Here is a 54556-nt window from a genome sequence, read left to right on the forward strand (position 1 = left end):
AAAGAAGGCTAATGGCATACTGGGCTGCGTCAGCAGGAACATTGTTAGCAGATCAAGGGAAGTGATTATTCCCCTCTATTCAGCACTGATGAGGCCACATCTGGAGTACTGTGTTCAGTTTTGGGGACCCCACTACAGAAAGGATGTGCATACATTGAAGAGAACCCAGCAGAGGGCAACAAAAATGGTTTGGGTGCTGGGGGACATGACTTATGAGGAGAGGCTGAGGGAGGTGGGCTTATTTAGTCTAGAGAAGAGAAGACTGAAGGGGGATTTAATAGCAGCCTTCAGCTACCCGAAAAGGGGTTCAAAAGAGGATGGAGCTAGACTGTTCTCAGTGGTGGGAGATAAAAACAAAGAGCAAGTCTCACGTTGCAGCAAGGGAAGTTTAGGTTAGATATTAGGAAGAATTTTCTCATGGGGAGGGTAGTAAAACATTGGAACAGGCTACCCAGAGAGGTAGTGGAATCTCCATCCTTGGAGGTTTTCAAGACCCAGCTGGACCAAGCCTTGGCTTGGATGATCTAGTTGGGGCTGGTCCTGCTTTGAGCAGGAGGTTGTACTAAATGACCACCTGAGGGTCCTTCCAATTGTAATTTTCTATGATTGTATGATTACGAAGATTGTAAAGTCATGGATTAAATAGGAAATGCCAGGATTAAAGTTGCCTGTACATTTTTAATTACACAATCACATCCCATTTTTCATTCAAAACTGCTGCACCTTTTAGTGCACAGTGTGGGCCAGCTCTGGGGCTTCATGTTCTGTGTATGTCTGGGCAACTCCTTGCTAAAAAAAAATTATAAAAAAAACCAAACTAAAAAATCCCTAAACATTCAATAACATGACATAATGTCATCAGCAGGTTTGGTACCTTTGAATCACAGAGACTTCAGCCACTTGAGCTAGTCAAGTAACTGATAGCAGTGGTAGCTTGTTATCCCTGTGTGGACCAGCACCAGTGGGGGATGGGACACTTTGCCTGGGTGTTTCATAGATATCTGATGACAGCAGAGGGATTGTGAGACTCGAGGACCCTGTGCTCAGATCCAGAATCTGGAAGGGGGGCTGTTCTGCATCCACAGATTCTTCCACCTCTTTCCCCTAGGACAATGATTCTCAGCCAGGGTACCACAGCATCCCAGGGTGCCTTCAGGTCCTTCAAGGATGCCATGGAGTGCCATACAATGTTAGCACTATTAGGTTTATAAATATGATTGACAAGATAAACCCAGAGATTTCCACTAGATATGCATAGTTGTGGTCTTTCTGAGTTGTCTGCAACAGATTAGAAGTTAAAAGCTGGCATCTTCCAAGGGGTCCTCAAATCTATCCAGGGATGCCTTGAGTCTAAAGAGGTTGAGAACCACTGCCCTAGAATAACCAGTTTTGTCCTGTCCCTCCCCCTGTCTCAGCCCAGTCTTGGCACAGTCCTTGCTTCCTGGTCCCATTTTCCTCACCAGCTCAGAACAAGTCTTCACCCCTTAGGCCTGTCATCCTACTCTTCTTATTCAGATAGTCCCCTGGCTCCTCATTTTCTTTTACTCTTCCATCCACCTAGTGCCTCCTAGTTTTCCTTTTGTCCTTCTCTTGCTCCCAGTCCCAGTCTCCCCACAAAACACAGTTATAGTTTCCTTCTTTCACCTTCCAGCTTCTCATCCCAGTTTCTGCTTCTCCATCTGTCATGGTGGGCTCCTTGTTCCAATCTACTTTGCCTCTTCTGCACATCCAGGTCTTGTCTCCTCTGCATTTGAATCCATTGGCTTCCTCCCCTACTCCACATAGATCTATCAGGAAGGGCACTGGAGACATGGCCCAGACTCAGACCCAGACCCAGACCTAGACCTAGACCTGACAAGGCATGGCTCACAGCAGATTAGAGTTTCTAGTCTAGGGCAAGCCTTACTCAGCCAGTGGCTAGTTTCTGCCTAGCCCAGAAGGAATCTTTGAGGAATTTATTTGCTAAAATCAAAGTCATCTCTGCAGAGCATATGCAAACTGCAAGAGCCTTTAACCTTGATCAATTGTCACTAGTTTTTCACAGGAACAAAACAGGTAATATTCCTGATGAAAGTCCTGATCCTCAGGAACCAAATCCTTCAAGATTAAAGGCACTCTAAATAATATTCTTATATTATTATTGCTGCTTCACACTTTGTCACCAAAGTATCCTGAGAAGCCAAAAGCTCTTGTGGAATTCTTGCTTTTCAAAATACGTTATAGATCAGGGAGCAGGATAGGGAGATACAGCACTCCCTTGCCCCATTGCTGCCTGCCCAGATCCATACTGCTGCCTGCTCCCTCAACCATGCCGTTGGACTCAGACCCATCCCAGCTGCTGCTGGCTCTGCAGATCTGGTCCAGGAGGAACTCCCATAATCCGGATCCAGCCTCGGGTCCAGGATGAGCTTGATACTCCTGATCTAGTCTAACCGCCTGTCTGAGGCAGGGATCATCCCAATCCAAACCATCCTATACAAATCCATTATCTAATCAGTTAACAAAACTATACCATCAACCCTGACAAAAAGCAAGACAGCACCCTAATATGCTACACACAGGTAGAGCAGGGGGACCATCATAGCCAACATCCTGCTAGTGGAAAAGTTGTTAAAATATGCTCCAGACATCTAGGTAGAGGGCCATCCTCCCCCCCTCCCCACTGCAGAGGAAGACAAAACAGTCCACAGCCTACATCCATCTGACCACAGGGTAAAATTCCTTCCTGACCCCAAATATGATGACTGGTCTGACCCAGAGCCAAGGGGCAAGACTCTCTAGACAGGAACCTCTGGGTTTAAATCCCAGCAGAAGCACTGGCACAGCCCAGTCAAAATCCCCTGCTGTGGCTGTAGCCAATACCCAATGCTTCTGAGGAAGTCTTAAATGAAAAACCCCGATGCATGTAGCAGCAGGAAGGGGGAAAAAATCCCCTCCCAGCTCCACATGGTAACCAGCAAAGCCCAGAAGCATGGGAAAACCCACAGCAGAACACAGCCAGGGGTTCTCAAGCTTTTTTAGACTTAAGGCATCCCTCATTCGACCCTCAGAAAATGTCAGCTCTTACTTTTCACTTCTTTTTTGACTACAGAAGAATAAGGGAGCAATTCTTCTGTTGCCAAGGGCTCAGAAAGACTGCAAGAAATCTTAACAGCAGATTTCTATTGGCAATCTTCAGGTTTACTTTTACACATCCTGGTTGTGTAAGCCTTGCAGGGTAACACCACGAATCTTAAGGCACCCCAGGGAGCCACACACCCCTAGCTGAGAATCAGGGTGGCTGCTATAGATCCTCCCACACCTATCCCTACCCAGCCCTCTCTTGCCCCTCCACTGATGGAGAGTCCACACCTTTAGGGTATGGTGGGGGTTTCTGCTGTCAGCTGAAGGGCTTGGAAACCAAGGCATCTATAAAACCCAGTTTCTGATTTCTGTTGAAGGGCTTGGGAAGCAAGACATACCAAGGCATCTATAATTTCCATCTGAAACCCAGTTTCTGTTCTCTGCTGAAGGGCTTGAAGGGCACAAAGCTGAAGTTGGTTCTTTCTTCCTGGCCCCTTTCTCAAAGCTAATCTTTACACAACAAAAAAGTTGTTCGGAGTGAATCAGACATGCTAAAAAGCTAGAATTTCATCCAAAATGTATAATACAAAATGTACTGTAAGCTTTGGGCCAGACACCGCCTGCTCAGAATTTTTCCGGTGGTGCAGGCATGTGGGTTGGGGCGCCCCGAGGAGCGATTTGCCCCGTGACCCCAGCCGGATCTCAGGGCTCCATAAATGAGCTTCTTTTCCATTTTCTTATTAGTAAATCTCCATTTCTGACGAACTCTTTAGCCACGTCTAATTCTTTGCTAACAACTTTCCCTGCGTAAGGATGAGCTTTTGAAAAGGAACCGGGAAGAAGGCACCAACTTCAGCCTCGTCCCCTGGCCCCTCCACTCGGAAGGTGCCCGCTCCCAGCGGAGGCGCTCGGCCGGGGGGGCCGGCGCGAGAGGAGGCTCGGCCGGCAGCGGCGGGGGATGGAACGCACATCTGGAAGGGGGCGAGGGGCGGCCGCGCGCATGCGCCCCGGCCCACTCCCCTGTGGCGGGGTCCCGCCGAGGCGAAGCGCGGCGGAGGGCGGGGCTCCCCGCCGAGGGCGGCCGCGCGCTCCGCTGCACCGTGTCCCGGCGGGTGAGTGCGCCAGCAGGGGGCGCCCCTGCCTGGGGCTGGGGTCTTGCCCCGGCCTGGAGGGTTTGGGGGGCACGGTGGGTGGCCTCTTGCCCCTGGTGCTGCCCCAGCCTGGCATCTGCCCCCTGCACCTGGGGGGGGGGGAATTTGGGGTTGTGCCCTTTTGTTGTGAGGATGGGTGGCTGTGGTGTGGCGGGGTGCTGGACGGATTGGCATCCACTGATTGATTTCTGTATTAGGAGGGGATCGATGTCCGGCTGCCATGCTTAAGGGGGAAGGAAAAAGATCACGGAGATGTTAAATGCCTAAGACTTGGCCGGACTGTTTGGGGGGTGGGAGGCAGAGCTAGAAAAGAGCCCGCGGGCGACTCGGCTCGTCACGGCTGTCCAGGGTTTTTCACTTCTCCAGAACGTAAAGAGAAAACCCTTTGCGCCGAATGCTGTCGCATGCTGTGGAGGGAAGGGGGCCGTGCCGGGTGGCTCTGAAACGGTGGCAGCGTTGGAAACATCATTGCCGTGTACTTCCGCTGGTTCATATCTGTGTTTCTCAGGAACGCTTTACCCTTTGTCCAGGCGAAACACGGGCCCACAGAGCCTTGCTTCTCCGCGTCCAGTGGCAGCGTTTTATCTTCTTTTGTCCTCTTCGGTACAACGCAGTCTGATGTCTCGTCTCATCAAGTCTAATTCCTTCCTCCCTAGGAATCGTTGAACTGTGTGAGTAAATTTTAGCAGCGATTCTGTGCCGTTTCTGTCTTACCTCTTTCTGGATAGAAAGCCAACCCTGATTTTCGGTCTGTGAAATTTAGGATTTAAAGTGTTCTGCAGTTTCAGTGACAGCCTGTCAAGATTGGGGCTAAAAGGGAGGCTGTCACCGTGTGTCTAGTAAAATCGATCCCGTCAGAACAATTTATTGATCATTCTTTTGTAGAGTGGAGTTCAAAAAGCTGCAACAGATTCACTGTTTTGAACCTTGTTCTTCAGAAACTTGTTTCTAAACAATACTTACGAAGTAACCATAGCTGATGACTGCAGGCCAGTTCCAAGATTGCATTAGTTTTTCTAGTTCGAAAACTTTCCAGAGTGAACCAGTGACCTGACCCTTTTTAGCTGTTGTAGTTGTAACTTGATCTTTTGAATTGTCAACATGAGAAAAGTTTTTACTATATTAATTCTCTGGTTTATTAAAACAAGCTGTTAGAGACTTTCAAACATTTGGAAGTCGAGGGAACAATTTAAAATAGATCTAGGGGCAGATTTTTAAAAGACACAAAAGTCAGTGTGGTTCTTGGCACTCTTCAGAAAGTTATGTGCCCAACTGCTCTGTGCCTTGGAAACATCTTTCTTTTGGATTTTAAATGATGCAAAAGCTTGCTTTTTGAATAGGAAGATAAGATTGCATGAAATACTGAAATGTACAAAAATTAAATGTATTTAGTCCTAACTCAAAACATGCAGACCAGTCTCTAATTTAGTTTACAGTTTAGTTTATGAAATGTCTTTCATTATCAGAACTCTTTACTGAGAACTAAAGTAAATCACGATTTCGTTTTCTTTAGAACTTGTAATATTATGGTTAGTATGGGGTGTGGGTTTTTTTATTTCCTGGGCAGCATTAAATGCTGATGAAACTAGCACGTGCATGTGTGTGCATATATATATACATAATTGCCTGGTTCTGTTGAGCAAAGCTATATTTCTCTAACCCAATCAATACTTGAAATATTCTTTTGAAACTGAATAGGATATTAGCCATCATTGGCGATGAAGTCTGGTTATAGCAACATCAGATTATGAGCATACACACTTTTCTGAGCATCTCTGAACCAATTTGTTACGCAGTTTTTAGTAGACCGCACTTTATTCATGTACATGTCGGTTTTTTGGCTTTAAGGGGTAATATGCATTATAGTGGTTGTGCAAGACCTTCATAAAGTTCTTACGGCCTCAACGTTAGAATTTCTTTTTCTTTATTTCATGGGGGATTCTAGTTTGAGAAATCTCCTTATTTCAAGACATACCAAGGGATCTATAATTTCCATCTAAAACCCAGTAAATGGATTTTTTTAGTACATTTTCATGAAAAGATGTTATTTCTAAAAGCACTTCTATGCCATCTTCCAGTAGAGCATGCTTGTATTTGGTACAAATACAAATCCCAGTGTGAAGACCTGATGTCATGACAGGTTGGTTCCACATTAAAAACACTACCTACATCATCAAAACAGGATTGAAAATTAACTATTGTAAATATTCTTATACATTTCTGTAAAGCTTAAAATGTTGATAGGCTGAAAGAAGGAAGTTTCCAACCTGCGCCTAGCTCAAGAAGGACTGGCTGACTTCTGTATCCAGCAACAAAAAAAGTGGATGCACCTTTCTATTCTAAGGTCCTTGTCTGACAAACTGATATAGTTACTTAGTCTGTCTTGGCCTGGGTGACGCTAATGTGACATTTGTTCTGACTTCTGTAAAGCTTTAATGGAGCAGTTTCACAGGGAAGTTGTAAAAAGTTTTAGTTTTGTGGGCAATATTGCTCATATAGGGCTTGTGGGGATTTTGGATCACCAGCTTTTTCTCCCCCCAATTACACTTTTATTTGCTGTCACTATGAAAGTATTTGTTTATTTGTCCCTATTGCAATTCTAAAATAGCATTGATATAAGCATGTTGTTGCCTGTTTTAATACATTTTGAAACATTAGTTTAATCTAAACTGGCAACTGGTTTTGCTTGAGCAGATCAAAATTGTTTAAAGCCATTTGTGGCCAGAGGAGTTGCAAAGCATCTTAGCACTCTCCTGAGATGAGTGCTCAATAGCTCTGAACTCCATCCAGCTTTCTCTTTCTGTTCTGACAACAGCTTTTGTCTTGCCATCAAACAGGTCAAAGGAGTGTAACTGCGTACCTCTGTCCATTGATCAGGGTAACAGCAGAACTGAAGCAAGAGATATATAGGCACTGTTGTCTCAGTTTTCTCCTGTGGTTTCTTCAGTGCCATGCAATGCCAATCTCAAAACAGTAGACAGAACTCAACCCCATATAGCCAATGCTGTTAACCTCAGTTGGGTCAGGATTTCACCCCTGAGGTGTAAATTTTAGCTTGTCTGTCAGTTTAAGAAAGAATAAGATGTATTAATTTGATTATTGTGGCATCTTTAGTGAAGTGATCAAATCTTCTTTATATGGGGAGACACAAGCCAGGAATGCCAAGGAAACTGTGTAAACACCACTTCCTAGAAAAACAGTGATGCTGTTTTCATGACTATAATTATTTGGAAGTAGGAGATGGTACCATACAGGCTGGATTAAAATATAGTATGTACAGGTCACTGGTAAATTTTTTAACTATTTTGGAGATAAGAACTGATCCCCATGGAACTCCAGTAGAAACACAGCCACTTCCTCACGATTCCCCAGTTACAGTTACATTTTGAGACTTGCCTGCAAGTCTTGTCTTAATCTATTTAACATGTCCGTGCTTATTATGTGTGACTTCTTAATTCTAAATTCTAGACTGCAAAGTTGTTGATATCACATAAAAAGGCCTTACAGAAGTTGAAGTCTGTTACATCATTATCTGTATCAACCTCCTAAAAAGGATTATGTATCACATTAATTTAAAAAGGATGGACAATCTTCCTTTAGGAATGACTTCTTAAGAGACAAGGATGATTCTTGAGAGACAAGCCACTATTTTATTAATGTACTTCTCAGACATAGGAGTCCCAGGTTTTATTTGCAGTTTATCTGGTAAATTAGGAAATGGGAAAAAATATTTGAAAGGCACTTGTTTAGTTCTTTGAAAGAGCTCAAAAACACTCTTTCCACAGTTCTCTGGGCAATATATTGTAGGAGAGAGTAAAGGATTTTTCCACCAATATTTTTTCTCTGCTGAATCTCACTGAATCAGTTGTGTGCTTCAGTTTAAATGATCTGGAAGCCCAGATTTTCATTATTCAGTTCATTTGAATTGTAAATAAAAGACCATTGTGTCAGGTCAGGACTGCAGAAGCAGCTCCTTCCTTCTGTGAAGAAATAGATGAAAGGAGACTCTTTCAAAGCAGAAGTTGTTTGCAAGCAGAACAGGAAATAATTAACTTAGTATTGCTTATGCCCTCATGGGGAAAAATGAATCTGAATGTATTGTATCAAGCTGCATTTGTAACTGAAGAGGAAAGTATTGAAATGTTTTCTGAATACCTTATAAGTTGCCTCCTTCCTTTTCTTGATTGCTTGTGTTAAGCTGAAAGTCCTCTTACAACAACCCTAAAAAAAATCGTGCATGTAAATTCAGATATACAAAGGACGAGAAAGAAATGTGTGTGACTCTTATGGTGCTCTGATGGCAGATTTAGCTTGTGGGTGGGGAGGGGAAATGAACCAATACAGATTATTCTGCGTCTGACTAACATGCAGGCTGGTCAGCACCAACTAGTTCAGCCCTCACTAGTCAGTGGTGGTTATATATTAAAAAGGCAATTTTGATGGCATAGATTGTAAAACAAGGTAAAATACTTTGAATGGAGTGATTCACATTAGCTGTGTCAAAGAGACCTGCTCTTCAGGAGTGAGGACACAGCTGCGTAGAATCTCTCACAGCTGGAGTTCATCGGGTCCCTGTCTGTACTTGAGGGGAAAGAAAACAAGGTAAGGAAATTGTAGCACTCAGAACAAAGTTTCAGGTGCTATTCACATGGCACACTGGCTGTACGCTGGGACTGATCACAGTGCTGATGTTCTTTTAGCCAATTACACTAAGTAGGAATACATCTTAAAAGGTGTTAAAAAAATACACCTACTGGTTAAGATAAGATTTACTTTTTGACATCTTTTAAAGTTGTGAATGGCTTTGATCTTTTACAGGTTGTTCGGAATTGAATGTCATACATAGGGTCTTGGTCCAACAGTGAATTTTTTCTCATAAGTTTTGAAAAATGGATTTAGTTTTGATTGAAGTGAAACCATCCCCAAATTGGCAACCATGTTCAGCACAATTTTGTTACTTTTAGAAGCAGTTCTATTCAGGAGTTAGTTTCTGTTGTCCTTTGAGTAGTTTGTTAAGCAAAGCTTGCTGAGTTTCAAACCAGTCCAGCTTGTTCAAAACTTCTAAGGAAAAAGTCATTCTTAAAGATAATGCATCCTTTTAAAACCAATTTTATACACAATCCTTTTTTACGAGGTTGATACAGATAATGATTCAATAGACTTTAATACACAAAGGCTTAAAAGCTTTAATGCTCTAAGGCTTTTTATGTGATATCACACAACTTTGCAATTAAGAAGCTAGAATTAAGTCATACATAATAACCACAGACGTGTTAAATAGATTAAGATAAGGCTTACAGACAGGTCTCAAAATGTAACTGTAAATGGGGAATCATGATGAAGTGGCTGTGTTTTTAGTGGAGATCCACAAGGATCAGTTCTTGTCTCAAAATTAGTTAACAATTTTACCAGTGATTTGGAAGAAAACATAAAATTATTACTGATAAGTTGCAGGTGACATAAAGATTGGTAAATTATGAAGAGGAACAGGTCAGTAATGCAGAGTGATCGGATTTGCTTACTAAGCTTATCTCAAACACATAGTATGTGCTTTGTACATAGCATGGCCAAGTGTAAAAGCTTTATACACCTAAAAACAAAGAATTCAGGTCATACCAACACAGTGGGAGCTCTGGCCTGGGACAGTGAGTTGGAAAAAATCTTGGGAAACACGTTGCTGTAAAATGATGTCTCCCCAGCCACTGTAGGGCACCCCCTCCCCTGACGGTTGAGTGTATTATAGCACAGTGTCCTTTATACCCCTTGCCATCAGTTATTCTGGCTTTGAAGTCATCTATCTAGTCTGTTGGTTTTAGCCCTGTAGGGTTGCCTTTTACAATCTGGCCACTTGTTTCTAAGCCTTTCCACAGGAATTCATGCCTTTCCTGTGGCTTCCCACCAGTTCTTCTTTGCGGCTTTTTTTCTGGCCTCTCTTTAGAGCGGGAACTCCACGTGATTCTCCTGGACCACGTTCTGCCTTACTGTCTTGTATACTTTCTGAGGTTTCTCCCTCCACCTGGCTACTCCCCAGGTTATATCAGAGGAGATTACCGTAGCTCTCCCTCCCTGCAGTTTTAGGAGTGGTGGGGGTGGTTTACACCCATCACAGGTGGATATTCATTTGGATATGAACTCCTAGTTCAACAGTGTGGCCAAATTTGCTAGTGATATCGTGGATCTATAATCAAGAGAAAGTGATTTTTTATCTCTGTTTGGCTCTGGTGTTTCCAGTGTCCACAGTTCTAGAATGGTGTTGAAAAGACAGTTCAGAGAAGATCTCTGTAAATGCTGAAAATATTGTAATGTGTTTCTTATAGTGAGGGATGCCAGGATCTCAGCCTGTTTATCTAAAAAAAAGTTAAACAGACTTAGTCACTCAGTACTTTCATAGGAAACAAAAATATGATTGCAAGGGGTGGCGGAATGTGGAATAAAGGTTTGTCTTAGTCATATAACCCATTATTCTGTGAACAGTAGCACAAATTCAGACGATACTAAAATGTACTAAATCAATTAATTAAAGGGATAATAGTAGCAATACTAGAGAAGGGAATGGTTGGATTTTCCTGCTTTCCATGCTCTACTGGAAGAATCTGTGGAAGTGAGTAGTATTCTCAGATTGGAGACAGGGTATTCATTCCCTTTCTTTCCATAACATTTTCACATTTACCTTCGATGCTATCATTAAATAGCGAGTGCTTCTGATATTTTTTTTAGATAAATTGTGTCTGTATGGACACAACTTTCGTGGAAGTTTCCCAAATCTATACGATGTGTTAATTTATATTTTTAACATTCCTGCCATCATTACACACATTCTAGTTTTAACAGTTGCTGAACTGTTGGAAAATATATCTCCCTGTTTGTGTTACACATGAAGAATATTCCCTGGGTTACAGACGCTCCTTTGGGAATTTGTAGCTTGACCACAACAGCATTCGCTGCTTGAGTGTGACAGCATTGCATCCTCATTAAATGGAAATGATCCTATTTGTTACATGGCGTGAATGGACTCATTATCACAAAACCAAGTACTTTCTAGAGCACTCCAGCTGGTCCTTCCTGTTCTTGTGATCAATGAGCATGGAATTTCACTCTAACATACTGATACCACAATACAAAATGCTACATTTCTTTTCCTGTCAGCTAAGGTTATGATTCTGGGGCAGGGGTGTTTGTTTAATATTGTTCTGGCTTATATTCTGTTTCTGAAAAAAATGTTTTTAATGTACACTTAAAGTATATATTTACTTGCCAATATTTATGGTAAATTCAGTAAAGACAGCCACTGAATGTATTAAATTTCTGTTATATTTTATGCAGAGTTAATTGTTAAAAACTGCTTTGAAACAAAGGCCATAGTATTATAGGAGTGCCGCTTTTGTTTACTAAGCTACTTCTATAATACATGTGAGTAGCTAAAAATCTGTTTGCAGTACTCAGGCTTCTGGTTATCTGTGGTCTTTCCAAATGGCTGGGATTCATTAAATGATTTTTTTTTTGTTTTCCAAAGTGAAGAATAACAGCAAAGGAACATAGATTCTATATTAGTAAAATTGCCATACTATCAAGAAAGGACAGTGGTATTTTAATGAAGACATATTCCTGAGAATAAAAATATCAGAAGCAGACATAAGAGTGTGATTTAAATTTAAGCACTTGTCCTACAGCAATAATATTACAATATTATTGTAATATTTACCTTTTCATGGCAGCAAAAATACCACCTGCATTTTACCTGCTGCAAATATATATTGCTTAGTTTAAGACTGATACTGAAATACATTGCACTATTAGTTAGCATTTATTTTTAAAGCAGAATGATGATTTTTAAATTGAAGACCTCAGCGGCTTATGTGACAAAATAAGTTAGAAGATGTTTTAAAGCTATAAATAAAAAAGATATATTTAGAGTAATGAATAGTATATTTATGGTCAATGTTGTAATAAGGGAAATGCAATGGAAAATTTGAGTCATGCACTGATACATGAGGCATTTTCCTATGGAGTCATTGGACTAAAAAATGTCTTATATGCTTAAACTTGAACAGATGCTTCAAAACATACACACACTCTCTCTCTCTCTCTCTCTCTCTCTCTCTCTCTTCCAATGCAGATCTAACATTGGCAGTTCTAGTCACACCATCATGATTTACTTGTGAGCACTTTCATTTTAAATCCCTTTGTTCAGGAATAGTAGTCCACCTCCAGTGCCTCATTTCATCTTGGTATTTAAGTACATGACTAATTTTAAGCATTGAATAGTCCAGTTAATGTCAATGGGATTGTTCACAAGCTTGTGGTTGGGCATGTACTTAAATAACTTACTGAACTGGATTCTAAATTTCCACCAAAAGTAATTGAGCTAAGTCCTGCTCTTCTTTTTTTTAAAGAAAATCTCATGGATATCAGCAGCTGTTTTGCTTAAAAGAAATGGGATCAGCTCTCAGCTATCACAGAAATTAGTTCCACCTTTTTGGTTACACATTTATGAGGAAACAGAATTATTAGTGTAGTTGTCTGGACCTCAAGGGGTGGTCAAAACAGCTGTACTGATAGCATAGATGGGAATGCTGGAGGAAACTGTCTTCAGCACTGTTGCACAATTGAGACTAGATTATATTAAGTCAGATGTGCGCAATTTTCCTTGGGTAGATGGTGCCTTGTAAATGGTAACCTCCAAATAACCAGTGCTTCCTTTTAACATGATCCTGTTAGGAAGGTTTCTTGTTCAGAGTGAATGGGGTGGGAAATGTGGCAGACACCCAGGTCTGATTTTGCATTAAACATGTCTACCTGTGTCTCAGTCAGAAAATATTTTTGGGCAAAATCAGTCCTGGTACCCTTCCAGAATACTGGAAGTTGCACATGTAGCTTAATGCAGTGGCCCTTTGTGGGCCTGTGTTCCATCAGATAGTAAGGATGTACATGCACATGTTTATCACTAACACTCACTAGTCTAGAGTAACAGATTTTTTTTCCCTCTGTTTTCACATTCTCGTTTGAAATGTTTATTTTTGTAAAGCAGGTGAAAGAATACTGGGGTCCAAACTTAACCTAATCTTGGCCAGGCTTGGAAATAACGGGATTTATCTAAGTATTGCTTAACTCTGAAATTTAGTTGTCTGGTAACAGATAATATGATTGTCACCATTTTAAATGTTATGTTTAAATAGCCCAAATGAGATAAGAAATAAGTGGTGTTCTGGACTGTATGAATGTGAGGTCGATCTTGTGTAGGCAAACTGCTAATCTGATTTGGCCAGCATTTTACAGTCCCATTTCTAATGACTGCCCAGTTTGTTTGTGTGGAGACTGAAGTTCAATAATAGGTTTTGGCTTCCTTGCAGTCTTCCTAAACAGTAATTTATTCCTATGTTACATTTCAAATAGAGCGTGTATAACACAAACAGAAGCATCATTAGTGACTCGTTAGACTGTATCAGAACACAACTCGCCCACCAAAAATCTTGAAAGCATGGTAATGAGAAATTAGGGGGAATGTAAAAGTGCCAATAAAGGCATGCTACCTTGCTTGTAGTGCTATTGATAACATACTTCACAGAGTACTTGCTTCCCTTGTCAATTGATACAAAAAAGCAATATAAACTTCAGTTTGCTGCCACAGTCCACATATCATTGAAAGGTTAATATGCTTTAAAACTGCTGGTAGTTTTAGGTAATAATAATGGACTCGTAAACTCAGTAGTCGGTAGGGGTAAAATTTAAACTTCTGCTACCTTAGCTCCCAGCTAAGTATAGCTGCCCCACTATGTTAAAGGTGGTGATTTTTCTTCTCATCCTCTAGATACAAGGGTTGGTTGTAGGAGGGGTCAGAAAATGAACAAATCATAAAGTAGACAAACATTACCCATATAAAAATATTGGCACATGAGAACCATGTGCTGGGAAGTCTGGTATTGCAGATGGATTGCAAAAAAAATAGGTGAGATGCTCCCCTAAAACTTCAAGGAAGTGTTAATTTTGGAATACTTTTTCTCTCTATATCAAACCATTTTCAGCTCCTATTAAACTGAAGTTAGTGTCTCAAACTTGATTGTACTGCAGTAGTCATCCTTACCTTGATATATTTCCTTTTTGCCTAATGTAGCAAGGAGCACAAATGATTTAGCAGGACCAAATATTCAGCCTCTCCTGTTTTTCATATGCGTGCACAAGCAACATGAAGTAGCAGAAGGAATGGAAAGTATGCTTGCCCAGGCTGCAGTTTTGCTGTTCTCTTCTTGTTCCCATAAATTACTTGTACCCTGTATTTAATGTTGGACAGAGAACCTATAGTTAAGCACTTGCTGGGTTAGTCTACATGAGACAATTTACTGCGCAGTAGACTAATCTACTCTGTAGTAAAGCATCACTGTGTAACCATGTGCAGGAGCTACTGCGTAGTAGATTAGTCTACCGTACAGTTTTCTACTACTTGTACATACAGGTAGTAGATTTACTATGCAGTAGCTACTGTGCAGTAGCACAGTTACATAGATGACCGGGAGCAAATTGCTCCTGGTCAGCCCGGGCAGCAGGGTGCAAGAGAATGATCCCTTCCCTCAGGACCTGCCTGCTGCCAGGACTGGAGCCAGCTCCAATCGCAGGCAGTATCCCAGCCCCCAGCTCGGATCTCAGAGCCAGGGGAAGAGTAGAGCTGCCTGCTGCAGGGGCAAGGGGACATTGTCCCTGCCCTCCATGATTGGATCCAGCCCTGGCAGCAAGCATCTCCTGGAGGCAGGGGGGCAATGTCCCAGCTGCTGAATGGCCAGTGGACATTGTCCTGGCCTGGTTCTGCAATCAGAGCACAGGTTGGGCAGCAGGCAGCTGCCTGGGCAGGGGCAGGGGTAGGAGGCAGCTGCTCTGGAGGTGGGACAGCTCCCCTGATCCTGCAGAGCCTAGGCCTGACACAGGTGCCCCCTGCCAGCCTGGGACTGGCACCCGGAGAAGCCTAGAGTTCCCCCTGACTGCCATATAATAGCAGAGCATGGCAGGAGCATCTCTTCCCTGAACTGCTCCCATCAGGAACAGATTTGCTCCCGATAGACATATGTGTAGACATGCACTCAGGGAAAGCTTATTGCACAGTATTTTACTGTACAGTAAGCTTTCTGAGTATTAACTGCATGTGTAGATGTGCCCTCTCTGTATACAGTACTGTATTGGGCTCAATTGGCACACATGTTGGTTACAGTATAGATTTTAGAAAACTACAAATGGCCAGGTCAGGCAGTATAATCCTCTCTTACCCATATGCATAGATGTCCCCAGTCTATACATTTTTTGATAAGTTACACTAATGTACATGTAGCCATTTCCTCAGTTGCTTCCTCTACCAGAACATAAGAACTACCATTTAATGGGTCAGACCATAGGTCCCTTTTTCCCAGTCTCTGGTTTCCTGCACCTCATCTGCTCACATGTCCAGTATGAGTTCCTCTGGGCAGGTCTGGATTTGTTTGAGGACCAGTGAGCACTGTCCAGTGTGCTCTGCTCAGTGTCTCGCCTCAGTGCACTCATTCTGCACCTTTGACCTCCACTTCCATTCCTTTTATATTTTCAGTTGCCCAAAGGAATCAGTGACCACTTTCCCAGTAGCCTCCCTTTCTGAGAAAGGCTTGTAGTTTCACTTTGAGGGCTTTTGGACTATGACCCCTTAAAGTAGCAAATAAGTTTGTCATAGTGGCAGAGTGGATGCTGAAAGAGAGAAAGAACAGGGTAAGATCAAGGCTCTTTCCACTGTTCCTCTCTCACTTGCAGCCTCCAGCATTTAAGGATGAAGAAGTTCCAGTTCAGAGGCTGCACCCCTAACCTCTGTGCTCAAAGGCTACTGATGTACCTTTCCTCCAAAAATTTGTCCAGTCCTTTTTTCAATCTGGTTAAACTGTCAGCTTCAACAACATCTTGTGGCAATTAATTAATTACATGCTGTGTAAAAAAAAATTCCTTTTATAAGTTCTTTAAACTTGCTACCTATGAGTCTCTTTCATTCTGTGAGCCCTCACACTGAGACATTTTGCCTTAGCAGTACCCATAAGGTAGAGTTTAGACCGGGGTGGGTAATTATTTCAGGTGGAGGGCCATTATTTCAGGTGGAGGGCCGCTTAACAACTTTTGGTGAGCTGTCAAGGGCTACAAGGGTACCTCTGCCCCTTGGCAGGTGCCCTGCCCCCTGATAGCCATCTTGGAACCAGAAGTCCCACCCCCTAACCCCTGGTCTTTGCCACCAGAAATACCTGCCTTGTCCCCGGAAGTACGCCCTTTTGGGAGGGGGGGAGGTTGCCATCTTGGAACCAGAAAAAAAAACCAAATCATACAGTAAAAATCAAACATCTTCTATAACATATTTTAGTTTTATTTCAAATAATATTTTATTCTGATTTACTTGTGTTTGCATAGTGTATATAAAGGTTATTGTAGAGTGGGAGCCCAGCAGGGGGAAATAATGCTGAAAGGAAATCAGCACGGATTCATTGCAGGTAGATCCTGCCTGACTAACCTTGTTTCTTTTTATGACCAGGTCACAAAATGCTTAGGCACAGGAGTTGAGGTAGATGTCATTTACCTAGACTTTAAGAAGGCCTTCAATACGGTATCTCATTCCGTTCTTGTAAATAAACTGACAGGCCATGATGTAGATGATTTCACTGTCAGGTGGGTGGCAAATTGGCTTGGGGGTCATACCCAGAGAGTGGTGGTGGACAGGTCAATATCAGCCTGGAAAGGTGTGGGCAGTGGAGTCCCACAAGACTCAGTCCTGGGACCGGTGCTGTTCGATGTCTTCATCAGTGACTTGGACGAGGCCATGGAGAGCACCTTGTCTGAGTTTGCAGATGATACCAAATTATTGGGCAAAGTTAACACACCAGAGGGTAGGGAATGGATCCAGGCGGATCTGGACAGTTTGGAAAAACGAGCAGAACAAAATAGGATGCAGATCAACAAAGACAAGTGCAGAGTGCTGCCCCTTGGCAAAAAGATCCACCAACACACTTACAGGTTGGGGGATGACCTTCTCAGCAGAACATAAGTCATCAATGTGACAAAGTGATCAACAAGGCTAACCACACCTTGTCACGCATTAGCAGATGCATGATGAACAGGTCCAGGAAGGTGATGCTTCCCCTCTGTGCGACACTGGTCAGGCCACAGTTGGAGTACTGTGTCCAGTTTTGGGCACTGCGCTTCAAGAGAGATACGGAGAATCTTGAGAGGGTTCAGAGGAGGCTACTTGTATGATCAGAGGCCTTCAGGAAAGACCCTAGGAGGAGAGACTGAGGGACCTAGATCTCTTCAGCCTTCGCAGTAGAAGGCTGAGAGATGATCTTGTGGCTGCCTATAAATTCATCGGGGAGGGCAGCAGGAAATAGGAGACTCTCTACTTACTAGGGCAACCCCTGGAGTAACTAGGAACAATGGCCACAAGGTGAGGGAGAACAGATTTCAGATGGACATTAGAAAGAACTTCTTCACGGTAAGGGTTGCCAGAATCTGGAATGGGCTTCCCAGGGAGGTGGAGCCCCTATCCTGGAGGTCTTCAAGAGGGGACTGGACAAGCACCTAGCTGGGGTTGTCTGACCCCAGCGCTCTTTCCTGCCCAGAGCAGGGGGTTGGACTCAATGACCTACTGAGGTCCCTTCTGACCCTAACATCTATGAAACTCAAAATAAAGTCTTACTCTTGTGGTGTGTGGGGGGTGGAACTTCTGGGGAGCTGTGGGATTTATGAAGGGGTGTGGGGTTGTAGGGGGAGTGTGTGTGTGTGTGTAGGTGGGTGGGTCTGGGATTTGTGGGGTGCGTGATTGTGGGGTTTGTGGGTGGGCTGCCCCGCTACATGCCTCCTACCATGCTCAGAGTTTTTACCACTGGCAGCAGCAGCAGGCTATCAGGGTGCTCCTGGCCCACAGCAGGCAGAGCCCCCCAGCAGTGCACCGCTCCAGCTGAATCCCAGGAGTTGCATGTGGCAGCATGGATCTGGCCTAGCCTGCTCATGCACATCTTCAAGCCAGACCGTGCTGGCTCCGTGCAGGTATGTGGGGCTCCTAGCACTACAGGCAGGAGCCATGCACCATTGGGCCGGGCCCAGTGCCTCCATGTGGGGCTTCTAACACTCCAACAGAGAGCTGCACAAGGGGCATGGAGCCCGCCCAGGCCAGTGGTGTGTAGACCGGGAGCCACAGGGAGTTGTGTGCCATTGGGCCAGGTGGGCTCCAATACCTCTACATGCAGCTCCTCGCTGGAGTGCTGGAAGCCCCATGTGGAGGCACGAAGCTGGCCCGGCCCAGCCCAGAGGCACCCGGCTCTCACCTGCAGTGCCAGGAGCCCCATGTGTTGGCACACGCAACTTCTGGGATTCAGCCAGAGTCATGTGCCACTGGGGCTCTGCCTGCAGCAGGCCAAGAACTCCCCAAGGACCAGTGGCTTGCTGCTGTCACCAGCAGTGGGGGCTGTGCACTGTGGCGGGGGGCCCACTCCCACCCACAAACCCCACTCCCTGCAGGCAAGAGCTCCCCTCCCCACTCACCAGCTGTCCACTCATGTCATCATACTTGGTGCCTCCGCATGGGGCTTCCAAACAGTGCCAGGAGCCCCATGGAGGTGAAAGCACAGAGCCTGCCCAGTCCAATGGCACATGACCTCTGAAAGCCCACCTCCTGTCAGGCTGGTAATGATTGTTTTTTGGCTGGGCCCCATGGGCTGGATAGAAGGCCTGGTGGGCCGGGTCCAGCCCACAGGCTATATTTTGCCCGCCTCTGTTTAGCCTGATCTCCCCTCAGGCCCTATACTGAGGAAGTAAATGGCAGCATATGCTTCCCTGCTCCTGGGTTCCTTTCAGCTGCTGATCAGAGATGAAACACCATGGAGATTTGAAGGTGTTTAAGCCTAATGGATCACAGAAGGCACCCGACTCTTAGTAAGTCTTTGAAAGTCCCTGCTCACCCCTGCCTCCTGCTCTTTCATTCAGGTGCTTCACTGTCCAAGGAACGGAAGCTGAGATATTGTCTTCAGGCTTCAGGCCAGTGGCTGTAGCTTGGCAACTTTGCATTCCCAGTTTCCTCACAGTAAGTTTGTCAACACCACAAAGTTTTGGGTTCTTTTTTCCTATGGACTCTTTCAGTCTTGGAATCAGTGTCTTCCTGAAGAGGTGGCAGGGCTACTGCTTGTTATGTCTTTGCATCAGACTTCCAAGTGCTCTCTGGGATTTTTGTCCCACCTTTCCTGGCTTTATCTAGCATCAGATGACAATCATTGAATAATAGAGAAGCAGGGCTGGAAGGGACGTCCAAAGGTCATCTAGCGCAACCTCCTGCCTGAGTCAGGATCATCCCTATCCAACCCATCCTATACAATCCATAAAACTCTGTATAAAACTACCATCAACCCTGGCACAACACAGACCTAACATCCTAACCTGTCACAGGGAAAGCAGGGGAACCACAGCAGCTAACATCCTGCTTCTATGAAATTTCAGTAAATGCTCGAGAAATCCCAGGTAGAGGGCCATGCTCCCTGCTACAGAGGAAGGCAACCTGCCCCCCTCTCTCCAGTCCATACCAATCTGACCATGGGGTAAAATTCCTTCCTGACCCAAATAAGGCGGTTGCTCTGACCCTGAGCAGAGGGGCAAGACCCTATAGCCAAAAACCTCCGACTTTGGTCTCAGCAGAAACATTGGCACACCCCAGTCAAAGTCCCCAGCTTTGGCTGTAGCCAACAGTCAATAACTCTGAGGAAGACTTAACACCCAACACTTTGATACATATAGCAGAAAGGGGGGAGTTGGGACAACCATAATAGCCCAGAAGCATGGGAAATAGCCATAATAGAACAGAGGCATAGCTACACCTAGATCATCCCTGACCAGAGGCTGTCCACCCTCTTCTTGAACACCTTCAGTGACAGAGAGTCTGCAACTTCCCTAGGCAGTCTGTTTCTCAACCTCACTGTTTTAACAGTGAAGAAGTTTTTCCAGATATCCCATCTAAACTTACCTTGCTGAAACGTCAAGCCATTGGTCTGTGTCCTGTCTCTGCAGCAAGAGAGAAAAGAAAGGTGCTTTCCCTTTTCTTTATGACAGCCTTTCAAGTATTTGAAGACTGCTGTCGTGCCCCCTCTTAAGTGCCTTTTCCACAAGCTGAACATACAATACAAGATATGTCTCTTCTAAGTGGGAGAGACTCTCATTCCGAGTTTGTGCTCAATCTGTCAGTCTTTCAGACTGGGACCCATAGAAATCCCAAGGAGAACAAAGACACTTCTTCGTAGAGAGGTCCCTTGCTTCAGCCTCAGACCCAAGGTCAAGTCCTTCTGCAGCACTATGCAAACTACGTTGTGATAAGCGCAACTTGCCACCGGAGCCTAAGAAACTAATGTTGAGTCTCTCCGTGCAGCGTTCCTATCACTCATGCCTGCAGAGCAGCCACCTACAGTTTGGTACATGCCTTTGCCTATGCATTATGCCATTCTGGAAACCACCCGAACTGCTGCTGCATGCAGTGAGGAAGTTTTCCCATCTCTGTTTGTGTAGGGAATGACAGGGCCCACATTAAGGTATATGTTGAGCATTCCTTTGGCGTCACCCACAAAAGATAATGTGCATGTGGACAACTAGCCACAGGAGAAAACAATTACTTACTATTAACTGAAGTTCCTCAAGCTGTAGTGTTCATGTACACTCAGAGGCAGATGCAGTGGGTGTGGTGGTGCAAACATACCCCCTTTCACCACTGAGAGCTCTGGTTTCAGCCACTGGTTGCATCTATAGTAAGCTTACTGCCACCACTACCACCCCTCCTTTTTAGCATCCTAGATCTGCTTCTGCATACTTTTAAATCCTACCCTCCCTCCTCTCTTCCTCAGGAGCAAATGCAATGTAGAGCTCTGCTACTGAAAGAAAACTGAGGAGTTGGAAGTGTTCACTGTTCTTTATCCTCTTGGCGTGGAGCACACAGGAAATAAGTGCTGAAGTGTAGCCTATGGTTACTTCTAAGGCAAAAATCTCTGTGGGTTTAACGTGTGGGATCATGTAAGGGACAACTCCAGTTACTGGTAAGTAGCTTCATTTTTCCGGAGATTATCAGTGCTTGCCTCTTTAAGAGGATTTTTGTTTTCCTTGGGAGCAATTGCAAGGCTACTACTCAAGAAACTACAGCCTAAATTTGTGGCTTGGTCAGTTAGAGCCTTGTTTCAGATTTCCCTTGCAGGGAAAATGAATGAGAACATCGTGCCAGAGCTGCTTCAGAACAGTCTGGAGCCTGCATTTCTTTAGCATGCCATTCCTATCAATCTGGCTTCATGGAACAGAAACTGTGGTGCTTTCGTTGGCCACCATATAATCTGGTGATAAATGGGGTCAGGTGTTCATACCAGTTTGGTTGGATATATTAGCTGTTACCAGTTCAGCTAACGATAAGTTGCTTTTGACTTGCTGGCATGCAGGCAGGTATGGATGGATTTGTTTTCAGTTATTTCTTTCCTTCTCCTGAAATGTTCTGAGGATAATAATTGGTTCATCAGCCTTAAAGGCTTGTCTCTCTGCAGGGCTCTGCCTTGTCACTCATGCTTCTCCATCTGTGGGATGAGCTCCTTAGGAGAGACTATGAGATGCTTTGGGCTGCCGTCAGATATTCTGTGGTCATTTGTCTGTCCCTTCCTGAGGTCCAGGTAGGGCAGTCGCTCTCTGGTCCAGGATAAAGGTAAGTCGACTCAGGCTGACTCCAGGAAAGATGGAGATGCTGCTGCTGGGGGGAAGCTCCTGGTGGATTTTGTAGGTGTTGCCATATCTGCTGAAAGAATGTGCCTATCAATGGCCAGAGTGGTTGACACTCTTTTGGACTTGTCTCCGCTCCCTTATCACTAGGTAGCAGCATCATACTGGAGAGCTTTTTCTTATATCTTCCTGGTGGGGATGATTTGAGCTTTTCTTTAATGCAACTCTCACTACAGTTCTTTCCACTGGTCTGTGGCATCTTGCCATCCTTGGATCTACTTTCAGATACGCAGAAGCCACAGCGAGGGCAAAATTCTGTGTGCTGTTTTCAAAGGGTCACAGACTCTTCTGAGTACATTTCACTTGTAATTCACTAGTTCCTGATTTGCTTTTCAGTGGGATTTGAAGAGGCAATGGCCTTGTCCTCATGTAACCTCCATCACTTATGTTCAACTACGGTGCTCCTGTTCATTCGTCCCTAGGATTCCTTTTGTAGAGGCAGGAGGCAAGGCACTGTCAGTGCAGGTTACTTTACTCTGGAGCTCATATCCTTTGTCGGTTAGCTGGAACCATTTGCTGACCTTCAGGCTTCTTTTCAGATAGGATGTGTAAAACTAGTTGCTAAGAGTTTGGCTGGAGATTTTGCTCATGAGTCTACACTAGACTTTGTCTCAGGGTAGTTGGAAAATGGGTGGTTTGAGCTGTTAGTTGCAGCCAATTGTTAGCAAGATGTTATACTTTTATTTTTGCTCAAGTCTTAAAGACATAGGTGTGCCCAGAGGCTGGGCAGGTAGACTCATTTTCCCCACAATCAAAATACAAATAAATGAATGGAAAATATAAACTGATATTTGACTGCATTTACAAAGAAACTAAGGCGAGAATCTGCTTTTATTATTTGGCATCAGATCAGATTTGCCAGTCAGTGAATACAACCAGAATTCTTTTATGTATGGGTCAGTAGTTGTCTGCAAGCAGTAAGCTTTCACTTGTGTGGACCACAGTTTTGTTTTTTCCAAGTTGCAGAATAATTGGGTCCCTTCTAGCCTGATACCTAGTTGGGAATAGGCTTCTGGAAGGTTTGTTTCCATGCTGTGTAGTACTGTGAGAGGCACCAAAAAATATGAGAGAAAGCAAGGAGTTTATTTTCACACAGGGAGCCCGCAATGGCTGCATCAGGGGGAGGAGCAATGCAATGAAAAGAACTCCTCTCCTTTCCTGGCCTTAAAATAATATTTAACTGCATCATGCTACATTGCTGGCTTGAACAAGCCATTCCTTTTGGTAAATGGGAGTGATAATATTCCTTCCTCGTACATTGCTCTGAAACAAACCCTTCTTTTTTGAACACATACTGCTTGTGTGGATTCTGCTGCAGGTGTGCATATGCCTTGTGCATGGGTTCAGACTGGCTCTGACTGGCTGTGGCGGGGGCCGTGTGTGCAGCCTGAGCATTTTCTCTGCTCATGCATGAGCCCAGAGGTCAGAGTAGGCATGACCCTCTCTCAGTTCCTGCTTTTGGACTGTGGCTGCAAGACAAACTGGACAGTGTCCAAATTCCTACTATTTCTTCATCTTCAGGCTCAGTCTTTATGTGAATGATTTTGTCTTCATTCCTTTATTTACTTATCACTTTTTATTAGACACTCCCCAAAAAAAAAGATGGCCAAAGTCCTTGCTAAACAACAGACAATTCACACCAACTGCCGGTACGGCAGATTTTAAACCCATATGGTTTGAACCCTTCCTGTTCTTGTGATAAGTCTTCTCCCTTTAATTGTTGGGCACAGCAGATGTCTTCTGTGCCTCAGGGAAGGACATATCCCACATGAGTGCTCCGTCTGCTGCTCCTCATCATGCACTCAAATACTAGAAGATGCAGGGCTCAAATTTCAGCTCTCTGAGGTCAGACAACTTTCCTGGGTTGTACCAAGAAGAGACACCTCCCTCAACTCCAGCATGAAGCATATCTACAGCAGGTGCTGCAGTAACCACGTACTCTGTTTTCAGTTCCACAGGGAGAAGCAGCCTGAAAAGGCGTTGAGACTTTTCTGGCACCAGCACAAATCACTCTTGCATCCTTGGCCATAATGGCCTCAGCGCCAAATACATCAGCATCAACTTGGGGGCAAAGAAACTCCCTTAAACAAAGTGACACACCTGGACTGAGCCCAAGTACAGCTCAGAGCAAATATCAGGCTTATCCCATAAGGGCTACTTAAACCATTCAACCAAATGCAAGTGTTCTACCCTGAGAGAAGGGAGCAAGGCACTGGCCCTCAAAAAGGATGGGAGAACACAGTACTGACACTTGGTACCAACACTGGTACTGGGAATTACCTGACTAGCATTGACCAACAAGCCCTTTCCAGTATGAGATAAACCTTAGAGCAACAGCCTCTGTGGCACCAGACCTGCACCAGTGACCACTACCGTTCACTGAGATGTTCTTCTCCACGACCCTCCTTCTCTCACACTTACAGAGGGGAATACTTCCCCCTCACACTGGGCCAAGATGGGAGTGCCCTCTACCTGGGGACCTACTTAATTCATGATTTTCTGGATTTTGCATAAACCACAAAATCTCCACTTGTCCATGAAATCAACCTTAAAAAAAAACTTAATAAAAATAAAATGCTGGCTCCCTAGTGAGAGCCAGTGGTCCTTCCTGCTTTGCAACCTGCCTGGGAGGGGAAGGCACTGGCTGGCAGGGTAGCACAAAGAACAGCCAGCAGCCAAGGTGGTGGCCGTCCCCTCATCCCTTCCCCTCCTGGGACTTCTCCTTCAATCAGCAATAATAGGTAGAGACACACAAATGGTCGCAAAGCTTACTGTCATGCGTGGATGACCTCTATCTGACACAAGAGGTCTACGGGCCAACGTGAGGTAAAGTACTGCTCAACCTGGTACTGGCAACCAGGGACAACCTAATCAGTGACCTAATGACCACGAATTGATCACCGTCACCATCCGCTGTAAAGCTAGCAAGTCAGTCAGCAATACAGAAGTCCTTGACTTCAGGAAAGCCGACTTTGACAAGCTCAGGAGGCTTGTTGGTGAGGCCATAAGGGACCATGACCCTGGGGGGAGGGGAGTTTAGGAAGAGTGGTTGCTTCTCAAGGGAGCGATCCTCAATGCACAAGCTAAGTCTATTCCATCTCAGAGGAAAGGCAGCAAAAGGGCACAGCAGCCTCCCTGGCTCTCCAGGGACCTAGCAGACCTCCTGAGGCTAAAAAGAAAGGCCTACAAAGGATGGAGGACGGGATTCACCTCCAAGGAGGATTATTCTGCACTGGTCCGGTCCTGCGGGGAGCAAACCAGGAAAGCCAAGGCTGCAACTGAACTCCAAGTAGCTACAAGTATCAAGGACAACAAAAAGTTCTTTTTGAGATATGTGGGGAGCCAGAGGAAAAGCAAGGGCAACATTGGACCCCTGCTAAACCAGATGGGACAACTGATGGCTGACGCCCAGGAAAAAGCCAACCTATTAAATGGGTACTTTGCGTTGGTCTTTCATCAGTCCCATGGGATGCCTATGCCCATTACGGGACAGGGAGGCCTGGGTGAGGGAGATCCCCTGGCCTCCATCAATGCTGACCTTGTGAAGGAAAACCTTGAGAGGCTGGACAACTTCAAGTCAATTGGCCCTGACAATCTACACCCCAGGGTACTCAGGGAGCTGGCGAGCATCATAGGGCAGGCCCTGGCACAGATCTTTGAGAACTCCTGGCGCTCTGGTGTAGCGCCCGAAGACTGGAAGAAGGCCAATGTGGTGCTGATCTTCAAGAAAGGGAGGAAAGTGGATCCGGCTAACTATAGGCCCATAGCCTGACTTCTATCCTAGGGAAGGTCTTAGAAAAGTTTATTAAAGAGGCCATCCTTAGTGGACTGGCCGACACCAACATCCTGAGAAATAGGCAGCATAGGTTTGTTGTGGGTAGGTCTTGCCTGACCAATCTTATTTCCTTCTACAACCAGATGACATACCACCTGGACAAGGGAGAAGAGATTGATGTCATATATCTTGACTTCAAAAAAGCCTGCGATCTGGTATCCCATGATCACCTCTTGGCAGAACTGGCCAGCTGTGGCCTTGGTTCCACCACGATCCGCTGGCCAGGAAATTGGCTCCATGGTCGGACCCAGAGGGTGGTGGCGATGGAAGTCAATCGTTGTGGTGCCCTGTGACCAGCGGGGTCCCCTAAGGCTCTGTCCTTGGACCCATATTGTTCAACATCTTCATTAATGATGTGGACATTGGAGTCAGAAGTGGACTGGCCAAGTGTGCTGATGATACCAAACTCTGGGGTAAAGCATCCAGAGGAAAGGAGGGTGATCCAGGCTGATCTTGACAGGCTCAGCAAATGGGTGGACAAGAACCTGATGGTGTTTAACACTGAAAAATTCAGGGTGCTCCACCTTGGGAGGCAAAACCTGCAGCACCGTTATAGACTCGGCAGTGCTACGCTGGTTAGCACTACAGATGAATGGGACTTGGGGGTCATGATTGACCACAAGAAGAACATGAGCTTTCAATGCGATGCTGCGCCTAGTAAAGCGAGCAAAACGCTGGCTTGCATCCATACATGCTTCTCAATCCCAGGACGTCATTCTCCCCTTGTACTCGGCCTTGGTGAGGCTGCAGCTGGAGTACTGCGTCCAGTTTTGGGCTCCACAATTCAAAAAGGATGTGGAGAAGCTTGAGAGGGTGCAGAGGAGAGCCACGCGCATGATCAGAGATCAGGAAAACAGACCTTATGACGACAGGCTGAGAGCCATGGGGCTCTTTAGCCTGGAAAAACGCAGGCTCAGGGGCAATCTGATGGCTAGCTATAAGTTTATTAGGGGTGCTCACCAGGATCTGGGGGAACGATTGTTCACCAGAGTGCTCCAAGGTCGAACGGTCATAAACTACTGCAAGACCGTTTCAGGCTGGACATAAGGAAGAATTTCTTCACTGTCCGAGCCCCCAAGGTCTGAAATAGTCTGTCACCGGAGGTGGTTCAAGCACCTACATTGAGTGCCTTCCAAGAGAAATTTGGATGCTTATTTTGCTGGGATCCTATGACTCCAGCTGACTTCCTGCCCCTCAGGCAGGGAGCTGGACTCGATGATTTTCTGAGGTCCCTTCCAGCCCTAATGTCTATGAAATCTATGAAGGGCAGCTAGTAGCCAAAATGGTGGCTTCACCCTCATCCTTCCTTTCCACAAGTCAGTGGCAAGGTGCAGGGCTGCCGGGAAATGCTCATAAAATCAATTCTTTATGCCGTGACCAAGCCCTGGAAATTCCTTTGTCTGGGCATGAACTAAGTAGGTCCTTACCTATACCAGACACCAGTGCATACACTGGCAGTGGGTGGGTCAACTGCAGTTTGTCCAAAAGCTGAGCAATTGGCCTGCATGGCACTACTAAAGAAAGAGACCTCCACATCTCTGCTTATCTAGACTGGTGGTTCTCAGCTGGTTTGATCTTGAAGTCCACTGCCAGACCCCTGCAGAGAGCCTCCTGTTAGCAGAGCTAATTAAGCCATTCACCGCACTGCACTAAGGTGGATCTACTGCTTTTTGTGCCATAGTGCAAAGCCACATAGAGGGGAGGAGAGGACGGTTATCAGCTGACCACCCATGCAGCTGAAATCACTACTTATGCCATCACCGATCATCCTAGCACCTAGGGGCCAGAGTAGATTCCACAGCCACACAAGCTTGAGTCTTCTCACTTCAGTCATTACTGAACTCAATGAAATTGCACCCAGCTACAGGCATAAACATTATTTATCTTTCTGCCTGTACACAGTGATGCTGCTCCCCACTTCAACTGTGGCTGAGGTCAGCCTATTTCCCCCTCCCCATCTCCTGCAAAACATCTGATGAACAGGAACATCCCAAGATCACCCATATCCTTATAGTACAGAACTGGTGGCTGCATCCCACCAGTGTTCAGAATGGGGCACATCTTATTACCCTGGCACCAGTTGGGGCACCAATCAGGGGTTCACTTGGGAAGGCATGGAGAACCCATCTGGACAATCAAATACAATGGAGGTGATACCCAGCAGACATGGAACTAAATGTAGAGCTCGGAGCCATCAGACAGGAGCATGTCATGTTCCTCCCTATTTTATGACATTCAGCAGTACAGATACTGACAGCCAATACATTGGCAATGCACATCATAAACAAGCTCTGAGATGCCTGCAGTGATCTGCAGAGGATGTCAGCGTTCTTTCTGGGCATATGAAGTACGTGGCGCGTTCATGTAAACTATGTTACTTAAACTAAAGGGGAACATTTCTAAATTGAAGGTCACTTTTTCTTCCATCTTCGTATTACCTAGAGCAGCATTTCTCAACCCGTGGGTCATGACACCGAAGTGGGTCACAAGAATATATGAAAGGGTTGCAAACAAACTTAAAAAATGGATTCTCCTTTAAAGGAGAAAAACATGGAAGACTGGCTTTTTTCTTGCAGGCTTGCAGGCTGCTTGGCCCTCCCCCCTCACACCCCAGACATCCACCCCCTGCCCCACACACTGGGGGCTGAGGCCTGAGGTTGGGGGCAGCGGGTCGGGAGTGAGGGGCACTGGATTGTGACTGGCCACTGATGTCTATGGGTCCTGATACAAAAAAGGTTGAGAATCACTAACTTAGAGGGTACTATGGATTCATTCCTTAGCTACAAATTCTGGTTTGTCTTCTAATCTGTTTTTATAATACGTATAAATGACTACTAAGGTAAATATGTACATGTGGATTGTTAATAAAAAACATATACTTAGCATCTTTATTTTTTTGACAGCATAAGTTTCTCATGGTTATATCGCTCCCTTACCCAGATTTTAATGACTTATTTATAGGCAATGGGATCTAATATCGAATAATATATCATGTAGCTATGGATGCTGGGGAGATGAGAGAGGGAATCAACAGAACCTTGTTAAAAATGCCCAGAATTTGAAGGCAGAATAAAGCAAGTTGTCAAATATCTGTTCAGGAATCTTCTCCAAATTGACATCGACATGGGTTTTTTTGAACTCTTCTCTGTTCTCTTCATGTCACGTGAAACTCGCAAGATAGACTGAATAGCCCCAGTTATTTGAGAAGTAGGGTGTTTTGTTTTTGTTTTCCTAAGTACCAGAATCCTTGCTCAGAAATGTTATATAAAGCAAATCATTGCATTTATTTTATCCAGTACAATTGCTTTAACCTCGATCTGTTTCAACTGTGTACTGTTGTAAATGCTAATAAACAGTACAGTGTTAGGTGGTTGGTGGAGAGTTAGGTTTAAATCCCATTTCATGTCACAAGTGAAGACAACTTTAATAATAATTTGTTGTCTCCTTCCAGTCTCCATTTGTGAGCATCGTCAAACCTCCATGCTACAGAGCGTGTCTAGTTGTGGGCAGATTTTGAGTTGGAATTACAGATCCCATTGTGGTGTATTGACAAGAATATATGGGGTGTACTGGATATGACTGAACCCAATAACCTTTATTGAGCATGAGTAACAAGATTTTTAGACTTTTAAGTGAAGCAAACACTTCCTCCACGACGCTTGTAAATCTTGTGTTTGCTTGTATTCAAACATAAGTAAGATTTGAAAGAATAAGCATACATTATTCATTTGGATTGGCTTTTGGGCCCATTTAAATTTCATGCAGCATTTCTGGAAGCCTCTGAGGATTACCAACAGACTCACCAACCATTAATTCCCAAGTTTTTTTTTCCTATCAGCACATGTCTTCTAAATAGCTTGAAAGCAAAAGAAAATGAAATATGACATGAAGACCAGCAATGAATCTAATTTAATTTGGAAAGTGTAGTAGAATGTGGCTAATGAAGAAATCCCCTTCTGTAGCCATTCTGTTAATGGCTGTTTTTTATAGCCGTGTGTATGTGCCTCCTCCCTACTATATGACTGGACTATTAGTAAGTTAAATGCTCACGTATGAAATTTGTGGGAGTTGACAGCCCAGCTTACCTTACACTTCTCTGGAAGTTCCAATCTAATATGTAGGGGGAGTTTCTTCATACCGAAGTAGGATTTACAGCTGGTAAGAACAGGCAGACTTTACAGATCGTACACATTAGTTCAGTGCCAGGTACAGGTCCATGAGGGCTCTTTCCTCACTAGGCATGGTCAAGTTACAACGGTGTAGATTCGCAAAGTCCCCACTGGTTTGTCATTGTCTCTTTAGAAAGTCCGCTAATTCTTTTATGGAGGCTGGTGACCACGGTACATAGCTAGACAAAATTTGATTCGTAGGAGCTTGTTCAGGTCAAACTTATTGCCAGCGATAAAGATCATGCATTTTCTAACCTCCCTGCACAGAACAGCCTCCACTGCTTTAAGTGGTATTATGAACTTATGAAAAATGAAAGTCTCCCTGGCATGACTTAAATTATTTGAAATTGCTGACATTTGCCTTTTTCAGATGGGTGCCAATGTCCATAAACCTTTGTTTGAAACAATGGAGAGTTATTGAGTTAAATGGTCCCAGAATAGCAAATCTGGGAAGTATTAACGGTACGTTATGTGAAGGTTACTGCCATAGCTGAGCTTGCAGTTCGCGTGTTTGAAAGGCAGAAATGTGTATTTGTATAACGGTGGCCAATTTCAAAAGATCAACTTAAAAATCACAGTTCTGTTTGTATTGTTTTATTTCTTGTTGTTACTTTAATTAGACCCTGTTGGACATTTTCTGATGAAACAAGAGTTTATTTTGAAAATGCTAATTGGTTGAGACCAGTGTATTTCAGTCCAAATGTGTCAGCTTTGAAGCGGTTTCGCACAATCTCATTTGAATCTTGCTTGGATTCCTTAGGGACTGCCCTAGGGGTACAGACCTGAGCTAAATTTTGGCTGGCTTGACCTGTAATAGTTAAGATCACAATTACTGACAGAATCAGAGAGCAAGAGTATTTCTTGCGTTTGTGCATTTGACACATGTGAAGTCAGTCTGTTCCAATCTTGATTATGTTCTTCTTTTGCACAACAAAGTAGGAGAAAAAACATTTTTAAAAATGTGACTGTAAAACCGCAAAAAATGGGGAGGGGTTCAAGTTGTGGTGATAGAAGAAGCAATTTGAAGGGCTTATAAAATAATTAACGTCTAAAAAAATTCCACGCTTCAGTATCTTTTAAAACTAAGCATTTTCCTTTTGTTGTAAAATGGTCTGTTTTAGAAGACTGGTTATCAACTCCTGAGAATTTGGAATGAATGTTGACATGGTCCCATAACACTGAGTGAATGGGCGGCAAAATGGTAGGTAAAGTTCAATATTGCTTAATACAAAATGATGCACATGGGAAAGAATAACCTGAGATGCACATACATGATGATAGGCTCTACATTAGCTGTTAATATTGCAGGAAGAAGAGATCTTGGAATTATTGAGGATAGTTCTCTGAGAACATCAGCCCAATATTCAGCAGCTATCAAAAAATAGGAATTGAAAACAGAACAGAAAATGTTGTTATGCCACTATAAATCAATGGCATGTCCTCACCTTGGATGCTGCGTGCAGTTTTTGTTCTCCCAGCTCCAAAAATATGGAAGAACTAGGAAAAAGTACAATGAAGAGCAGCAAGGAGGAACAGGGGTATGAAGAGGTTTCTATACAAAAAAGAAAAGAAAATAGGCTAGGACATTTCTGCTTAGAGAAAAGACAACTAAAGGGGGCTATAATGGAGGTCCACAAATAGTGTGAAGAAAGTAAATAAGAATTTATAATTTACAGTCTCTCACAATATCACAACTACCAGACATGCAGTTAAATTACCAGGAAGTAGATTTAAAGCAAATGGAAGGAAGTTATTTTTTTACAATCTGTATGATTAACTTGTAAACTTATTGCCACAATATGTTGTAGAGGCTGGCAATTTAACCAAGACTTAGGGAGAATTTAGGCACTTAGGTGGCTTGCAGACGTTAAAAAAAAAAGTGCTTTACCAGAAGAAGCAGTGCATTACTTCAGCCTGGCTCTGCAGCATCTGTAAATATGAGCACTTCAGCAGGGCTTTTTGGTACTGTTAGCTAAAGCTGATTCAATCAGCTATTAGATAAAAGCACCAAAAAAGCTCCACTAAAGCACCCAATCTGTATAGACATCAGGCAAACTGGGTTGAAGTCGCATGTTGCCTCTTCTGGGCATGCATGGGAGTTTGGCGCAGGAATGTGGAAAGTGATGTGTTTTGGGGGTTTTTTAATGTCTACAAGTACCCTTAAATTCTAAAGTGATTCAGATTAATCCTGTTTTAGAGTTATGCACCTTCAGTTTGGGCTGAAAAGTTCCCTGGACTTGGACTTCTGCACTTTCCCACACATTACCTAGTTCAAGCAATCTGAAACCTGAAGTCCACCTTGCATAGTTCCATTCAGTTGAGACTCTCGGAGAATTCTTGATTCACACTAATGACAATGGAATCAGCACAGGGCACGAAACCCATAGTCACTTCCACTGAAAAGTCCAGCAAGTAATTGCATTTACTTCTTATGTAATAGCCTGTTGGGTAGTTGAATACCTGGGTTCCATGACCTCCATACCTCCCATTTCTCAGGAGAGTACCCTAATCACCACATTCCAGAAGAGTCTTGTTTGGGGGTGGAGGGGAGGGGTGCCATCTATTCCTCCAGCTCAGGCTGGCCTGCTGTGCAGCTAAAAATGCAAGAGTCATGACGTCAGAGCAAAAAAGAAAGGGGAAACTAGGAGTGTTTACATGTTTATTAACAGGCATTAGTTAAAATATGGAAATAACTCTATGTGCAGGGACTGGAACCCAGGCTTTCCTGCCTATTAAATGTCTTCACCACCAGGTTACTATGTCATTCAATATCCTTTGTGTAGAGAGCCTAAGTACCTCATCTTGAATCATACTTCTGTATATCTCCCTATTGTTTGTATAAGGATCCCAAGTACTGAAATCCATTGCTTTAGATCACCCTCCAGAGGCAAGGCACCTAATTTTTAGACACTGCTATGCCTGTGTGGAAGTGCATAAGTGACCGAACTGGATCTAGGCCTTCATCATTTATAAGCAATTGTACATTTTGTGGCTCATTGGCCAACTACCACGGTACATCAAGTGTTGTAAACGTACATATCCCCCAAATGACTAGTTTCAGGTGGCTTAAAGCTAAATTGATCACTTAACTTGACCTTCTGTATGTCATAGGCTCTTACATTTCCTCAAATACTCCTATACTGAGTCCAGTGACTTCTGTTTCACTAATGTATAATCTGTGTTTTGGTTAAAGCATACAAAAACATATGGGAATAAACTGTCCATAAATATTAGAGAGTGGAAATTAGAGGGTTTCTAATTAGAAAGCAAGATTTCTGGGACAGCCTTCCAATGAGTGCAGTAAACCCACCTGCCTTTAAATACAGCTGAATACATTTATGGATTGTGCTTATGAATTTGCCTTCCACATTCCAAGACATAGAACTTTTCATTTGGCTATATTAAAACACGTTTTATCTGAATAGACCCAGTTTATCAAGAAACCCAGCATGCTTGGTATGATTGCCCTTATCCTTACTTACCATACGTCACGTCTTTACGTCATTTGCAAAATTTCTTAGCAGTGATTTTGTATTTTCTTTCAGATCACTGTAGAAAAGGTTTAATAGTGTTGAGCTCAGTGTCTGTCCATGCTGAATCCCACTACATACGCTAACAGGATGTGATAATTCCACATCGATGGTTTTACTTTTTACTAGTGTTTAGAATCAGCTATAGAATAAAATCCTACTTAGGATCAATGCAATGATTCATTTCCGTTACCAGTACTTTGACTGTAAAGGAGTAGTGACTAGCATCATTTAATTTTCCTTATACCATATAATACAGTGAAAAAAAGTTGGCTTTTAAAAATCTTTTTTCAAATCTTTTTGAAATGTGAAACAGTGTACAAGATGGTTCTTGATGTGTTTTAGTGACAATACACAATGAGAATTGGCTCTCCAACTCCTATTAAATTTAATGAAAAATGGGCTTTCAACTCCCTTAGGCTGAATTGAAAATCTTAGCCTAAAAGTCTAAACTGTCATTTTTATTAAAACTCACAGTACAGGAGCATCAGAATGTTTATTCATTTATTTTGTTGAAGTACCTTTGGGACCAGATTTTGTTTGTGCACTGGTACTTACACACATTTTTCTCTTTACTTGTAGTGGATTTTTTGAAAATCTGCAAAGGAACTATAAGATTCGTCAAGCAAAATTTGGCTGGCAGAGGGTCTGGATAACAGGTGACATGCCAAAAGAGTGCAGGGGTAGAATTACTGTAAAACGATTAGCTTTTCAGGCTTTTTTGTTGAACTGTTGATCCTGGTGATACGTATTAAAAATCTTAATATATTCTCTTTTTTTTTTTTTAAGATAAAACAATTCAGCCACCATGAGTTGGAGTTTCTTGACCCGCCTGTTAGAGGAGATTCACAATCATTCAACCTTTGTTGGCAAAATCTGGTTGACAGTATTGATTGTCTTTCGGATTGTTCTTACTGCGGTTGGTGGGGAATCCATCTATTATGATGAACAAAGTAAGTTTGTGTGCAACACAGAACAACCAGGCTGTGAGAACGTTTGCTATGACGCTTTTGCTCCTCTTTCACATGTGAGATTTTGGGTGTTTCAGATCATTCTTGTAGCCACTCCATCTGTGATGTATTTGGGCTATGCCATTCATAAAATTGCCAGAATGGTTGAACATAGTGAAACTGACAAAAGAACCAGAAGTAAACCCTTTTCAGTGCGCTGGAAACAGCATCGTGGCTTGGAGGAGACAGAGGATGATCATGAAGAAGATCCAATGATGTACCCAGAAATAGAGATAGAAAGTGAGAAGGAGAACAAGGAACAACCACATCCCACCAAAGCTAAACATGATGGCAGGCGACGAATTCGAGAGGATGGACTCATGAAAATCTATGTGCTACAACTTCTTGCTAGAACTATGTTTGAAGTTGGCTTTCTTATTGGTCAGTATTTTTTATATGGTTTTGAAGTCAGCCCGACGTTTATATGCAGCAGGAAACCATGCCCGCACAAGATAGATTGTTTCATTTCAAGGCCAACAGAAAAGACCATTTTTCTATTAATAATGTATGGGGTGAGCTGCCTATGTTTATTTTTGAATGTCTGGGAGATGCTCCATTTGGGATTTGGAACTATTCGAGACGCACTAAACAATAAAAGAAGAGAGCTGGAGGACTCTGGTACCTATAACTACCCTTTTACTTGGAACACACCATCTGCTCCTCCTGGCTATAATATTGCAGTCAAGCCAGATCAAATCCAATATACTGAACTGTCCAATGCCAAAATGGCTTACAAGCAAAACAAAGCCAACATAGCTCAGGAACAGCAGTATGGGAGCAATGAAGAAAACATTCCAGCTGACCTGGAAAATTTGCAGAGGGAAATTAAAGTGGCTCAGGAACGCTTGGACCTTGCAATCCAGGCTTACAATAACCAAAACAATCCCAACACTTCCCGAGAAAAGAAGTCAAAAGCAAGCTCAAACAAAAGTAGTGCCAGTAGCAAATCAGGAGATGGGAAGACGTCTGTGTGGATTTAACGTTGGCTGGGTTTGACTTGTACTCTTCTCTTTGTTTATGGTAATCAGCAACTTGCAGAATAATTACTTCCATTAAATAAATATTTGGCTCTGTTTATCTTCAGGGATACTGTTGGCTAATGATCCAGGCACTCAAAAAACTGTTCATGCCCATGTTCTAGGATTATAGAACTTTTCTTGTGTCTTCCAAGTCAGGAGAAGAATAGGTATATTTAAATCATTCTCATTGAACGGTTTACACTGTATGTACAGTATCATGGTACATTTATGCACAATTTTTTTGTATTTGTACATCGGATCTCTTCAGTTACACTTTTTTATATTAAAGAAAAGAAAAAGTAGGTAACTCTTAGCATTTTGCTAGTTTTCTTACAGTGGTCTCTAGACCTCTTTTTCTCTTTTTTTGTTCAAATGTGAACCTGTCTATGCTGCGTTTCAAAGTGCCTTGTACATGTCCACAACTTGGAGGATGCTTTTGTGACCAAAAGAGCCTGCTGAATATTGATCACCTAGGAGCAGAGTGGTAAAAGCTTTGGGGAATATTTGCTAGTGGTGCCACCGAGTGTATATTTATAAAGTTATTTGAAACTTTTGAAATGGAAGTGTCATGCTAATTAGTAGGTGCCATAGTATTGCACCTGCAATTTAAATTACTTTTAGAAAGAAATATGCATACTATAGTGCATATAATCTTAAAGGAAGAAAGCCATACTTAATGTAAGCTTTATCCAGCAGGGGGAAAAGAAACCTCAAACTGCTGTAAAATGCTTTAAAAATATGTGGATAGAAATGACTGTTTATTCAGTAATTCCAGATTGTTATGGTATATATGGGAAATATGTATTTCATAAAGTCTGTTACAATATGAAAACACACGAGGGCATTCAATTGTTACAGTAACTCTTGGATAATTGGATTGTATGGAGTCACTCTAAATTGTACATTTTCTGTATTGCATTAGAGAGAAGTTTTGACAGACATAATCTTTGTTTAGAAGAGTATGTTGCAAACAATTTTCCAACTACAAATGACCAAGATGTTTTACCCCCAAGTCCTCTTCACTCCATCATGTCCAAAGGCCTCGGTTCAGACAGAGCAATGTGTAAATTTTGTATTCCTGCTTGAGAGACCAGTTGTGTTTGGCATTCTGAGGTTTTGACATTAAACTTAAATTTATAATTTGAAAATTGAGAATGTAGTATTTACTGCCTTTGGCAGTGTGTTTTTGACAAAGGCAAAGTATTGATGTTTGTGAGAATGCTGATAAATTGTATATACTTCATACTACTCTTTATAATTTGTTCAGGGCCATGGGCTGTTTCTCTTAAGAGTTAGTGTGTTTAATATATATTTGGGGGCAGATTTAAAGTGAAACCCTTTTTCTTTTGGGAGGTTACCTCAATCTGCCACTGCCCCATTTACAGTCTAATCAGGAACAGAAATCAAGAAGTAAGGCAATAAGGGATGTGAGCTGCTGTGCAACAAAACATTCAACCACACTGTTAAATCTGTTTCTATTCAGCCAAGTGCTTATACACATGTTTAACATTAAAAAAAAAAAGTGATAGGATATAAACTTATGCTTAAAGTTAAGCATGTGTTGAAGTGCTTTTGCTGAATAGGGATGATTTGCTGAATTGAGGGTTTAACTTCTAATTTCATGGACGATTGCATAATTCCCCCTTCTGTTCCCTCTTAAGCATTCATCCTCAGGTCTCAGCCTGTTTTCACTGATGTCAGTGGCAAAACTCCCATTTATAGAAATGGTCATGGGATGGAGCCTTTCTTCACATGATCAGGTATAAAACTTGCTCTCCTGCTGATTCTCTTTTCCATATTCTTCCTCATATTAGTTTGAGAAGTGAATGACCTATCTTAATGCTTTATCTTAGGCATTCTCCTTTTTGTTTGAAGTGAGGTATAGGTCATAGTGTCATCGTTAAAATGCCAAAAGAACTTTTAAACAAAGAGGACTGGCAGCAAGATGAGAGAGATGAATTTGTCACTCACTTTGTGGGGGTGAAAAGGAGAGGGAGAGTATCACTGTTCTTTTAGTTCAAGACTTTGAAAAGAAGTACGCAGCCTGCGGATAAGCAGAAAGGCTTTGCCGGTGGGAAGTTCTGAGTGAGACGGGGAGGCTGAGTGAAGAGCATGATGTCTGAAAGAACTGTGGAAAGACATTTGGAGCCTGGAGATAAACACTGACGCACAGCTACAATCCACTCATTAGCTCCAAATGTGGCAGCACAGTTGTTTTATCCAGCTTCCTAAAAGGGTTATATTGTTTTTAACTCCTTTATGGTGTCTTTGAACACCCTTTAACAAGTAGGATCTTGATAATTCAAAATCCCTTCCCCCTTGCTGCTCACTATATATCCTGTAGTGTTGCAACAAATCCTGGTTGGTAGCTTAAAATTACCTGACAATCAGTTAACTAAGTGCTTTGTATACTGTTTATATTAACCTATTTCTGCATAATCTTTGGGTGCAAATTATCTTTGCTACTTGAACCTAAACAATTCCCAATTTTCAGACAGTTTGCTCAAGTTAATCATGTGAAATTTCCACCAAAAATATGAAATAATTCCATTAGTAGCCAGCTGTAGGTTGCATAGAGTCTACAAAAGTATTATACTCCCAGTTCTGGATTTATTCCAAAAATGCAAAGTAACCACATTTTTGGTTGCTCTTTTGAATTGATTTAGCTTGTGTAAAAAAGTACATATTTTACTTTGAAAGCAAGTGTTTGTTATTTATTAGGGATGTCTCTTAAAGCCCATAAATGTTCTTGTTTGTGATGGCATTCAGTTTCAGAGTATTGAGTTTGACTTTTCCTTTTGAAGAAGTAACACATTTGTTGCTTTAAAATGCTCTCCTGCTTTGGTTAAATGCAAGAATTTTTTAAATAAACATTCAGAAGAAACTTTAAACAAAAGATGTTGGGGAGCACTTGGATCTTTTTTGTCATTACCAGTGTTCTTTAGTTTTTGTGAGAGTTTTGAAAATGAAATACCCAGCGTTTGTGGAAAGTCCACTCGGAATGAGAAAGGACCTTTTTGCAGTAATGAAATATCCTTCTGTTAGGGATAGGAAAATTGGTGGGGGGAGGAATGGATGTGCACATTTATTGCTTTCCTCTTACAACTAAGAGAGCCACACCTTGGAATTTTTTGTAAACTTGGCATGGATTATTTAGAGTCCCGCAGAGAACACGTTAGAAACAATAGTGGTTTTTTTGTGCTTTTACAAAAAAATCCAAACCTGGAGGGTCAGACTTTGAAAAGAGGACACACTTGCGAAAGTGTTTTATCACTTAAACCCCCATTTGCATATATGACTTGGAATAGTGATATCCACCGACAAAGTCAATAGTAGTAAATTAGGCTGAGATTCTCCAGAAGAATCTGACAGAACTGTCTGCCTGCTTTGTTTATTTAAGATTGCAGCCTGAAGTTTGCTCTGATTTGCTCTCTCAAATGATGGCTTTTGTAAATCACATGCAGCATTCTCCCCTCTGAAAATTTGACCTTATACATGAAAGTATGTGTGCGCGTGCACGTGTGTGTGCAGGTAAAAGGAGTCTCTTGCTGATTTGTCATGTCATGCAAGCTACGACAAAGCTTATTAGTGAAATGGGTTAGGTAGTATGAGCATACTAAAAACTTGCAAGCCTCTTCTGCCTTCCTCAGAGGAGAAAAAGACATTGCTGAGGACTAATATAGCATAGCTTCTGATAGCAGGAGACATTCCATTCACATCTGCTGCTGTTGACTTCAATGTCAACTCCCAATGTCTTCAGCAAGAGCAGAATGGAACAGAGGTGAGTGTGTTTCCTTTTACTTGACTATTAGTAATTCAATAAGGTCCAAGTATAGCAAAACACCTAAGATTATTAACTAACTTCAAGCATGTGATACGTCTGTCATAAATCCATGGCTGCCTATAGACATGCTCTAATGTGTTCTAACTAGAATGCATTGGAGCACATTCAGTTACGAGTCTGCTCCGTGTTCTAATTAGAACACATATGAGTCACCTCGTTGTCATGTGTATTAAGCCCTCTACATTTCAAAATGGCCACAGGAGCACTTTAGTTAAAGCTCATTTGATGAGGTTTAGTTAAAGTACCCCCATGGCCATTTTGCAACTGGGGTGGGGAGGAAGGGGGAGGCTTAATACGCGTGGCAGTGAGCCATTTTAATTAGAGAGACTGCCTGAGAACCACTCTAATTAAAATGCCTCTCCCCCCCCCGACCTCTAAGCAGATGAATAGGCAACCTGTGTGACCACATAGTTGTTTTAATTTAAGTTTGTATTACTGTGTTTTCCCAAATCAAGGCTTAATAACTCAGCTCTTAATTAAAACAGCATCTAATGTAGATGCTGTCTGGGAGCTGCTCTAATTTAAAACAACCCCTTTCCCCTAGAGCATGTGTATAGACACCCCTTGGCTTCCTTTTCATTCCAAAAAGTAAAATTTATATACATCACACATTCAATGCTTCTGAATAAAAAGCACCGAGTTTTGCCATGTATTGAGTTATTTTTAATCCCGTTGAGTGTGTCTACATGAGATGTTTACTGCTGAGTTCCCTAATTAGCTCCACAATAAAGTCTCAGTGTCTACATGTGTGTCCCTATTAGGCCGCAGTTCCAGCTAACCCTGCACTGGACCCCCTTTGTGCCCCAGCCAGCCCCTCCACAGCACATTGAGCTGGGTTGGAGCAGCCCCGAGCTAGCAGGTTGACCACCCCCGCCCCCAGCCCCTTGCCAGCTGGAGCTGCTACAATCCAGTTCAACATGCTACTGTCTCAGGCGCACAAGTAAATGTAGCACCCAGGAGCAATAAACTCTGGCACAAACTGCTTCAGAGTTTATTCACTCACATTACTAGTACGTGTAGATGCACCCATTGTCATGTAAAAATTCCCAAGAGGCAAAGCCTGAATGTGTGAGTTGAGTTTTGGTTCTGATCATTCCATGCCATCAATTTCATAGGTCATAGATAACTATTCATAATATGCCTTTTCTCAGCAATGTAGGATGAGTCACTGGTGCTTTTGAAAGCTGGTCCTTGGGGGAACTGAATGGCTTGTCATTCATTTTGTTTTTATCAGAGGGAACTTAAAATGTCATTTTATCATAGCCTGGAAAATGGCATTATGTTTTTGACAGCACAGCACTGTGGGTTTTTTCATGCACTCCATTCTAAAAATGTAATCAAACAAGCCTTACAAGGAGTTTGACACATCAAATTAATATGAATCTATGGCACCCTAATTGGAGCAGTTACAGTTTAGGCCTTATTATTCCCTCTTGTGGCAAATAGGCTGTACTGTCCGGTATTTTGGCTTGATTTTGCTCATTATGGATCCAAGCCTACCTCCCACTGTCTTCCCTGGGACTGGAATTGAAGTCCTAAACAATTAAGTCCTAATTGGATTCAGTGACCAAACCTCCTCAGGAAGCCAGAATGTGAACATGGATTACATGCAAAATTAGTAAATCCACTTGGAACAAAATCTGCTTCTCAAGATGGTTTTCACGAGGCAGTAAGTAAAATGAAAGACTGTATCACTGTATATTTATTGAAAGTCATGAATGTTAAATGGTTTCACATTACTGAATTTTTGTTTTTGCAACTGATAGAAAGCTTTTGATTGAAATGTAGGCAAAGTACTATAAAGGGAAAATGTCTGCATGGATCACGTGTGCTTCCTGGTAGGTAGTTTAAAACAGAGGTGCACAGCCTCCAGCCCATGGACCAGATCCAGCCCACAGAGTCATGCCATCTGCCTTCCAGGGCTCCCAACAGGTTCAAAAATTTGGTACCAGGAGAGCAGTGGCAGCATTAATAGCTGCTTCCCTGCTGCCAAGTTTCTGGATCAATGGGGGGAGCCTTGTGGACCCGAAAACATGGGTTGGCACACATCTGGATTGTTGCATGGGTTTGAGCCAGCATGCAGGCTTGCACACAAGGACTGACCCCAGATGTCGATCCCACGTAGGATCCAACCTGCAACCAACCCGTTATCACTTGTCCAGCCCACGGGACCAGAAGGTTGGTTGCCACTGGTTTAAAATGTCTAGAAAGGGCTCCTCTCACCCTGCAGGCAGCTGCTGTGCCTGTGAAAATGCAGAAGGGTTTTAAATGCAGGGAGGAAAGGTTTAAGTGAATGTTCCATGAGCCTGTGCCTATACCAACTTCTGCCCAGAGCAGAAGGGGAGAGGCTACAGCTGGACATTTCCAACTTCAGAAATTGAGTGTATTTGAGTTGGTTCAGCAGAGCACAGCTTCTTTCCAGTGCTTGTCCGTGCATGTGTTCTAATTGTGGGGGAATTTGTACCTCAAACTATGGAGCTCAGAGATACTGTTGTCTATACAGCTTCCTTGCAGTGCACATGTCCCATCCCTCCTTGTGTTCAGCAGCAAGGGCATAAAGGAAGCTACATGTTTTGCACTCCTAGATTCTCTCAACTGCCTGGGCTCAAGGTGGAAGACTTTTCCTGTTGACTGCTCTGGCCTACAGCTTTTCAAAGTCCTTTGCCTTCATCTGCAGTTCAGTTTTGTTTTTACCCTTGCCACCCCTTGCAAATAGTCTTGCATTTCCCTCTTTTTGGGGGGGTCTGCATTACCACGCTGCTATGACCTTAGACTCCCCTCCAGTCTTTTCAAGTTTGCACCATGCAACCCCTGGGCTGGCAAGGCCCCCCTTTTTTTTTCCTTTCAGCCTTGTATCTCTGAAAACTTTTTTTTCTCCTCCTCTTTTGTTTAGGTCCATTGTTGTGGCTTCTCCCAATTCACCAGGATTCATGCTTGGGAAACTGCTTTTTTCCTGCATGTGCATGGACATATTAACTTAAATGCCTCTGTTGCCTAGAGGAGATCCCCATTCCTTCTACGTATTTCATTTGCAAGTGCTTTACACATACACACACACACACACGCTAGAACCGAGCCACAAGATAAGGCTCCAGTTCTTCCTTGAGGAACAGTCAGTGGGCTAACCCACTGATCCTGGAGCACAGGCCCCTCAAAGCCTCTTCTGGCACTGCTCCCTCCTGGCATAGGCAGTCTACCTCTTCCACACCAGAATGGAAGATCCATCTGAAACTAAGCTGCTCTCATCTCCAGGTGCAGCTGTTATGTTCTTCCTCTACCACCTCAAGTGAACAAGTGCAGGAGTTTCCAGGACCTCATGAGTACCTGAACATGGATTCCTTGGAAGAGGTTGGCAGACCCTCCCATAAGCTGGTGGAAACATTGCAGCAATCTGTCTCCAGCAAGGTCACCTTGCTGGGTGAACAAGGCTACTTTGGACCTAGTGAAGATTGTCTGGCAGATACCTGCAACTTCTCCCCCAAATGCTTGGAAGATAAACAAGCAGCATCCAGTCCTCCCCTTGGGAAACCAAGTTCTTTAACCACTGACCCTACTGTTCCTTGCCCATGATTGTGGTGGTAAATAAAAAGGTAAAACATTTCCAATGTGCCCCAAAGGGCAAGGAACCCAAGAGGATGGACCGGAAGGGAAAAAAGTAGTGCTTGTTTATTAGTCAACCATTCAGGGTGGATAAATATCCTGCCTGCATACACAATGTGATTTCTGTGTGTTTGAGCACCTTGTGCCATTTGCTGACCACTCTTACAAATGGACTCAAAGGATTTTTTTTGGCCTTCATCTCCAGAGGTCAGGTAGTGGCTGAGTCATCCCTACGGTCCACTCTAGAAATGCCAGTAGCCACCTCATGATCTAGGGACCTGACTGTGGCCATGAGACACTACTCTTATAGATTCATTGATGTTAGGGTTGGAAGGGACCTCAGTAGGTCATCAAGTCCAACCCCCTGCCCTGGGCAGGAAAGAGCGCTGGGGTCAGATGACCCCAGTTAGGTGCTTGTCCAGTCTCCTCTTGAAGACCTCTAAGATAGGGGAGAGCACCACCTCCCCTGGGAAGCCCATTCCAGATTCTGGCGACCCTTACTGTGAAGTTCTTTCTAATGTCCAACCTAAATCTGCTCTCCGTCAATTTATGTCCATTGTTCCTAGTTACTCCAGGGGGTGCCCTAGTAAATTGAACATCTCCTATTCTCTGCTGCCCTCCCCTGCTGAATTTATAGGCAACCACAAGAACACCTCTCAGCCTTCTCCTGTGAAGGCTGAAGAGATCTAGGTCCTTCAGTTTCTTCTCACAGGGCCTTGCCTGCAGGCCTCTGACCATACGAGTGGCCTCCTCTGAACCCTGTCAAAGTTGTCCACATCCCTCCTGAAGTGCGATGCCCAAAACTGGATGCAGTACTCCAACTGCATGCCACGTAGAGGGGAAGCATCACCTTCCTGGACCTGTTTGTCATGCATCTGCTAATGCATAATAAAGTGCAGTTAGCCTTGTTGATCACTTAGTCTTGGTTTCAGGCATCTGGTGTCTTCTATATCATGAAAGACTTGCCTTTTGAAGGACTGGAGCACTTTTAGCTCCACGATTTATGAGACACTGCACACCCTCAAAGACAAGCCTGCCTTCACCCCCATGGGATCTACACACCTGCCTCCAAGTGCAAGCGCAGGTACAATCTCTGATTCTGCACAGGAAATTCTCGGCAATTCTCTTCTGCTTCTTCTCATCCTTTATTCTTGTATCAGCCACAACAACCACCAAGCAATTGCCAGCACCTTCATAAGAGGAAGCATTCTTCTGCTTACCACCTTCTCGGCTCCCTTTTGAAGGCAAAATTCTTGACGGTAAGTTTGAGAGATGCATCGTGTCTTCCCCTTTCATTCTCTTTGACAGCTGCCTGGCCCACTTCTGAGTATCATGGGCTCAGAGCACCAGATACTGTCACAATTGATTCTTCTATCAGGGTCAGCTAGCTGCCTGTTCCACATTCTCCTTCAGGGCCTTTTCTCACAAGATGTTTCAATCAGAGGTCTCCTCCTTAGTAGCCCCTAAAGGCAATAGAAGAGGCAATAGAAGAGGCTCTTTCCCATCTCAGGAGAAACAAATTCTTCAGGAAGCTCATATCCCAGGTCAAGATTAACCAGATGGCATGAGGATTTGTGCATCCATCCTAGACCACCTGCTAGATGCAATTCTACATATCAGACTACACTTGGGATACTTCTAAACATGGCTGTGCTCCATTTATTCCTGAAGAAGATGGCCCCTGAGCATAAAAGACACTATTCCCTTGGTTCCAAAAAAGAAAATTGGATGGTATTCCATCTTGAAATTGTGAAAGCTCAACTCTTTTTCATTCACAAGTTCAGATTCAAAATAGTGATGTTACCTGTTATCATACTATGTCATACAATGGAGAGATTGATTTCCATCTCTTTGCCTTCAAGGTGCTTGCTTTCATATTGGCATCAAGCCTTCCCACAATCCTGTCCGACTGAAAATGTGCACTATATCCTCTATATCAGTAGTTCCCAAACTGGGTTGTGAACCTAAATGGGATCGCAACATCAACAGTTGTAAGTGCAGAAATCTTATGACCCCAGCACGGTGCGGGACAGCAATAAGGCTGGACCAGCTCCGGGCAGGATTTGCCTCTGCAGCCCAGCGGGTGGGACCCAGTGTAGGAGGGAGCACTGCACTATCATGGCCATCGAGGTGAGGTGTGGCAGCAGCAGTGGTGCAGAGTTGTGCCCCCACTCCTGGTGGGCAGGCATGGGGCACCTCAGCATGGTGGCCATGGTAGCACGGTGCTCCCTCCCACATCAGGTCCTGGCTCTGGGGCACATGGGGGGAGTGAGGGGCTGCAGGTTGGGAGGGATAGGCACCAGCAGGGCCAGGGGGCTGTAGGTCAGGAGTGAGAGGTACCAGCAGGTTGGGATTGAGAGGTACCAGTGGGGCCAGGGGGCTGTGGATCAGAAATGAGGGGCACCTAGGGGTGGGGGGCTGAGGGTTAGGAGGGGCTATGCATAGTAAGGAAAAGTTAGGAAAGGACTGCTTTGTATCTTTGATTAGTGAGTAGTATTGAACCATTACTAGTGCAAGGTCTTTCTGACTGGCCTCTTAACAGTCCTGAGAGTCTTTGTCAAGATCCTAAGGAGAAACAATATAGTGCCAACTAACTGTGAAGGAAAGATCTCCAGAGCAAGAGTTAGTGAGTCTTCCTATTGCTGTGCCTCTGTTCCAAACCCTGGGTCTGACAGTGAAGACATAACAAGTCAAATCTGATACCTGCTTGGGTCCTGGAGCTATCAGGGGCCACCCTGGTCTCCCTATTAGCCAGTGCCCCCTTCCCAAGAAACTACTCATCTCTAAATGTCATCTCTCCGATTGAGGTCAGCCTAATGAAACTGGTGAAGACTTGTGTCCCCTTGGCATGAAAGTGACAGTTCCCTTGCTAGACATGTAGTCCTTGGCATGGTGAAAAGGCCATCCACCATACACAAAGGGGTCCCATTCCTCCTTTCCCAGCCACTGGTGGCCATCAATACTCTAATGCTCCACAATCTGCACTTGTTTCCAGTAGCTTCTGGGCTCCATTCAAGGTACTGGTCTTGACCTATAAAGCCCTTAAATGGCCTAGGTCCTACATACCTAATGGACTGCCTTTTCTTTTATGCTCAATTACAATTCCTAAGGTCAGCATTCTTGGTGACTATCTCACTTTGGCAGAAAGCATCGGTAGGATGCAGGTAATGGCTGTGATCCTCCCAATTCTCCCCTGCTCTGCCTTCTACCTGGACAATGTATCTTTGATGATGCACCTAAAGTGCCCACTTAAGTTTGTAGCTGAGTTTCACTTTAGCCAACAAATGAACCCTGTCATTTTCCCCCAAAACCTTACTTCTCTAGGCCTTGAGGCATCATTACACGCACTTGGTATGTAGGGAGATTTGACCTGCCTGCTTAGAAAATCTCTTTAGCTGAAAAAGAGAAAGGCATGGCAATTTCATCCCACAGGCTCCCCAGTTGGATGTTGGACAGTGTTAGTGTGCTGTGACACCACTAAGGTGGACTCTGCCATCAGGGGTAAGTGCTCATTCTGTCAGAGTGCAGAGGACTTTGGGGGCTTCCCTAAGGAACTGACACACCTGGTTTTTGCAGAGGGGCCACTCTGCACATCAAACAGCAATCTTTCATGGAGTCCATCCGGGGCGAGGCTGCATTTGGTAATGTAACTGCAGTCTTTTAGCTGCTCTTAGCCCACAACTCCAAACCCCACCACCAGGGCACTGCTTTGGGTCACTCACAGTGAGATTGTCCATACAAGTATGTGTTTGAAAGAGAGAGAGAAATCATCTTTAACTGGATTCCTCTAAGATGTGTTGTTCATACGCCCTTTCCACATCCTTCCCCTCCTCTTTGAAGTCCATAATACTTGGGACATTGGCAGAAAACACTGAGAGGAGACTAAACAGTTAAAAGATCACACTTAATGCCCTTATTGGGAGGAGTGCACTATTAAAGGAACTGCTGTAGCAAAAAGTTTCCAGGTTTGAGTGCTTGAGGGACATGCACCTGTACAGTGAGGATGAACTCAAAAGAACTCCAGTTACTGGTAAGTTATTTCATTACTCATTATTTCATTATTGGCAAGTTATTTTATTAATCAGCCTGGTGGCTAATTTGAAGACCCATTAGACATATGATCTGTCTACAATTTGCATATGTGGGAATCTGTATGAAGAGCAACCTGTATACTGTGTCCTTCGAATCATCCCTTGGGAATGAAATAACTTTCCACCAAGCACAGATAGACTTCTTTATCTACCAAGCAAAGCTTGAGGCAGAAAAGTCACTTATGAGTCAACCATATTTGGTAATAACTTTGTTAATGTTTCAAAAGCTGTTTGAACTCTTGAGTCACTTTGATTACATCAGCTGCATGCAGATTCTTCTGTGAGTTTGCAGTTGGGACAAACTCAAGTGTATGAGAGTTAACTTTCAAAGAAACCTATTTATATGTGTACCTCCCACTATTGACATTCTCCTTAGTAACTGCAAAGCATAATTCATAAACTGATTTGAAGCTATGAAAGTGACATGAAAATAGCTTTATCAAAGGTGTAAATTATGCCAGAATAAATTCATATCCTTTCTGATAACCAATGTTTTAGACAAAAGAAATTCAGTAGACACAATCTATCTGGATTTTGGCAAGTCAGTTGATATGGTATCACATAGGACGTTACTAACCTGGAAGAGATGGGGAATAGTACAAAAATAATAATACTAAGAAACTGGCTTAATCAGACAACAATAAATTATGTTGAAAGAGGAATTATCAGGTTGGAGAAGCAGAATTCTTTGATGGCAGATGTTACTTAATATTTTCATTAATGTGTCAGTACATAAAGTAAGTGTCTGCTAGAAATATTTGCTGATGAGAAACATTTGAGAAACGTTGTCAATATAGTTGAAGATTAGGGTAAGACACAGTGGGCATTGTCTATATGTGGAAATGTTGCAGGGTGGGTTTACTCTGGGGTAAATTATGCCAGAGTAAACCCACCCAGGCAGGCATCTACACATGCGGGGATGTGCAGATCTGCTGCATTCTGCTCCCACCTACTCTGGCCCTGCACCGGCCCCCAGCAGTAGCCAGAGGGAGCTCTAGGCTGGCAGAGAGCATGGGGCCAGGAGACAGCTGTCCCCTGGCAGGGGCTGGGAGATCGCTCCCTGGCCCCAAGAGTTGCCTGCAGCCAGGGCAGACTACTCTAACTGCCCTACTGACAGATTGGGGCAGGTGGCTAGGACCTGCCCCTTCCCTGCAGCTCTTCCAAGCCCCGTGCCTTGATCATTCAATAAGGGCATGGGGCTGGGACAGTCCCCAGCCACCTCCATGCTGCACATGCAGACTTCCCCACGCAGCCCAAGACTGACTGGGAACTGTCCCATTCAGGGGCAGGTACCAGCCAGCTTTAGGCTGAGTAAGGAATTCTCCTTATGCAGTGAGCTCCTAGTTCAGGCTCCACAGTCACAGAGCAGGGGACTATTTGACGTCCTCTGTTGATGCGGTAATGTTCGCTAGTCTCTGTGGGCCACCTGCGGATGGCAACCGGCAGTACACATGGACCCCACACCCCTGATGGGGTTTGGAGATGGATCAGATGTTAAACTCCCCAACGGGGTGGGTCCCAGCTGGTCGCTGCTGTTGCAGGAGACGACCAGCATCAGATTACATCAATAAAAAAAAAAAGTAGTGGACAGGGATCCAATGACGTTCAGCGCTGCCGATGTTTTGCGGTTTAAAAAGGCTAAAAGCTTAAAAAGTTAAAAGCCTAAAACCGCAAGGGGTGGGGGCTGCCACTGGTAGGGCAAACAGCGCCTTAAAAACATCAATAAATTATGTGGGACAACAAAAGAGAAAACAGGGTGTGCTCGTGCAGGTCATAGCATGATTGTTCCCAGCCCCAGTTCTGCAATCATGGAGCAGGGACTGGGAGCTAGCAGGGTCTGGGAACAAGCATCTCCCAGTAATAGAGTGGGGGTGGGAACTCCCTGCTGCTGGGGAAGGGGGACATTGGCAGAGCCTGCCCCAGCAGCAGGCAGCTCCCAGGGGCAGGCAGATGTTGGGCTGACTGGGAGCAAATTTGGTCCTGTTCAGCTGTCTGCATATGCCATACTGCACAGTAATTACTCTCAAGTAGATTTACTACTTGGATTTACAGGTAGCAAATTTACTTGCGCTTAAAGCAAGTTACTGCACAGTATGCATCTACATGTGTAGATGGTGACAATTACTACGCAGTAATTTGCTCTACTCTCAAGTCAAGCGTCTCGTGTAGCTGCACCCAGAGGCTGCATCTACACATGCATTTTACTGCATTTGACTAATTAGCTGCAGAGTGAAGTATCACTGGGCATGTCTACACTTGCATTTATGCTGGCTTAAATTTACTGTGCAGTAAGATATTGTGCAGTAAGCAGGAATAGCCCAGTGTCTACATGTGCAGGCATTAAAGTGCATTAACGCTGTGTGTGTTCATTCCACACACATAGTTTTACTGTGCAGTAAGGCATCTACATATGCATTACTGTGCAGTAACTAATTGGGTGTAAATTTGATATCTGCATGATGCAGATATCAAATTTATGCTCAAGTTGGCACAAGTCACCATATTTACTGCACTTTATGGGCATGCATATGTAATTTTGGTTACTGCACAGTAAATGCACACATTAGACGCACTCACTGTCTACATATGCGGCATTATTAGGCTGCAGTAAAGTAATTAAAGCCACCATAAGATAGTACTGTCTAGGACAGTACTATTTTACACCAGGGTAATTTACTGCTTTTAAATACACACATAGATGTTGACCACAGGCATAAATTGTGCCCGGTAAGCCCCGCCAGCCAGGAGGCCAGAGTCCTGCCTGCTCCCTCACCATACAGCTCAGCACTTTCAGCACTCTCCTGCCCAGCTAGCCCCTCCACTGTCTGATGCCACCACCAAGAGCCCAGGGCTGATCCTCCATACCTCCTGCCAACCTGGGCCTGCTTTGCTCCAGCTCAAAATGCTATAGTCCTGGGTGCACATATAGATACTGTACCCAGGAATAGTTTACTCCAGCTCAAGCTGCTCTGGAGTTTATTGAAGTTGCACCTAGAAAAAACTGAATAAGCTTGAGAACAGAAGTTGAATGCAATGTAATAATTGTATACAATCAAGTTTTACACTTCTGGAATAATAATAAGAATTTCTGCTGTAAACTGAGGGTTAATCTGTAAGAAACAAAAGGAAAAAGATCTGAGTGTATTAGTCAATCACAACGTGGTTGTGGTATACCAATGTGATGTGGCCATGAGAAAGATAGTAATACAATTGATGGATGTATCAGGAGAGGAATTTCTAATAAAGGCAAGGAAGTATTAATGTCACACACTTCATTTGGAATGCTTTATACAATTCTGGTTGTGTGTTCTCAGGAAAGATGCATTTAAAGGGGAAAAGCTACCGAAAATGGATACTAGGATTGACAGGAAATGGAGAACTTGCTTTATGAGAACAGGCTAGAATTGCTTGGCTTGGTGAGTCTAACAAAACAAAAGCTGAGTGGCTACAATTGCTTCCTCTAAATATAAATCGTAATAGGTGGATAAATACCAGGGAAGGAGAATAGCTGCTTAAGATGAAGTACAAAGTTGGCACAAGATCAAAAATGAGCATAAATTGGCCATAAATACATTCAGGGTAGAAACAGAGAAAAAGGTTTCTAACCTGCAGAGCAATAAGTTCTAGGGACAACATCCTGAAATGTGGGGAGGACAAAGAAACTAGTAAGTTTCAAGATGAAACATGGTCAAACAGAGCTCCATCCTATTAACAGGAGTAGGAGATAGGTATCTGATATGATCCCTATAATGGCAGGGGACTGGGCTTGACTTAGGAGTCCTATTTCCCTCTGAAGACTAGTCCTGCAGGGGTAATCTTGTGGGGATTTAGCGGGTCGGGGTTTCAAGCCCGTCTCTGTTATAGACCATTTAATGTCTCCAAGCCTCAGTTCCCCATCAGAAAAGCGAGGAGAAAGATCCCTCCTTACTTTTCTTTGCCTGCATAAGTCATAAAGGGCAGGAACTCTGTGTTGTGTAGACCACCTGAAGCTGATCTTGGCTGAGGCCTTGAGATGTTATTATCACAGAAGTAATACATTGTATATTGAGCTCCTGACATCCTAAGAAAGAGACTGATTTGGAGCAAGTTGCTTCCTCCTAAATCCTAAAGTTTTAGATGCACAATACAGAGCTGTTTAGGACAAAACAGCTGTTCCCATTGTAGCTGTGGCTTCTGTGTCCTGCAGATACCTTCTGCCTTTGGGTAGATTGGGGGAAAGGAAACAGCGGTCAGCTCAGGACAAAGCTTTTCAGACTTTCATAGCAAGGTCGCAACATAGCATAGCGTCACCATGGCAGCAATGGCCATGCAACTGGAAGTAAAGTGTTAAATAGTTGTCTAGCTTTTAGTCCTGTTCGGCAGCTGCTGAGAAGATTACAAATCATGTGCCCAGCCGGCTCTACGCTGCTCACCAGTGAGCATTCCTGACATACCAGGTTGCCAGGGGTCCGAGCACTCTAACTGATAGCTTAGAGTAACTCATAGGTCCTTAGCAAAATAATGTACCTGTTTGGCAGAGCAGACCAAATGTTTTGCTTAAAATAATAGTTAATTGCATGGTTTTTGGTTCTTAAGTCAAACAGTAAATTATTTTGCTAAATGAGATGTGCTGGACAGTGTCATAAGTGAAAGACTCAGGCCTGCCACAAGATGCATGATCTCTGGATGTAGTCCAGTGGTGCTCACCTTTTTGGCCTTGCAGGCCAGCTAAGTAACACAAGGCTGGTCCATAGGTTGAATCAGGCCCCATGCCAAGATAGGGACTGGAGCTGCCCCTGCCCTGCCCTGCCCCCCCCCCAAATTGGGGGCCCACGCAGTCTTGACTGCCTTCTGTATGCCCACTATTAGACTCAGTACTACCCCCACCCAGCCCTGCAAGCCAATGTCAGGCCCTGGTGCCCCATGCACCAGGCTGTGGCCCTATACTGCCCTGCATGCTCTTTCTAGCACAAGGCCATGCTATCTGGCCCACAGTGCTCCCCACAGGTCTGGAAATTTGGCAGCAGAGGAGCAGCAATTAATGCCAAATGTTTGGAGCCATGGGAAGCTCCATGCACCAAGTGACACAGCTCTGGGGGCTGGATCTGGCCCACAGGCTGGGGGTTGAGCACCCCTGTTGTAGTCCAAGCCATGCAGCTCAAATACTGTCTGATGGCTGAAGTTCCAGTCTGGTGCCAGTATGTAGTTTTATTTCTGTTACTTGAACTATTTGTAGCACTTCTTGTTACTGCATCTGAGACTGGGACCCAACTGTGCTATGATGCTGTATAAACATGAAGTGAGGCACCAGACAAAAAAATCTGCCAACAAAATAGACAGGACAGACAAAAGGTAAGTGGGGAGATTGACATGTATAAGGAGAAGCAGTTGCCCCAAGCATGACAGCACTGGAGACAGAAACCAGATCTCTGACCTTCATTCAGGACCCTACTTGTTTGCCCATGCCACCATCAAGTGTTTCTCTTCTGTTGGATGTGGCTTTGGGAGACAAGCATGTATTTGAGTGGGGGTAGAGGGGTAGGCAGGTTGGTTGCTTTGGCTGCCATGGAAGAAAGTTCATGCAAGAGGGCATCAGGAGGAGTAGAAACAAGAATTCCAGTTAAGTCAGCAGCGCCAAGCCTGTAAGTTCTGGTTTTCTTATAATCTAATGGCTCTGCACTCACTGGGGCAGTGCAGCGAAGTTAGCAGATGCTACAGACCTATGTGTAAAGTGATTCGTTCCAAAACTAAGGGACATTCCCCCTAAGAGCAACAGGAGGGTGCTTTTATAAATGTTTTATTATAAAAAAGGGAAAGAGGGGAAGCTGGGCATGAGCAGTGCTCTCTCAGAAAGATGATTCCCTCTTGGCTTGGTCTTAAAGGGAGAGTTATGGAAATTGCAACTGTTCTCAGCTCTTTGCTCCAGAATGCCACATGGGCACCCTGGGGGCCGGGGTAGGGGCAGGGGCAGATCCAGAAAGGGTGCAGTGGTGCTGCTGCACCCAATTTCATCACCGAGCAGCAGGTAGGGAGTTTTTAAGTACCCAAAGAAGGTAAGAAGTACCCACCCTTCCCTTCCCTTCCCTTCCATGCTCAGAGGTTTCATAGTTTCCTAGTAGGTAGGGTCAGAAGGGACCTGAGCAGATCATCAAGTCCGACCCCCTGCCATGGCAGGAAAGAGTACTGGGGTCAAACGACCCTGGTGAGGTATTCATCCAGCCTCCTCTTAAAGACCCCCAGGGTAGGAGCCAGCACCACTTCTCTTGGAAGTTGGTTCCAGACCCTAGCCGCCCTGACTGTGAAGTAGCGCCTCCTGATATCTAGCCTGAACCTACCCTCTTTCAGCTTGTGACCATTATTTCTAGTCACTCCTGGTAGTGCTCGGGGGAACAGGGACTCCCCCAATGCCTGCTGGTCCCCTCTGACTAGTTTGTAACAGGCCACTCGATCCCCCCTCAGCCTTCTCTTGTGGAGGCTGAACAGGTTCAGGTCCCGTAGCCTCTCCTCGTAGGGCCTGCCCTGCTGTCCCCTGATCATGCGAGTGGCCCTCCTCTGGACCCTCTCCATGCTGTCCACGTCCCTCCTGAAGTGTGGCGCCCAGAACTGGACGCAGTACTCCAGCTGCGGCCTGACCAGTGCTGCATAGAGGGGGAGGATCACCTTCTTGGACCTGCTTGAGATGCGTCTGTGGATGCATGACAAGGTGCGGTTGGCCTTCCTGACTGCCTCCCCACACTGCCGGCCCGTGTTCATCTTGGCGTCAATGATGACTCCAAGATCCTTTTCTGCCTCTGCACTGACGAGAAGGGAGTTCCCCAGCCTGTAGGTATGGTGCCGGTTGTTCCTCCCCAGGTGCAGCACCTTGCACTTGTCGGTGTTGAGTCCCATCCTGTTCCCATCTGCCCACCCCTGTAACCTGTCTGGGTCCAATTGCAGCCCATTCCTCCCTTCTAGCGTGCCCACATCCCCCCACATCTTAGTGTCATCAGCAAATTTGAACAGGGTGCTTTTTACCCCCTCGTCCAAGTCGGTGATGAAGATGTTGAACAGTGCAGGCCCGAGGACCAAGCCCTGGGGGACCTCACTGCCCACATCCCTCCAGGTCGAAAATGACCCATCCACCACCACTCTCTGGGTGCGGCCCTCCAGCCAGTTGGCGACCCAATTGACTGTGTAGGTGTCGACACCACAGTCCCCCAGTTTCTTAATGAGAACAGAGTGAGAGACAGTATTGAAGGCCTCCCGAACGTCCAGAAAGACTACGTCCACTGCTACCCCTGCATCTAAGGATTTGGTGACCTGGTCGTAGAAGGCCACCAGGTTGGTCTGACAGGACCTGCCTCTAATAAACCTGTGCTGGTTGCCCCTCAGCATAACCTCCCCCACTGGCCCCTTGTGGACATGCGCTAGGATAATTGTCTCAAAAAGCTTACACAGGACCAAAGTAAGACTGACTGGCCTATAGTTTCCTGGGTCCTCCTTCCTCCCTTTTT

At 44.2% G+C, this 54556-nt stretch overlaps 1 protein-coding gene across 9 annotated transcripts; it reads left to right on the plus strand.

Moving 5' to 3' along the window:
* The first annotated feature begins 4055 nt into the window (after positions 1 to 4055).
* On the plus strand, positions 4056 to 38429 carry GJC1 (gap junction protein gamma 1). 9 transcript variants are annotated; one of them, XM_090044325.1, is made up of 8 exons: positions 4057 to 4175; positions 4745 to 4885; positions 19182 to 19278; positions 21077 to 21265; positions 21758 to 21912; positions 31112 to 31191; positions 34103 to 34179; positions 34310 to 38428. In XM_090044325.1, exon 8 carries the CDS (start codon positions 34329 to 34331, stop codon positions 35508 to 35510), a length of 1182 nt encoding a protein of 393 aa, XP_089900451.1. In that variant the 5' UTR covers positions 4057 to 4175; positions 4745 to 4885; positions 19182 to 19278; positions 21077 to 21265; positions 21758 to 21912; positions 31112 to 31191; positions 34103 to 34179; positions 34310 to 34328; the 3' UTR covers positions 35511 to 38428. The 9 variants fall into 9 exon arrangements, with proteins under 9 accessions (XP_089900450.1, XP_089900451.1, XP_089900449.1 ...); XM_090044324.1 differs by lacking the exon at positions 21758 to 21912 and having other exon boundaries at positions 4056 to 4175; positions 4723 to 4885; XM_090044323.1 differs by lacking the exon at positions 21758 to 21912.
* The last annotated feature ends 16127 nt before the right edge of the window (positions 38430 to 54556 follow it).

Source organism: Crocodylus siamensis, chromosome 4 (assembly GCF_052110815.1).
Source record: "Crocodylus siamensis isolate JL-2025a chromosome 4, ASM5211081v1, whole genome shotgun sequence".
In the NCBI taxonomy this organism is placed as follows: Eukaryota; Metazoa; Chordata; order Crocodylia; family Crocodylidae; genus Crocodylus; species Crocodylus siamensis.

Coding starts and splice junctions, on each gene's coding strand:
- GJC1 (XM_090044324.1), top strand. CDS start 34,329: ATGAGTTGGAGTTTCTTGACCCGCCTGTTAGAGGAGATTCACAATCAT.